The following is a 59,828-nucleotide window of genomic DNA, read 5'->3' on the forward strand; positions in this document are numbered from 1 at the left end:
TGCAGCAGGCTGAGCCATGTCTATATGCATATTCAATAGAAATCTTGGAATCACACGATGAGGGAATTACAGTATATGACTTGGAAAAAAAAAAGCAGGGCATGAAATGCCAGAAATAAAAACTACTAATATGCTTTGAAAGGAGAAAACACTAGGAAAAAACATCAAGAAGCAAGAAAAACTGCCGGCAGTTTTTTTCAGCCCAAAAGAATGCCATGCAAAATATATCTTATTTTTTTTTTTTTTACATAAATCCTCTATCAGAAGTACAGTATATATTAGTTGTTATAACTTAGAAAATCTAAATCAACAGTAGATGTGATATAAAACAAGCTGAACTTACCAGAAATCCAGGTCCAGTCTACTGAAGGCAGATTATTAGACCTGCGCTGGTTGTAAAAAAAAAACAGACTAAACACAGGAATTCCGGCCAGTACAGAGGGTCTCGGCTCAATGTGTCCATCAATCACATGACTGCCTTCTCTCTGTGAGCGCTCAGATGGCCTGGGATACACAGGACTTCCTGTTTTCTGACACTGAGAAAAAACAGTCAGAAAGCAGGAAGTGCTGTGTTTTCCATGATAACTTAAAAATAAAAATAATGAATGTAAATTGCAAACTTGCTTTATATCACATCTACAGTTGATTTAGGTTTTGAAAGTTTTAACGACAGTGACACTTTTTTTTTTTGTCTGCATTGCCATACCCATATTTTTTTTTTTTTTTTTTTTACATTCCTATTTTTTTTTTTTTTTTTTTTGAACCAACAGTTACATACTGAAAACAACCAGCATCTTTTTCCACACTCTGCCTTGGATTCCCATTTTGAAATATGTTTATACATTTTTTTTTAATTTCAGCTGACAACTTTTTTGTTAAGGCCGTATTTGCTGCCAGGACAACATGGATACAGCCATGTTTTCCAGTATTCCCTCAGGCACCATCCAGCCCCTGGGAGTCAAATGTTGATCCTTCCAGTTGGGGCGAACTTTGCTGGACTCAAACAGTTTGGTAAGTCCACTCAACACTTATTATTAGAGATGAGCGAACCTGGAGCATGCTCGAGTCGATCCGAACCCGATCGTTAGGCATTTGATTAGCGGTGGCTGCTGAACTTGGATAAAGCTCTAAGGTTGTCTGGAAAACATGGATACAGCCAATGACTATATCCATGTTTTCCACATAGCCTTAGGGCTTTATCCAACTTCAGCAGCCACCGCTAATCAAATGCCGAAAGTTCGGGTTCGGATGGACTCGAGCATGCTCCAGGTTCCCTCATCTCTTCTTATTATGTCATTTCTTGATGATAATAACTTGGAGTTTGTTTTCGGTTTCTTTTTTTAAATCAGTATCACACCTGCATCCTTCTTCATAGCCTCTGCCTGCTCATCCTTAGGCTTAGCACCCTGTTAGCCGATTCCTGTTAGATGTGTGAAGGATAGAAGCTGTGACTCACAGGAGATTTGGTAAACCACGCTGAGACTGAATTATTCTTGTATGTAATTAACAAGTGGAGACAATGCAATACTCACCATAGTGTCTGAGGATCCTCAGAGAGATGCATGATTGATGCTGCTATGTACATGGGGAAGTTGTGCAGTGTTCATTATTTTTGTTTACTTATCTCACTCACTTCAATGGAGAATCAACGTGCCTGTGAAGTTCTTCTCTTCTGGCCTTCCCCATTCTTGGTACCTGAGGGCTCCCAGAGGAGATATGTCATTATATATATATATATATATATATATATATATATATATATATATATATAGTGGTGCCTTGGATTACGAGCATAATTCGTTCCAGGACTGTGCTTGTAATCCAAATCCACTCTTAAAGGGGTTATCCAGTGCTACAAAAACATGGCCACTTTCTTTCAGAGACGACACGACTCTTGTCTCCATGTCAGGTGCAGTTTGAATTTACTCCATTCCACTCCATTCACTTCAATTAAACTGAGAAGCAAAACCCCACCCAAGCAGGAGACAAGAGTGGGGCTGTCTCTGGAAGAAAGTGGCCATGTAAACCAAAGCAAAACTTCCCATAAGAAATGACTTATATGCAGACAATTGGTTCCCCACCCCCAAAATAATGATTTTTTTTATTCTGAATAACATGTAAAACTAATTAAACAAAGATTTAGAAAAAGCTGAAAATGTGATATTATAAGCAATCAGCATGTGGAGTATAATGTATAGTAAGTGCATAAACCTGAAAAAACAGCAGCAGTTTGGAGATACAGTACAGTACAGGATGGAATTGCAGATCCCCATAATGGCGTGGATGGGAAACACAAGGACTGACAGAGACTGCAGGGGGCATGAAGGAATGAGCAGGACTTAAAGCAAAACACTCTTAATCCAAGTTACTCTTAAACCAAGGTATCACTATATGAATCCAATGCCATTTGGTATGCCGTTTTTGTGGACATGACAATGATTTATTGGTAGGTCATGGTGGCAAGTGGGAATTTAGGTGATGTTTAAAGGGCATCTTTCAGCTGTGTATGAAGTATGAGACTGCAGACATCAAAAAGACATCTTATATTTCTGATTCAGCTGAACAGTTGGAGAGGCGGGCCACATGCCACCTGGGAGACATGCCGCTATGGCCTGGCCCACCTCTTCAACTGTTCAGCTGAATTAGAAAATGGTGGTGATATAAGTTTACAAACAGTAATGAAAAACTGCATGATTTTGTATTCTTCAAAAAAAAAAAAAAAAAAAAAAAAAAAACTATTAAAATATTAATAGGTACTTTAAAAAGTAAAGTAAAAAGTAAAAAGTTTAGTAAAAAGTTTAGTATTTTCTTGTTGACGTGTCATTGTTTCAGTATGGCAACTGTTGGCAAAAATTATTTTTGCCTCCTAAGGGTCCAATTAGAGGGGCCGATAGCGGCTCGATCAACATTGTAAATGAGCGCCGTTCTGCTAGTTCGGCTCTTGTTTACTGATCCTATTACACGGCTCGATTATCATTTAGCAAGGGCTGCACAGTCTTCGTTAACGATGTCCGTGCAGCCCTTGCCCTAAACTGTTAATACATTACGTTCCATGCTCACGGTCTCCTCCTGCTTTCTTCCTGGCACTGTGCGCTTCAGCTTCTTTGAGTTGACAGGCCACTCAGCCAATCACTGGCCATGGCGGTTCCGGCCAGTGATTGGCTAAGTGGCATGTCAGCTCAGAGAAGCTGCAACGCACAGTGCTGTGAAGAGAGAAGGAGGAGACCAGGAGCATGGAGAGGTAATGTATGAACAGTTTATTTAATCGTTAGCTATTGGCCACGTTAGCCATTGGCTATTACATTATTTGCATGGTTGGTGGATGTTAATTTTAGTCCTGGACCTAAAGAAACGATCAGCCGATGATCATTTCTTTGGCTGATCGCTGTCTCTATTCCATGGATCGATAATCAGCCAAATCTTGCCTGATTACAGCCCTAAATCTGCAGAATGGATCAGTGAGTCGGCACACACTCCATTAGTTCTTTATAAAGTCACCAGATATAGCCGAGTACAAGCTCAGCTATCTCCAGCTATCTCCAGTTGATCCATAAAGAATTCAAAGGACAACCATTGATCCTAGTTATCTACCATTGGTCAGTTAAAAAGTAGCCAAACAAGGCATATAGATATTATATATACCCCCTGTAATATCCTCACCATGTGTACTTGACCATTTGTGCTCTGCCAGCTCAGTAGCAAATGAAAATACCATTTGTTTGGCGTAATTTTGTTCTTCATTTCCTTTCTATTGTTATGGTAGGTATTTGAAAAGACCTGGGAATTGCTAATATAATTTTATGCAGTCTGTGACTGAAGCTTAATTCCCCGAAGATGGATATTGCTCTGAATGAATGTTCAACATGAATCTCCAGGACGGTGAAATAAAAAAAAGTAATGAAGTTTATTTGGAGAAATGAATCCAGGACATTCTCTAAATTAGATGGAGATGCATAGTAAAAATAAAATCTACATTTCAATGTTAGTCTGTTTTTAAATAAAATAAAAGTAACTTTTTGGTAATTTTCCTCTGTTTGATAGACAAAGTTATTACTAAAAAGATTGTAAAGCACTTCATTTACCATATATACTAATTACAATAGAAAAACTGCTGTATTGTCCTGGCCACTAGGAGTCTCCTTTCTTTAAAATCTGCAGTTTACTGCCCATTGTTTGGCTCAGTCCATTTCTAGTAACAGCTAGGTCAGGACAGAACACAGGAAGTGGGGGCAGGGCTTTACATGTGCCATATGCTGAAGTGGAAGAGATCTGTGAAAGCCTGGGCTGTGTACCTGAAAGCTAAGTCTGTCTTTTTAAGATAATCCTTGAAAGGTAAGTTAAAGAGATATTCCACCCAAGAGCTAAAAAATTAAATGCTCCTAAACCTAGCTGGTCTTACTAAGTGCAGGGGGAGGGGGAATGGATACAGAGGGATGAAGAGATGTAGCAGCACTGTGTAAGGCCACACAGAGTCACATAGTACGGGGGGGGGGGGGGGGGAGTGCATAGGTGCACAGCACAGTTAAATATCACTACAATGATTGAGCTAGCACATGGATGTTAAACCAGCTCTTACTGGAGGATAGACTGTGATGTCATTGGATCACGTGTCCTCCCTCTCTTCAGTGGGCAGGGTAAGAGCTTACCCTGCCCATTAAGAAGAGGGAGAACACATGGTTCCTGACACAGAAGGTGTGGGCCAGGAGGAAGAATTGTGTCAGAGAGGACTCGGTTTAGATGATTTTATGCATCCAGAGGAGGTGAGTTCACCTAAAAGGCAGAACAATAGTGCATAAGCCATAATTAGTTGATTTTAAGAAATATATAAAGCTATGGGTGAGCTATTAGTTAATGCAAAAATGATTTTGGGTGGAATACCCCTTTAAAGCTTTCCTCTCATCCCTTACCACCCATAAAGTTTTATGTCCCTTGTGCAAATATCAGTGTACCCACTGATAAGAAGACACCACTTCCTGCAGGACAAACAGCAGCTGATAAGTACTAGAAAACTTAAGATTTTTAAATACAAGTAAATTATAAATCTATATTCTGTAACATTTAAAAGAAAAAAATTACTGGAGTACTGGATTCACACAATGTAAAATAGAAGCAGAGAAATATGTGCAGAAAGGCTTCTGAAGTATGGATGTTTTATATGTGTATATAAGTTGTGTACTTTCATTTGCAAGTGTTTTTGAAGATTATTTGAAGTTTAGTTTCATGCATATTTGAATCTCGTGTATTAGTTGTATCTTCAGTGTTCCCATTGATTTTAGTGGAAGCAGTGGAGGCACAATACATGTGTCCTATATGTAAATAATGGACATGTCCCATTGAAGTCAATGGGAAGTGGTTTGTGGGTGTATTACATTTATTTCAGGCTGCAGAATACATGTTAAAAACACAGTGGGAATCTGGTCCAACACCTAAACCTGGTCTGTGCAAACTTTAAGAGACAAATACACAAATAATCCTCTACATGGAACAGATATCCATCATTAAAATCACTGAGGTTTATTGATGCATATCAGAAAGTCTGCAGGAAAAACAACCCGGCTGTGGGAATCACATTGCAGACAACTCTCTGGAGATATATCCGGTTGTTTTTATTATGGACTTTTAGACAGGTATCAATAAACATCAATGATATTAAGGATTCCCTGTGAGCGTCAGATATTTATTCAATATGAGGATTCGTTCTTTCATTATTGAAATGAGATTTATTTTCTTTTATGTCCGTTTCTTCCTGACTAGGATCAGAAGGTCACGGACATTAAATATGCTTAGCAATAGCTTCTTTAGTCTTATCATTTATATTTTCCATTTCTACTCCTCATCCAGACATAATGAAACAAATAACAGAACATTTTCTCTATTAAATAATATTAATAATAAAAAAAGGTGTTATTACTTTTTATATTAAATTTTTTTTTATTTTTTATTTTTTTTTACCCATATAGAAATATCAGATTGTTGCAAAGAAGATATGTAAATGATTGCAGGAGGCGTGGGATGGGTCTTGCCACAAGAGGGCATAAAAGTACTTCTCCACCTTCCATATTAGAAAGGCTCTCAAAGGCTACTTTTGGGCAGTGTACATCTTTATGAGAGATTACTGATAGAGATGAGCGAGTAGTGAAATATTCAAAATTTCTGAATATGGTGTAGTCCTCATGCTACCCAATAGATATTAGACAGATAGATATGAGATAAAGAGATAGAAGAATGGATGGATGGCTAATTAGAAAACAAAAACAGCACCATAGCTTCCTCTATGATGTTTGTGGTATTACAACTTGGTTTCATTCCCTTTTAGTGGAACTGAGCTGCACTACCACATCCAACCTTTGCAGGAGAGTGGTGCTGTTTCTGGAAAAAGGCAGCTATGTGTTAGGAACTCACCTGCCAGGGCTCCTGTGGCGTCTTCCTTGGTCCCGGCTTCTCCTGTCGGCGCTAGGACCCAGCGCCGAGACAGCCGCCCGAGCCGGGTGACGCCACGGAGACCCGACGGCGTCCCTGGTAACCAGGGACGCCGCGGCTCCGTGTCACTCGTGGCGGCCGTCCAGCCTGTGCAGCTGAACGGCATCATGCTCAGGCTGAGGGGCGGATCGCTCCGCCACTCAGTCTGTAGCAGATCAGCTGCTATGTATCTGGGATCAGAGGGTCGGACCAATGGTGTGCTGGTCCGGCCTCCTTACCCAGTATAAAGTGTAATCACTGCCAGCTCTCTTTGCTGGCTATTAGTTGTACTGATCCCAGCTCCTCAGTTCAGCATAGGGATTGTCATCGTGGTTGTCCGCGATCGCTTAGGGTCGACCGAGGCAAGTAGGCAGGTGACAGTGGGTGGTTTCAGATTTAGGGCCCACTGTCTCGTGTCTTGTCTTCACCTGCCTATTGTGACAGAATAGCCAGCCCAAATATATATACGTCTCCCGAGGGGTATCATGGATCCCATTAAGACATTGGTAGAGCAGATGCAGAACCTGAACACGCTGGTCCAAGGACTTGCGGAATGTGTCCAGGAACAGGAGGCTGCTCCCCGTCAAGTGACTATGATGACCCCTTCTCCGCCCGAACCACCTGTACAACTCCCGGAAAAGTTTAAGGGGGATAGAAAGGATTTTCGGACCTTCAGGGAGGGATGTAAATGATTTTTTCGGTTACGTCCACGCTCCTCTGGGGATGAGAACCAAAAGGTGGGAATTATCATGTCTCTTCTGCAAGGACCACCTCAGGAATGGGCATTTTCCCCACCTCCCAACGCCATTGAGCTAAGTTCTGTTGATTATTTTTTTTCATCTCTTGGCCTGCTATATGACAACCCTGACAGGACTGCAGTGGCTGAGCGCCAATCAACCTCGCTACAGCAGGGAAAGAGACCAGTGGAAGACTATTGTGCAGAATTTCGCCAGTGGTGTATCCCATCCGGTTGGAATGACTCTGCACTACAGTACCAATTCCGTGTAGGTCTCTCTGATCAGTTAAAAGATTTATTAGTGGCTTACCCCGCCTCCTGAGTCCTTAGAAGAGACCATGACATTAGCTATAAGGGTAGATAGGCGCATGCGGGAGAGACGTAGAGAGAATTTAACCACTGGTCCTTGTAAATCCTCATCCTCTGTCTTTTCTCCTCCTAAACCTGCTCCTTCTCTGTCATTTCCTCAAGAAGAACCCATGCAGATTGGAGCCACGGATGTGAGGACAAGGCGAGCCTATCGATTACAGCACAATCTATGTCTATACTGTGGCAAAGCTGGACACCGTGTTCGGGAGTGTACCTTCAGGCCTGGATCACCGCCGGAAAACTCCAGCGCCTGAGTGACTATCGAGGGGGTCATTCAGGCGCACAGGTACCGCTCGATAGAAAGAACAAATTGATGGTCCCTATTACTCTTTCTTTAGGGGAAAGAAGTATTTCAGGATCGGCCATATCGATTCTGGGGCATCTGCTAATTTTATTAATTCTGTTTTTTGGTCCAGTCTGGGGGTATGTCCACTTCAGCTTAAGTGCCCGCTGAGTATCACTGGGGCGGATTTTACACCACTGGCGCAGGGTAAGGTGAGATATATCACCCCCCATCTTGAGGTAAATGTAGGTTCTATTCATTCTGAGTTTCTTGATTTTTTGGTTAAGGATAATTTGTCCTCAGACATTATTTTGGGGTTGCCCTGGTTGACTCAGCATAACCCGATGTTTGATTCGTCAAACAGGGAACTCATTCAATGGGGACCGGGATGTGCTTCCCATTGTATTTCTTTGCATCAAACGGAATGTTCTTTGTTGGAAGGGGAGATCCCCGAATTCTTATCTGATTTTGCTGATGTGTTTGACGAAAGATCAGTGGACGAATTACCTCCTCATCGTTCATACGATTGTGCCATTGATTTAATTCCTGAGTCTAGATATCCCAAAGGTCGGATGTTTAATTTATCAAGGACTGAAAGGGAGGCTATGCGTGAATATATCAAGGATAGTTTACGCAAAGGTCATATTCGTCCTTCCTGCTCTCCACTAGGGGCAGGGTTTTCTTTGTTGGTAAGAAAGATGGCGGTCTACGTCCCTGCATTGATTATCGGGAGTTAAATAAAAACACTATTAAAAACCAACATCCTCTTCTGTTGATCCCAGATTTGTTTAATCAGATTGTGGGGGCTCAGCGGTTTTCTAAGATTGATCTACGTGGAGCCTATAATCTGATTAGGATAAAGGAAGGGGATGAGTGGAAGACCGCTTTTAATACCACTGAGGGATACTTCGAATATCTTGTAATGCCCTTTGGGCTATGCATTTCCCCTGCAGTGTTCCAACACTTTGTGAATGACGTATTTTGTGAGTACTTAGGTCGGTTCTTAGTGGTGTATTTGGACGATATATTGATTTACTCTCCTGATTGGTCTTCCCACATATATCATGTTCGTAAAGTTATGGAACTACTGAGATTAAACCATTTGTTTGCTAAGTTGTCGAAATGCCAATTCGGTGTTCAGGAGATCTCATTTTTGGGATACAGAATCACCTCCAATTCTTTTGAAATGGATCCCCTTAAAGTAGCGGCCATTAAGAAGTGAGAGCGTCCCAACAATCTTAAGGCTTTACAGAGATTTTTGGGATTCGCTAATTATTATAGGAAGTTTATTCAGGGTTTCTCCTTAATTGCCAAACCTCTAACTGATATGACTAGAAAGGGAGCGGATTTGGTAAATTGGACTACTGAAGCTGTTCTGGCATTCAACAAACTTAAAGGGTGTTTTTCTGTGGCTCCAGTATTGATTCAACCAGATTTTGAGCAACCTTTCATTGTTGAGGTGGATGCCTCAGAGGTGGGGGTGGGAGCTGTTCTCTCACAAGGCTCAGATACACTCACCAATCTCAAACCCATAGCCTATTTTTCTAGAAAATTCTCTAGAGCGGAATGTAACTATGACATAGGCAATAGAGAACTTCTTGCCATAAAATGGGCCTTTGACGAATGGAGGCATTTTTTAGAGGGGGCTAAGCACAAGGTTAAGGTATTGACTGATCACAAGAATCTTGTTTATCTAGATAAAGCTAAACGTCTTACCCCTCGGCAGGCCAGATGGGCACTCTTTTTCACACAATTTGATTTTGAGGTAACCTTCAGACCTGGCTCCAAGAATGTAAGAGCAGACGCTTTATCACGTAGTTTTGATATCAGTAGTACTCCTACAGAGGACCCTGAAACTATTTTATCCCCTGGGGTGGTGGTAGCCATTTTACAGCCCAATCTGGCTGCTCAAGTGATAGACTCGCAAGTCATGGCCCCTAGAAACACCCCAGAAAACAAACTCTTCGCTCCCCCAAATCTTCGCCTTAGAGTTCTTGAAGAGACTCATTGCTCTGTACTAGCAGGTCATCCAGGCATCGCTGGAACTAGATATCTTTTAGCTCGTCATTATTGGTGGCCATCTTGGGCCAGAGATACGAAATTGTGTGTGGATGCATGCGAGGTCTGTGCTAGGTCAAAGGTGTCTTGTAGATTGACGGAGGGACTTCTTCAACCTTTGCCAGTACCTACCAAACCCTGGACCCATATCTCTATGGATTTCATAACTGATCTACCAGTCTCCAAGGGTAAAACAGTGATTTGGGTGGTCATCGATAGATTCTCTAAAATGTGTCATTTAATCCCTCTTAGTAAACTCCCTACTGCACGTAGCTTGGCTTCCCTATTTATTAATCATGTTCTCCGCCTGCATGGGGTTCCCGAAAATATTGTTTCTGATAGGGGGGTACAGTTTGTATCTAAATTCTGGAGAGAATTCTGTGGTCGTCTGGGTATATCCTTGTCTTTTTCCTCAGCTTTCCATCCTCAGTCTAATGGGCAAACTGAGAGAGTAAACCAGTCATTACAACAGTTTTTAAGATGTTTTGTTGCAGGTTCTCAGGACAAATGAAAGGAATATTTACCTTTAGATGAGTTTGCACTAAATAATCGTGAAAATCAGTCTCTCAAAATGTCGCCTTTCTTTTGCAATTTCGGGTTTAACCCTAGGTACTCTTCCGTTCATGCTGCTGAGTCAATCAACCCATCCGCTGAAAAGACCTACAAAAGACTGTGCACAGTCTGGGCCCAGGCTCTGCAGAACCTGGTTAAAGCCCAAGAATGTTCTAAAAGACAATCTGGTAAAAGACACATATCTGGCCCAGAATACAAGGTGGGGGATAAGGTATGGCTCTCGACCAGAAATTTGAAATTGAGAACCCCATCTGGTAAACTGTCGCCAAAATTCATCGGTCCCTATGTAATTCTAAAGATCATTAATCCAGTTTCTTTTAAGTTGCAATTGCCGAAGAGTATGAAGATCCATGATGTTTTCCATAAATCACTGTTAAAGAAATATGTTAATCCGGGGTTGCCATCTGTCCTCCCTGCTCCCTTGGTCGTTCAAGGGGAGCTGGAGTAAGAAGTGGAGAGAATTCTGGATTCCCATCGGGTCCAGAGTTCTTTGCAGTACCTGGTTCATTGGAGGGGATTTGGCCCTGAAGAACGCACTTGGGTCGCAAGTAGGGACATGCATGCGCTGCGTCTTGTTCGACAATTTCACTCATGTAACCCTCTCAAGCCGGGTCCTTTAAATAAGGGTCCTGAGGCCCCTCATAAAGGGGGGGGTAATGTTAGGAACTCACCTGCCAGGGCTCCTGCGGCGTCCACCTCGGTCCCGGCTTCTTCTGTCGGCGCTAGGACCCAGCGCCGAGGCGGCTGCCCGAGCCGGGTGACGTCACGGAGACCCGACGGCGTTCCTGGTAACCAGGGACGCCGCGGCTCCGTGTCAGTCGTGGCGGCCGCCCAGCCTGTGCAGCTGAACGGATCACTCTGCCACTCAGTCTGTAGCAGATCAGCTGCTATGTATCTGGGATCAGAGGGTCGGACCAATGGTGTGCTGGTCCAGCCTCCTGACCCAGTATAAAGTGTAATCACTGAGAGCTCTCTTTGCTGGCTATTAGTTGTACTGATCCCAGCTCCTCAGTTCCTCCCTGTACTCTGCCCTATTCCTTCTATATTGCCTTGCCTGGATTCTGACCTTTTGCCTGCCCTCTGACTACCCGCTTCTTCCTGATTTTGTACTGCGTTGCTCGTTCGGTTTCTGACTTGGCTAGTTGATCTTCCCGCATTGTGTTTGTCTGTCTGCGTTTTATGTTTTGCACCTATTCAGCATAGGGATTGTCTTTGTGGTTGTCCGCGACCGCTTAGGTTCGACTGAGGCAAGTAGGCAGGTGACAGTGGGTGGGTTCAGATTTAGGGCCCACTGTCTCGTGTCTTGTCTTCACCTGCCTATCGTGACACTATGTTTTTGTAATGCTGGATAACCCCTTTAATTTTCACATGGGTATACATGTGAAATATAGAAAGTCTTTTCCATTGTTCTCAGTCCCTGTTCACTATGAATAATGTAGTAGAAAATACCCTTTATTATTCAGAAAGCATTGTCATCTACTGAGGTTCCCTATGGGTAACATAATCGGTTGGGGGCCCACTGAGACACACTCGCCCCCCCCTAGGCTGAATCCCTAGCTACGCCCCTCTGTGGCACCATCACATATGACAGTGGTCACCCCTAGTAGGGGGACACTTACAGCTCAGTGATATGTGTTATCTCTCATGGCTCACAACCTGGAAAGGAAGAGGGAGAAGAGGAAGGCGCTTTCCTGGTATAGTAAGTCAGTGGTCACAAAAATAGTGGTCACACAAGCAAAGGACCAAAAGTATAGGCACAACAGTGCAGCTCACGAAAGACCACCAACGGAGAGCTTCCGGGGTGTGTAGCAAATGTAGACAAGAATTTGTTAACCTGGATCTGGCCCACGAACAGGTTCCTCCAACCAGCAGGTGCAACCAACTCAAGGATATCCAAAAACGTATAAAAAATGCAACGACTTCCGCTAGATATGAATAAGCAGAGGAAGCATTCAGGTAGTAAAACCACCAAGGTTTTTTTTACCCAATGAAGGCTCCATAACGAAAAATAGGAGCTGAAATGCGTTGTATGTGTTTATTAGTATTAAACGTTTAGTGGTTTTACTACCACTACCTTCAGCCCCTGCGAGGGAGCAGAATCTACATTATATCACAGTTCTGTAGGGGAAACAAGTGTGGGGTTAGCAGACTTATTGAATGGTAGATTAGAAGAATTAAAGGACCAGTATTTTGTTAGACATAACCAATGAAGGCATGTAAAACATCTTCAATACATTTCTATGATCAGCTGAAAATCCAATACCCATCATCTTACAGTCAAGGCTATATTCACACATTGTATATTTTCATAAAACCACGGCCGTTGTACTACGGCTGTGATTATTACGGAAATATACGTTACATAGCCGTCTATGGGATCCCGGCCGGGATCCCTAGTGGCGCCGCAAAGAACTGACATGGCAGCCATGTGCAGTGGAGAGTTCTGATGCGGGCGCGCAGGGATTCGCCCGCATCAGAACTCTGCGGCAGGAAAGATCATCCGGCCAGTACTGCAGTACCAGCCGGAATGATCATTTCAGAGACCGGCCGTTTTGTGACCTGGATGGCTCACGGAACGGCCAGTCTCTTACGGTGTGTGAACATAGCCTTACTGTAAGTTACTGAGGTTCCCTATGGGTAACATAATCGGTTGGGGGCCCACTGAGACACACTCGCCCCCCTAGGCTGAATCCCTAGCTACGCCCCTGTGTGGCACCATCACATATGACAGTGGTCACCCCTAGTAGGGGGACACTTACAGCTCAGTGATATGTGTTATCTCTCATGGCTCACAACCTGGAAAGGAAGAGGGAGAATAGGAAGGCGCTTTCCTCATCAGAACTCTGCGGCAGGAAAGATCATCCGGCCAGTACTGCAGTACCAGCCGGAATGATCATTTCAGAGACCGGCCGTTTCGTGACCTGGACGGCTCACGGAATGGCCAGTCTCTTACGGTGTGTGAACATAGCCTTACTGTAAGTTACCATTACTGAATAGTACTGAACAGAATTGATAGAATGGATTTGCATGAAATGATGAGTTGTCATACTTGGCTGGGAGTTGACGAAGAATTCTAGGGAATTGTATAGAGAATGCAGAGTGTTCATCTTCATGTCAGTATTACTCTCTAGTCTTCAAAGCTCTCCAAATCACCCAAAGCACAACATCTTGTGATCGTATAATTAGAGATGAAAGAATCTGGTTTTGTAGTGATTCATCCAGTGGACTGAGAGTTTGAGGGATTATAAAATCAATAGTGAATTGCTGAAATTTCAACGAAATCCCATTCTCACATAATGACAATTGGGAGTACTTGCAAGTTATACACACCGGTATCTGTACAGGCCATTTTCTAATTGTGATGGTTTGATACAATGTAGAGAAGATGAGCACTTATACGACAGGTGCTTATTTCCTACAATTCTTTACGTTATATAGTAAACGGTACGGAATTTACATGGATCGTCACCTTTATCATGTACGATGTTTATCTATTGGGAATACAACTCTTTACGGGAAAGTTAATCCTTGGGGTTTATCTATAGTACCAAAGGTAATTACAGTCATCGACAAAACTAAATAATGCACCCAGATTGAAACATTGGATTGCTGCTAAACCTGGCATGCAGTTATGTCTCAGGCAACTCCCCCAGACCCCTAAGCAAAAGGGGGGGGGGCATGACTTTGGGAGGGAGACCTAAAGCCCCTAAAGTCTTGTCTGTATAATGTTATACACATGAGCACAAGTGATTCTGCTTTAGGAGGGAGGAGTATATGCCTAGTGTATTGCAATGAGGAGGGGGGAAATAAGAATAGATAAAACTTTCTGCCTTGTCTCTCCCTTCCTCTCACAAGAAGATTTACAGAAAAACTATTCCTTCCTGTCCTCCCCTTTTCTAGTCTTCCCTCTACAACCAATTCTCTTTTTCCAAGGATGCATGTATTATTCTAAATCTTATCTGTTTGTTCATGGTAACAGATATGCAGTGACAATGTCAATTTTATTTTTGTTTGATTAGGGCAATCCTTCAGCCATGGTTCCCGAGTGGTTTCCTCCACAGGGGTTCTTTTCTCTGCTGATTGCTGGAGGTGAAGTTTAGCTTTGTTTTGCACAATTTTTCTAGTTTTTCCTGGACTTGTAGTTTTGGGCTATGTTCACACTACGTATATTTCCGCTCGTAGTGCGAACCGCGAATATACACACGTAGTTTTGAGGTTGATGCGTTTGCTTGAAAGTATACGATATACGGCCGCACAGTTCACACTACGTATGAACTTACGACCGGATCGTATACGCCGCCATGAAAAATGAACAAGACCATTATTCATTTTTCAATGTTCGAACTCACGGCCGTGGAATTCCATGCGGTCTCGTACAAAGTACTTATTTCAGTCAAATTAAACTTGATTTTTCGATCCAAAAGGTTCTGTGAGTTTTATTGGGCTGGGCGAAGATTTCCAAGTAAATGACCTGCTTCAGATCGCTTCGAAACAAGCTAGGGAGGCATAACTTTACTACGGGCGTATGTTTGCAGTGCGTACGCATCCGGCCGCATGTCGATTTTTCCCACGGCCGTAGTTTCAGCCGCACATGTACGGCAGCGTAAGAACTGTGGACGGATTCGTACACAGTGTGAACATAGCCTTGAGGTGCAAAAGATGTGTAAAAGATTAAAATAAATAAATAAAAAAAAAAACAGCATTTTTTTTTAATTAACTGTCACAGCTTTTGTTTGGTGGTTCAGGAGTCAGGTGGGTGTTGCAGGCACGTTATGGTGGATAGAGAATGTTAAACCTCATGGTGGTGAACAGACTGAGCCTTAGAAGTGGCCAGCCTTAAGGATTTTGTAATGGTAATGTCATCCAGGGGTTGGCCTGGTGGTTAAGCACAAGAGTGAGGATCTTCAGTAGTGTTATTGTTGCCCTTAAAGTATATTGGCTCTCCTAGAATGGCAAGTCAGAACATGGTGTCCCCTTTATTGCAATCTGGACAGGTGCTGTATGTCAGACAACTGGGGATCTGACAATATTTGTGAATCCCAGTGACCTAGCACTTCACTCTTCATACCATATCTATGTCATGATTACAGGCATGGTCTAATTAGATACTGGTTGTTGCCAGAAGAGGGCATAAAATGGCTTCCCCCATGCCCTAGAAAGGGTTTAAGAGGCTACTTTTTGGTAGTGTGCCTCTTGGTAAGAGATCCTTAAAGGGTAACTAACAGCAGGTTAGATGCATCTAACCTGCTGTTATATCTTTAGGCCATGTTCACATGGCGTAAGACACTGGCCATTCTGTGACATGGCCTGCGTCAGAGAAGATAATCCCGGCTTGTACTGCAGTACTAGCCTGATGATCTTAATTTCTAAAGAATTGGGATGCGAGCGCATCCATGTGCGCCCGCATCCCAATTCGCCACTGCTCACAGGGGAGCGTGCAGCCGAAACCACACACTCCATTGTGTGAACTGACAGGTTGTCTGCGGCTGCTATTCAATGAATAGCGGCTGCTGAAAACTGACATGTCAGTTTTTCGTGCAGCCAGATGGAATCCCGGCCGGAACGTATACTATGCAGAGAATAAATGTACTTTCTATAAATTGACCCTCAGTGCAGTTTCCATTACATTTGTAGTTTGTTTCCTATGTAAATTAGGTGGTTTGGTGCACTGGGGTGGGCTACTGCCCTCTGTGCACAGATCCGCCACAGCCAGCCCACCCTTCCTAATGAATATTGGGGTGGCACTCGCAGTGACACCCCAACACTCATCACTGCAGAGCATCGCATGAATATTCATTAGGCGAGGTGGCCGGCCAGGGAGAATCAGTTCAGTGACTGTGGTAGCCCCGCTGCCAGTCATATATGAAAACACAAGAAAAACAAGTATATATGGGCTGCACCTCAGAATAATGAGCAAAATTTAGTACTTTATTGATATACAACCAACAATCCAAAACATTTAAAAACACTTAAAAACAGAAAAGACAACTCATACACTGGTCCTCGTACCTTTAACCCTGTGAATACAAATACAAAGGAGATGTAAAATACTGCTCTAAAGGGTGAACAGGGCATAAGTGCCCACGCGTTTCATCCTCAAGACTTCATCATATGTCTCCACCATATTAGAACATTTCCTTATCATCCTCTCATCAGATATCCAGGCTAGATACAGCACAACAGGGTACTAGAGCCTCCTTTAGGTTGTACAGATTTCTTATACTTCCGTATTATTATATTCACTTGCTTATCTGTATGTTAGAGTTGTAGATGGGGGGGGGGGGGTTGGTGCAGGTTGGATACCAACAATCTTCTATGCCTTGAATGGAAAGGTTAGCAATAACACTGAAATGGCTTATTATGACTTGAAATTACCCATCCACCCCCTTTCTTTAAGAGTCCTTTAGTAGAATAAATTATTATTGCAAAAATAGTTCCAAAATGCGGGGGAGTATCGTATAAATCGCCTGTGCCAAACACTTATCCCGCATATCATTCAATTATAACAGAAAAAACTCAAGACCATCATAATCTACCAGAAACACCAATGAGCATACTTTCCTTTACTCGAAAAAATTATTCTTTATTGATGAAACCGTTTGAAGGGAAAATGTCATACATTAAAAAAATGAGGGAAGGATGATAACAGTACAATGGTCCAGGGGACAAAACAAGCATGGGACATTAGACTACTTAAAAATATGTTGCATACATGATGATACTGTAACACTGAGTAAACACAGGCTAATAGACAGTAAAAAGTAAAAAAGAAAGAAAAAGGTCACAGTATGTCTATATTCTCAGTACATAACCGCTATAATAGCATGTCACAGGACACAACTGAGACTTGTAAACATAATACTCAATACTGCCATCAGCCCAGATTTCCAAAGTCATGCATCATGAAATATAACACTAACTGTCATGTCTTACCCCTGCTGCTGTTCCCCTGGTACACCCCAGCGCGCGTTTCGCAGATGACCACTTTATCAAGGGGCATTTCGTCCTCAAGACTTCATCATATGTCTCCACCATATTAGAACACTTCCTTATCATCCTATCATCAGATATCCAGGCTAGATACAGCACAACAGGGTACTAGAGCCTCCTTTCAGTTGTACAGATTTTTTATACTTCCATAATAGTATTATATTCACTTACTTATCTGTACGTTAGAGTTGTAGTGGGGGGGGGGGGGGGGGGGGGGTTGGTGCAGGTTGGATACCAACAATCTTCTATGCCTGGAATGAAAAGGTAAGCAATAACACTGGAATGGCTTATTATGACCTGAAATTACCCATCCACCCCCCTTTCTTTAGGAGGCCGTCAGTAGAATACATGTGCAATTTACAGAGATCGCTTGTTACTATACTGCTGACACGGCGGTTGTGTGTTGAATGGCGCCTTTGCACCTTCTGCAACATGGCACAAAGCGGCACACAGTCCCATAATTGGCGTCATCTATTCCTCTAAGGGGTTAGTTTGTGAACCTGCTTCCTTAGTTCAGCGTCTGACAATGCATAAAATGCAATAAAATTCTATGGCTGTTTGAGAAACCTGCCAGTATGGTGTGAAAAAAAGGCCATCAATCTGAAAGTTGTAGAGGAGCTTCTTAAAGTAGGTGGTGAAGTTTTATCAACCTAAATGAAAGATTGTTTGGGAAAGAGACAATGAAGGGAGATTTATCAAACTGGTGTAAAGTAGAATTGTCTTAGTCGCCCCTAGCAACCAATCAGATTCCACTTTTCATTTTTCAAAGAGTAGGTGAGGAATGAAAGGTGGAATCTGATTGGTTGCTAGGGGCAACTGAGCCAGTTTCACTTTACAGCAGTTTGATAAATCTCCCACAAAGTGTTTTTTTTATTTCCATACACAATTATTACCCCTCTTATTGTCTTAAAGGGTTACTCTGAACAAAAAAAAAATGTTTTTGATTTCACTGGTGCCAAAACGTTATACACATTTGTAAATTACTTCTCAACTTAAGTCTTCCAGTACTTATCTGCTGCTGTATGTCCTGCAGGAAGTGGTGCATTCTTTCTAGTCTAACATGGTGCTCTCTGCTGCCACCTCTGTCTGTGACAAGAGCTGTGTAGGGCAGGAGAGGTTTTCTATGGGGATTTGTTACTGCTCTGGACAGTTCCTGACACGGACAGAGGTGGCCGAAGAGAGCACTGTGTCAGAGTGGAAAAAATACCACTTCCTGCAGGACATACAGCAGCTGATAAGTACACAAAAAACTTTAGTTATCTAGTGTATATGGCATGTTAGTATAAAGTAGAGTGTATAGACTTGTATTAAACCCTACTATGTTGATTTTGTACACTATTTTATTCTTCTCACTATTATTAACCCTTTGTCTTATCCACTAATTGGTCTTACTCACACATTTTCTCATGAAGTGACATCTCTTTTAAATCCATTTTATTTCTCCCCTCCCCAACCTTGCAGACCACAAACTTTTTTCCTCATAATAGTATTGGCCTCAATAATCTGTCAGACACATATACAGCAAACTGCATCTTGCATCAATAGTTGTGCTATCTATAGAGCTTGTTCCCATAAAATATAATGGAAATGAATAGCAGGAGATGTAGTGTAGCAGTCAGACATTGCCTACCACTCTGGCTATAGTAAAGCCTCCTGGCAATAATAGAGAAGGGGTGCTGGGTAATTGAACATGTTATTGCGCATTTGAAAAAATAAGGTTTATCCACACGCAATGCTTTCGGCGGTAGCAGAAATTTAATGTCATGCTTTAGATTGCACTTGAGTAAATTGGCAATATAGAGACGTACCTTAAAGGTGAAAAATAATTGTTTTCGAATCAACTGGTGCCAGAAAGTTGTGCAGATTTGTGAATTACTTCTATTTAAAAAATGTGAAGCCTTCCAGTACTTATTAGCTGCTGTATGCCCTACAGGATGTGGTGTTTTTTTTTTTTTCTTTAACTCTGACACATTGCTCTCTGCTGCCACCTCTGACTGTGACAGAAACTGGCCAGAGCAGTGACAAATCCCTATAGAAACCCTCACCTGCTCTGGACAGTTCCTATTATAGACAGAGGTGGCAGCAGAGAGCAGAAAGAAAACTCCACTTCCTGCAGGGTATACAGCAGCTGAAAAGTACTGAAGACTTGAGATTTTTTAAATTACAAATTTATATAACTTTCTGACCCCAGTTAATTTGGGGAGGGGGGATAATTTCTCTGGAATACCCCTTTAAGCCACAGCCACAGCGGCTGAAAAGTACTGGAGACTTGAGATTTTTTAAATTACAATTTTTTTTATAACTTTCTGACCCCAGTTAATTTGGGGGGGGGGGGGGGGAATCATTTCCCCTTTAAGCCACAGCCACATTTGAAGACTTCCCATCTAAGAATTAGACAGCTTTAGTAAATCCCCTCTGGCGTCTCTATTTTCGCTAAGCAAAAAATACAAAAATATTTCAAGTCGCATTATTGTGGAAATACAGTACTTAAAAGTTTTGCTCCTGGTTTAATATCACTTAAAAAAAAGTTCTTTTGTAGCAGTAAAACTACTTCTATCCCCCTCAGAATCCGCACACCTGTGGTGGGTACAGCTGCAATTCAAAAGATAAAATACCAGATTTGTTTCCAGCAGAGAAATTCTGAGCACAGTTCTTGACGTCTACATGTCACTCTACATGAAAGTAAAAATTTTAGTATCACTTTATTTGTTAGAATTCCAGCTGACTTTGACTAATAAAATGATCTGCTGTACTAATCTGAACGTATTGCTAGGATAAACCTTTAGCAACAAGGTAACAAGTAAATTTTTTGTTATTTCTTAAAATGCTGTCAAGTCTATTAAAGACCCTATGTTTGATTGATAGATCTCTAGCTGTTTGTGTATAGGGAGATAGCTATCAATCAAGGCTAAAGGGGCACTAGTGCAGCGCCCGGGGTTTGAGTGGTCCCAATGCAGGGCCCCCAGAAACAGTTGAGGTGTCACCAGGTGTTCCTGCTCTCTGGAAAGGATGGTAAGATGTGGTGCCCTCCAATGTGAAAAAAGTGCAAAGACTCAGGGTTCACAGTAAACAGTGTGCTTCTTTAGGATGGGTTCACACTATGGAATCTGTGCGGAAAATTTCCGGCAGATTCCGTCGCTTATACCCACTCATGGTGGCGTGCGTCTCCGTCCAGACTGATTCCACCGTCCGCCAAAAGAACTGACGTGAACAGGTACGAGCGACGGAATCCGCTAGAGCTTATTCACGTGGATTCCGTAGTCTGAACCCACCCTGAGGCTGGGTTCACACTACGTATTGTGGTCCTCATATTGCAACCAAAACCAGGAGTGGATTAAAAACACAGAAAGGATCTGTTCACACAATGGTGAAATTGAGTGGATTTAATGGCAAATATTTGCTGTCATTTTAAAACAACGGCTGTTATATTAAAATAATGGTGGTTATTTACTGTTATATGGCGGCCATCCACTCAATTTAACATTGTGTGAACAGATCCTTTTTTTAATCCACTCCTGGTTTTGGTTGCAATATGAGGACCACAATACTGACTGAAATATACGTAATGTGAACCCAGCCTTAGGGTACGTGCACACTGCGGAATGGCAACGGATAACCCATTGCGCATTCCGAAGCTCACACCCACCGGCGGACTGAGGCGCACACGCACATCTCCGCCCATGTCATAAACTCCATTCTATGCACAGGCGGATTTCGCCCTACGTCCAAAGAATGAACCGAATGCGCAACGGTTATCAGTCGCAAATCAGTACAAACAAAGCACCAAGCTGGCTTCTCCAGTCTCCAACCTGTAGCAGAAGAAGGTTTTTTGTTCAAGGGAAAGGCCTAAGCTAGCAGTCTTTGTCTTGGGCTCTGAAGGACTGGGGACCCAGGCTCTGTAGAGTCAGCATCTTCTTCTTTGTTTTCTGTGCGGTCTAGCAGAGTCTCTTATTCTTGCTAGTCTCTATCTGCAGAACACTAGGCTACTGACTCTTTCTTACTGTTTTTGAGAAGACTAAAACCTTGAAGAAGCACAGCCTTAACAGGTACAATGTTTCAACCTTAGTCTGTCATAGACTTGTATTGTGTTTCCAAACAAGTCTATGGGGATCACACAGCATTTTCTTTCTAGACATAATCAACATTAAAAAGGTCAACATGTCTGTTTTTTCCCTCTAAGAGTTTCCCTCTAAAAACTCACAGCAACAATGGAAAACTACTAGTTCTAAGTTTCTTGTGTCATAGTTTGGTTTTGTACAGTGCAATTACATTGAGCATAACAAAAGAGTAAGACACATTACATACAAAAAACGGTTAATATTACAAAACAGTACACGTGTGCACAGCAGAACTACACAGTGCAACCATTAACCATTGAAGGTACAATAAAGTGAGATGGTCATGGCCTAAAAGAAATAACATGCTATTACTTCCCCAGCTCCAGCGCTAATGGCCTCATACTACTGATCTGGTCCCCGGCTGCTTTCTGATCTGAGTGGGGACCCGAGTCGTGACGTGTACGGTCCACTCAGCCAGTCAGCATCCGAGGTTGGAACCCAGCTCTGGCTGCTGACTGGTTGGGTGGACTAGACACATCACGACCCGGATCCCCACTCAGACCAGGAAGTACAAGAGGATCGGATCGATGGTATGCGGCCACCAGATCTGGAGCTGAGGCTATCACTTGTGAAAAAAGAGGTCTGCCCGGACTTTAATTCTGGGCACTGCACTAGCAGGGTTCGTTCATGTTTCAGTAACCATAAAAGTGATGAAAGGTTCCCATTGAAGGCAATGTGCATTTTATTCTTCGTACTAATAGTGCAAAAACATTTTCTCCATATGTCTTTATTAAACATTGTGATTACCTTTGCTTCTACAGCCTCTTCAGTGTGAGCTCGGTAGGAGCTCTTTATGATTTTACACAGTCTATATAATTCACTCATGCAGACTTCTTTATGTCTGCTCTCTTTTCTTTCTCCAGCCTGTGTGAACTGTCCTCCAAGGTTTTACTTACACTTGCAACACACTGTGCTGAGAGAGCCATTAAGCTCATCTGACACAGTTTTCTATGAGTGGCAGCTAAACGGTAGGAAATGTTTAATGAAGACTATTTAGACTCATTTAATAGCTGTTAGCACACCATACCTTTCCTGGAGCTGATGGTGGTTGCCTATATTATAAAATTTACTTTTTATTTCTTAGCCAAGTGCCAAGAAGGAAGGACGAAGTTGCTTACACATCGCCTCAAAAACCGTTCTTGACTGATGTATGGGGCTCTCAGGGTTGATCAAAGAGGGGCTGGTAGGTGAGAGCCTGCTAGGCTGTGGCATTTGAACAAATCAGGTCCGCCTACTTGACACTTGACTGGGAAATAAAAAGGCAATTTTTATAAGTTTAGCAACAGGAAAGGTTTAGTTTGTTTTTATACCTTATTGATTAAATAAAGCGATTTTGGAGCATAAATAGGGCACAGACAAGTGTTATACAGGTATATATAGAATGTGCGTATATATGTGGAATATATAGAATTTTGAGAGCCACACATAGAGTAAGTGACAGTATAACATCATAAGGAGATAGCTTCATATCTGAAACTTAGAACTGCAAATTATTTTGGACATATATGTAACTTTTGTATACCTCAGGAATAACCTTGGGATTGGGTTAGCTCAACTTGTCGTAATGCCATATTTATGCATGTGATTGAAAGTAGTAAAAAAAAAATTAAATTAAATTAAAAAGATAAATAAATTAATAAAATAAATAATATATATATATATATATATATATACATCGCCTGCACTAATGACTCCAGGTCCCCACTTGTGACTGCCGCTTCCTGGTCCATGCAGTCAGCAGGAACTGCCTGTTTAGTCAATCAATGATCGCCGCCGTGTCCCAGCTCAGAGAATAATGGTGGCTTTGGATACACACAACAATAGCTGTGAGAATAGGAGTCATTGGAATCAGGTGGAGAACTGAGACTTCTCAGGAATGAAAGGAACAGCACGGTTCGTGGCTGTATACCAATATTATGTGACTTGGAGTAATATACAATGAAATTTCCCTTAATAACCGGTTTCACCATGCCCATAATGTATGGCTATGTCAGTGTACGCCTGGGTGCCCTGAAGAGGATGATGTACAGCATAGTAAGCAGACCGTTTGTGTGATTGACTTTGATTTCGGACCAGTATGACATCTTCCTGCAGATGCCGTGCAATATGTTTAGATGCAGGCTTGATAGAACCATAGGAACATATTCAGTGTTCCGGCCCAGTACAAATTCTGACATTCACAGTGTTCTCTTTTCCTTTTATAGCACTTCTTATTAAGGCTCCATCTCTTCTTGTAAATGTGCCATCCCTGCCTTGGGAAGCTGCTTCCTTCTTTTATGCAGATAGACTCTGTGCTTCTGCATGGGCCATAAAAAGTTGAAAGATGAGCGGTAATAGCTAGCTTACTCACAATGATTTATTGGATCCTCTAGTATCCTATGTTGAAGGACATATAATGGCAGGACACATATGCATATGTAAAACTCTGACCCCGGCTTGTAGCCTGGCCTCTAGAATTGTAATGTTTTTGCTGATTTAGTAACTCCTGCATTGATTCTTCTATAGTAGTGTATATTAAGAAAAGCAATATCTGTCTGTCTCTGTTAGGATTTATAAGCTTTATTGAGCTGTGTCAGTGCATTTCCCTGCGCTGCTTCTGGCTTTATGCTAACAGGTATGGGGGTTTATTCTGTAAACCTGACAAATCACAGACTTTACAGATCTAAAGTTTTCTTTACATTTTAAACATAGCCGGTATACTTTACTGCCTTATGTGTGTTCTATGAAGGAATAACAGGTTGTGATTATAGTCATCCCTCAAATTATAATGGCCATAGGACACAATATTTTCAACATACAATGGTCCTTTCTGGACCATTGTAATTTGAGACCAGGCTCTACATACAATGCTACAGACAGCCCGGATCTGTGGCACATGTGAATATCTAGATGATTGTCCCATATAAGTGTCCATTTTACTGGAAAAACCCAAGTATTAGTGAAGTGCATGCACTGGATGGCTGTTTAGCGCCCTCTATAGTACAGTGTGATACTACATGTCCTGTACTGCTCTATACCTCTGCCAGGAAGAGTCGCTCCTTTGGGCACCAGGTGTAGGCGACCTCATTTTATTTCTTTGGGACCCTCTGGAACCCTTAAAACACTCCACTTTGTATGTAAGGACATGCTTTATCCATATTAGTTATCTGCAAGTTTTCCTTTAAATCTTAATTTTCTCTCATTTTGGGGGATTCCAAACTAATTACCAGTTTTCCAGAGAGATTTGGTGTCAACATTCAATGGTCTCAACATACATTAATATCATATGTTGAGGGATCAGTGTACTGTGTTTGCAGTATACATTTAAATGGTCCTTATTGTTTAAAAAAAATAAATAAAATTCCCGCCTATGTCGTTCCTAACATTTTGTAGGTCAGTTTATGTACCAAAAATTACTTTCTGCAGAAAAACAGCTCTAAAGTCCTGGCCACTAGTTGTTTTTTTTCCCTTGCAAACTGCCGTTTGCAGACTGTTGTTAGGAAAAATCTGTCTTTAGTCTCAACAGGACAGATTATAAGCCGTCCATGTAGCAAGTACCATATGCCCTATGGAGGAGGGGGGGGGGGCAAGAGACAGTGAAAGCCTGAGGACTCCAGAGCTGTATACCTGCAAGCTGTGAGCCTAAGCTCTTTATACAAGGTAAAGGCCTCCCTTTCTGCAGCAGCTGCTGTTTGTTTCATTTTTGTTCACATTGCACCTTGCAAATCCAGTGTATTAGTAACCCTACCTCCCCCACACCATCCTGTATAAAGTAGTGCAGCGCAGTGCAGCCTGGTTAATGCTTCAGGTTCAGTACTTGCCGTAATGCCATTGCTGTTTATTTCATTTCTACATACACAGCAGCTTGTAAAGCTAGCTCATCAGTAACTCCTTCTTCCCCCACATACCATCTATAGGTGTGCGCCTTATAAACCATCAGCCCAGCACAGTGCAAGTCTGTTTACAAGCGCTGTGTCATGGCAATGCAAAAAAGGAGTATGCGATGTGCTGTGAGAAGTAAGGGAGGAAGTCCTGTGTGTGTATTACTGGAAAACAGCTCAGATGTGGTCCTGCTCCTTGAAATGAAGTTAATTAAAAACATTTGTGCACAATGCACAATAGAGAAGACTCTCAGGGGCTCAATAACATTAGCGAGAGCACTAAAATAACTTTGTCACTATGCTGAAGGGTTAATTTCTTTTTTTTAGACTATTGGTAGGGTTTGGTGTAACCATAGACCCGACAGAGGTTCAACAAGTATGCAGGTATATTCTATTTTATGAAGTGGCATCCAGTTAAAAATATACACCAATATGCAAAAAAAAAACCCTCTACAGTCATGGCCAAAAGTTTTGAGAATTATACAAATATCAATTTTTACAAAGTCCACTGCTTTATTTTTTAAAATGGCAATTTGCATATACTCCAGAATTTTATAAAGAGTGATCAGCTTAACAGCAATTACTTGCAAAGTCAATATTTGCCTAGAAAATGAACTTTATCCCCCAAAACACATTTCAACATCATTGCAGCCCTGCCTTAAAAGGACCAGCTAACATCGTTTCAGTGATTGCTCCATTAACACAGGTGTGGGTGTTGATGAGGACAAGGCTGGAGATCAATCTGTCATGATTAAGTAAGAATGACACCACTGGACACCTTAAAAGGAGGCCGGTGCTCGGCATCATTGTTTCTCTTCTGTTAACCGTGGTTATCTCTAAAGAAACATGTGCACTCATCATTGCATTGCACAAAAATGGCCTAACAGGGAAGAGTATCGCACTTAGAAAGATTGCACCTCAGTCAACAATCTATTGAATCATCAAGAACTTCAAGGAGAGAGGTTCCATTGTTGCCAAAAAGGCTCCAGGGCGCCCAAGAAAGACCATCAAATGCCAGGACCGTCTCTTAAAAGTGTTTCAGCTGCGGGATTGGGCTACCAGCAGTGCAGAGCTTGCTCAGGAATGGCAGCAGGCAGGTGTGAGTGCATCTGCACGCACTGTGAGGCGGAGACTCTTGGAGCAAGGCCTGGTCTCAAGGAGGGCAGCAAAGAAGCCACTTCTCTTCAGAAAAAAACATCAGGGACAGACTGATATTCTGCATAAGGTACAGGGAGTAGACTGCTGAGGACTGGGGTAAAGTCATTTTCTCTGATGAATCCCCTTTCCAATTGTTTGGGACATCTGGAAAACAGCTTATTTGGAGAAGACGAGGTGAGCGCTACCACCAGTCTTGTCTCATGCCAACTGTAAAGCATCCTGAAACCATTCATGTGTGGGGTTGCTTCTCAGCCAAGGGAATCATCTCTCTCACAGTCTTGCCTAAAAACACAGCCTTGAATAAAGAATGGCACCAGAATGTCCTCCAAGAGCAACTTCTCCCAACCGTCCAAGAGCAGTTTGGCGATCAACAATCCCTTTTCCAGCATGATGGAGCACCTTGCCATAAAGCAAAGGTGATAACTAAATGGCTTAGGGAACAAAACATAGAGATTTTGGGTCCATGGCCTGGAAACTCCCCAGATCTTAATCCCATTCAGAACTTGTGGTCAATCATCAATAGACGGGTGGACAAACAAAAACCAACAAATTCTGACAAAATGCAAGCATTGATTGTGCAAGAATGGACTGCTATCAGTCAGGATTTGGTCCAGAAGTTTATTAAGAGCATGCCAGGGAGAATTGCAGAGGTCCTGAAGAAGAAGGGGCAACACTGCAAATATTGACTTGCTGCATGAACTCATTCTAACTGTCAATATAAGCTTTTGTTAATCATAAGGGCAGCAGATCATGTGAAAATATAATATTTGTGTCATTCTCAAAACTTTTGGCCATGACTGTATTATGACATAACTATAGTAGGGTGAGGGTAGGATATCATTACATTTATCCAAATTGAGTAAGTGCAAAGTCCTCTGTCCTAAGATAATTTTTTCCCATATCGTTATTTCTCTAGAAAGAACTTTAGACACAGGTAACCAACCTTTCACTGGGAAGTCAGTCATAGTCTTTATGCTTGGCCGATCATCTCCAAAGACTTGTAAAAATACTCCTATTCCCTTGTCTCCTCTTTTTGGCAAGGTCCAGACCAGCATTGTCCTCTATTGCCTCTGGTGACCAGTTAGTGATCACTGGAGTGCCTCTGGGTTACTGCCTTACTGTCACTGAAAACGTATTTAGCATTGAACACGTGGAAAGTTTTCATCGATCAAGGTCTCGGTGCTAAGATATACAGTGAAGGAAATAGTTATTTGATCCCTTGCTGATGTTAAGTTTTTCCACTGACAAAGACATGAACAGTCTACAATATTAAGGGTAGGTTAATTTTAACTGTCAAAGATAGAATATAAGAAATAAAATCCAAACAATCACATTGTATAAATTATATAAATTTATTTGCATTTTGCTGAGAGAAATAAGTATTTGATCCCTCTAACAAACACGACTCAACCCTTGTGGGAAATGACAAATCTCTGAAACCAGGTGATTTGAATGAAATAAATTTTTCTGGAGCTGCCCTTTAAGATTTTGAGGCTGTCGCTTGGCAACACGGAGCTTCAGCTCCCCTTTAAGTTTTTTTTTATGGGAGTAAGGTCTGGAGCCTGGCTAGGCCACTCCATGATCTTAATGTGCTTCTTTTTGAGCCACCCTTTAATTGCCTTGGCTGTATGTTTTGGGTCATTGTCATACTGAAAGATCCAGCCCCGGCCCATTTTTAATGTCTTGGTGGAGTGAAGGAGGTTACCATTCAGAATTTTATGGTACATGGTTCCATCCATTGTCCCATTGATGCAGTGAAGTAGTCCAGTGCCCTTAGCAGAGAACCCCCCCCCCCCCCCCCGAAACATAATGTTTGCGCTCCATGGTTGACAGTGGGGCGGTGTTCTTTGGGTCATAGGCCACATTTCTCTTCCTCCAAACACGGCAAGTTGAGTTAATGCAAAAGACCTCAATTTTTGTCTCATCTGACACAGCAGCCTCTCCCAGTCCCTTTCAGAATCATCCAGGTTCATTGGCAAACCTCAGACAGACCTGCACATGTGCCTTCTTGAGCAGTTGGACATGCGGGCAGTGCAGGATTTTAATCCACTACAGGGTAATGTGTTACCAATGGTTTTCTCGGTGACAGTGGTCCCAGCTGCCTTGAAATCATTAACAAGGCCCCACTGTGTAGTTTTAGGCTGATCTCTAAATGTCCTCATGATCCAGGACACCCCACGAGGTGAGATTTTGCATTAAGTCCCAGACCGAATTCACTTGTCAGTCATTTTGTATTTCTTCCAATTTGTAATTATTGCACCAACAGTTGTCTCCTTCTCACACGGCGTCTTACTTATAGTTTTGTAGCCCATTACGGCCTTGTGCAGGTTTATGATCTGGTCCCTGAATTCCTTAGAAAGCTCTTTCATCTTGCCCATGTTGTAAAGGTTACAGTCTGACAGATTAATTGAGTCTGTGGACAGGAGTCTTTTATACTAATGACAATTTAGAAAAGCTGTTTTTAATGCAGGTAATAAGTTTATTAGGAGCCTTTAACTGGTCTGTAGGAGCCACAACTCTTAATGGTTGGTAGAGGATCAAATACTTATTTCTCTCTGCAAAATGCAAATAAATTTATGTTTTTTTTTCCTGAATTTTATTTTTGATATTCTATCTCTCACTGTTAAAATTAAACTACCCTTAAAATTATAGACTGTGCATGTCTTTGTCAGTGGGCAAACTTACAAAATCAGCAAGGGATCAAATAATTATTTCCTTCTCTGTGGCCCTGGCTCGCTGTAGCAAGACATAGGGAGTGGAAGGCACAGCCCATCGCTTCTTATATCTTTAGCTAGTGATCAGTGGTGGCCTCAACACCAATCAAAATTTTTAATATGTCTGTGTGACCATCAGTACATTTGCTCTAGGTTTTGTACATGGATGGAACGGCGCTGGCACAGGGAAGCTGGTGCCGCGGTCCTTTTTTTGAACCGTGGCCCGGTTCCCACATATGGCGCTGTTCTATTCCCAGGCACTGGCCGAGGGTGAAGCACTGGAGGTGGGCCGGCCCGCTCCCAGTGGGAGGAAACCCCGGTCCTTTTTGATGCGGCTCCATTGATTCTATTGGAGCTGCATCATAGAGGGGCGGGGTTTTCTCCCTATGGGGGCGGGCCGGCCCATCTCCAGTGCTTCCTCCTTTGGCAGGTGTCCGGGAATAGAACGGTTCTGGCTCACTGCCGACACCATTCTATCTATTTACAAAACTTAAGGCAAATGTACTGATGGTACATTCGCTTTAAAAGTATCAGTAATGCTAAAAGTAGCTTGGGAACCCTGGTTTTCCAAATCCTGAATTTGATTGTATATAATGAGAGCCCTGGTCACAGAAGATATGTGTTTATTGTGAGTCTCTTAAGCAGAGGATTAACATCAGAACTTCTACACGTAGTGAACTTTGTATATATATGTTCTTGTATTTGTCAAACATAAGTGCACTCTTTGGGGGAGATTTATCAAACTGGTGTAAAGTAGAACTGACTCAGTTGCCCCTAGCAACCAATCAGATTCCACCTTTCATTCCTCACAGATTCTTCGAAAAATGAAAGGTGGAATCTGATTGGTTGCTAGGGGCAACTAAGACAATTCTACTTTACACCATGTTTAATAAATCTCCCCCTTTGAGTTTTGCATTGCAAATGGACTGTGTGCTCATTTCTTGCTGTGCCATCTCATCCCGTAAGGCGCCATCACCCGGCATCATCACAAGTCCATACGGGTTAACTCTACCACACCACCCCTTCTGCACTCCTCCCGAACAAATAACCTATCAGACCTCATTGACATATTGTCTTGCAAGCGGTATTTAGATTGCAATTAAATTAAAAGTGGATGTGCATATTTTCTGTATAGATTGAGAATTCCCTCTGGTGAGCCCAAGGAAGATCAGATTAACATTGCAGGTAACCTGGTTTGTGTCCTTTAAACTTTTCCAATTGGAAAATGGATTGCTGAGTAACATGTACATAGCCTAGTAAAAGTTTACAAAGGTATTGACCCTCAAAGCTAAACAAGTACAGAAATAAAAAGTTATTTTCTAGAACAGCTATTATGAATAAGACATTTACATGTCCTTTTAAGTCAGTAGAGAACAACAGAGCAAAATCACACAGGCGTTTTACACATCTCCATCACATTTATATAACATCTGGCTGCTGCAATTGCTCCCACTGTAAATACGGCTATTAACACCTTTTATGTTACTAGAAAATAATTGCTTGCATTGAATTGACAGAAAGAGAGGAGCAGTATGTGACACGGGGAGGTTTAATGACAGATATATATATATATATATATATATATATATATATATATATATATATATATCCTTCAGATCTTCAGATGCCCACATGAATAATATATATATATATATATATATATATATATATATATATATATATAAATCAGTTTTTTTTTTTATGCTCATTGCTCACTAAAGTGAAATCCTTTTGGCTTTATGCATTACATAATGTAAGAGGTTTGTTGTGGTTGTTGCTATATATCACACATTATTCTGAGCCATTGTGAAAGTTATAACATTAGAAATTGAACATTTATAGAAGGAGTGCTATATCTGTCTACAAGTTGTGCTTGGTTTTCTCAGTCTTATTCAGTTCAATGGAATGAGTACAATATCAGACATAACTCATGGGCAGGGTTGGCGCTGTTTCTGTTCTATTAAAATGACTGATTGGTTAAATGATTGATTAATTCATTCATTAATTGATAGAATAGATTTCCTTATTTATTCAATCACATTTTTAGAACTGTTGTGTGACATACACATTTATAGAAATCCACTGAACACTTAAAGGGGTCATCCAGGATTGGGGGAAACAACAGCTACAGTGTGAGGGTACGTTCACACTTACCGGATCCGCAGCTGATTTTCTGCTGCGCACCCTGATGTTGATGTAAGAATATAACCATGTTTTCATAAGCCTGGATAACCCCTTTAACATTCAAGTTCACAAAAACATCTTCTCCCTCACAGTGTGTTTGCATGGCTGATAGCTGCATATTACTTCTTTTGAGGTCAATCTGAGTGACGTCAGAGAGTGGTGACAGGTCCTCGCAACCAGCCAGTGACCTATATCCACTCGTTCTAGGCTTGGGGTCGCTGCAATTGGTCCATCTTTACGGGTGAGAATGACGAAGGGGGACTGCTTCTGACAGCTCCCCCGACCAATCTCCTCCGTTGTGTGTGTGGGAGTTCACAGCTGGGAGAGAACAGCAGCGCTGACACAATAATATAATGTATAAATAGAGAAATTGATTGCTTCCTATGCTGATCATCGCCCCTGTCTCATTGCTTTATCTAATGTTCATCCCTGACCTCTGTTGCTATACCTAACAGTCATTCCTGTGCTCTGTTGCTGTACCTAATAGTGTCTCCTGTGCCCTGTTGCTGTACCTGATAGTCTCCCCTATTCCCCTGTACCTATAGTCACCCATGTTACTGTACCTGAAATTCATCCCTGTCTCCTGTTGCTGTACCTGATCTTCGCTCCTGTTACTGTACATAATCATCGCTTCTGTTACCATACGTAATTGTCACCGCTGTTACTGTACATTAAATTTTTGAATAAAATTGCTGCTAAACATCTAAGCCCAATAACATCCTAAACAGTAAAAAAGGCCTTTACCAAATTATGCCAATGCTGAATAGACATATTGTAAAAGTGAATTATTATCTAATTTGTGACTATGTCAAACCTAGAGAAATTTTAATTTTTCAAAAAACATTTCTGATATTTTACATTTAGGGTTAATGTATAGACCAAAATTTACTACTAAGATTAAGTACATTTTGTCACAAGAAAACAATCTCAGAGTTACTTCAATCTCAGAGTCAGGTTTAATAGCATATAAAACGAAATTTGAAAACTACATCTTTTTTTTTTTAACGTCAAGGCTTGACTGCCGCTCCTGGACCCCCACCGAGCTCCGGCATATCCAACAGAGCAAACGTCACAACCCAGCTGATAGATTGGCCACTCAACCAGTCAGTGACTTGGACAAGATGCCGCTGCAGTCACTGATTGGCTGAGAGTGCAATCCATCAGGGAAGCACCCTTGACTATATTATAATACCCTTAGAGAACAGTGTACCTGTAGGAAAATGCCGGGGAAATGATAGGTAAACTTTAGGGAGCCGAAGTGTCATGCAGTTGCAGCACATCTTTTCCATTAACATCTATTGGAATTTGACAGGACAATGGAATCATACGAGTTGCCTAGCATTTAGAAATCAAGGTGAAGCAGAATACCTGCAGAGTTTTAATAGTTAGTGTTAAAAATGGTTTCTATTATTTACTGAAATAATTATTGGGCACAGCTACGGGCGCAGATTGAAACCAAAATGTAGCCAAGACGCAGATGTAGCCATCATGTAAGTCTAAAAGAAAGAAGGTTTTACTATTATCAAAGACCTTTTGATTCTTTAATGGAAGATCAAGATGAGAGCATGAAACTTCCTGGGTCTGCCATGAGAGAAGAGGGCAGCTAAAGCATGCTCTGGTCCGATAACTCGGCATTTGAATACCGGCGGCTGACAAAGTTGGATGCAGTCCTAGGGAGTCTGGAAAACATGGATACAGTATATGGCTATGGTCACACTTGGTAAGAGACTGGCCTTTCCTTGACCTGGCCGCATCACGGAACACAGTCTCATTAAAGATCATCCCGGCTGGTACTGCAGTATCGGCCGCATGGTCTTTAGCGCTGCGGAGTTCCAATACAGAGTTCCCGCATCAGAACTCCCCACTGCACACAATGGAGCGTGCAGCTGGAGCCGCTCACTCCATTGTGTGAACTGACAGGCTTTTCTGCACCCGCTATTCACTGATTAGCAGCTGCAGAAAACTGACATGTCAGTTTTCTATGGCGCCGCTAGGGATCCCGGCCGGAGTGTATACTGTGGGGGAAAGTTTTCAAACAAAAAGTTGTATTTTTTGTTGTAAAATGGCCAGATGCAAATTAATTTATTTGCAAATGGCCGTTTTGCGAATAATATATTAGCATCTGGCCATTTTACACCACCTTAGCCAGTGGGGCGGGGGGGGGGGGGGGGGGGGTGTGGAGGGGTTGGAACTTTATTTAACATTCGCTCAAAGCTGGCGTAGGTTTTAACATTTTCACACGGACGGGCTCCGTGCGATCAGGATCCGTGCACCTCTACATAAATCCCCTGAGCTCTAGAGCTGTGGGGACATTTGTTAGCCCAGCGTAAAAACCACCAGATTTCATAAATGTCACCCTATGTGTATACATTCCAGACAGGATTCTCTCAGCCTGCAGCACTATGTAAGTACCGCAGAAATCACGTCCGTTGCAATGTGATTTCTGCGGAACTTACATAGTGTGAACATAGCCTATGGCTGTATCCATGTTTTCCCCTACTCCCTATCAATCAGATTCGAGCATGCTTGAGTTGTGATCATCTACCGTACATAATTGCGAACAAGTTGAAGAACTTTCTTTTTTTTTTTTAAAAGCAAGTTATGGGTACTAGATTTCTGGAAATGGGACGTTGATTCAGGGATTCATCCTTTGTATGGTGAAACTGGTATCTGCCGCATAAGATGTTTTTTTTTTACCTCCTCTTGGTCAACACAGTAGGGTTATAGACTGATCCCCTTTTCAACCGTATAAATTATGTACCTGAGGAGAGAAGTTGAGGTATAGTATATAAAAACTAAGGACACCATGTTTAATAGGGTAATTGTAACCAAAGGGATACTAATTATCCTTGAGAAGAGCATCTTAATGATGTCTAATATGGACAAGGAGAGAAAATAGCGCTGCACCTCACACCTATGGCTGATACTAATGCTTCTCAGCTACATTTAAAAACCAACTCCAGGATGTTGGTATATAATTTGATCAAACCATATTGCCTCATGTACCAGCGTGCAGGTCTCCTGGCTCACATGGGTCCCTACACTAACTCACCACCGTTTCAGTCAGCGTCCGCCATCCCCGCAAGGCATGCACAAACAGGGAAGGGAGGCCATAGGACGGCCCTGCAACCCCACTGTCACAGGACTGATACCCAGAGGCCCCCGTAAATCCCAGCAGGCACCGCCGGCGGAGAAGGCTGTCACCAAACAACACAAGTGTGTCCCCTGTTTGTGCACGCCTTGCGGGGATGGCAGTCGCTGACTGACATGGCGGTGAGTTAGTGTAGGGACCTGTGTGAGCCAGGAGACCTGCACGCTGGTACATGGGGCAATATGGTTTGATCAAATTATATACCAACATCCTGGAGTTGGTTTTTAAATGTAGCTGAGAAGCATTAGTATCAGCCATAGGTGTGAGGTGCAGCGCTATTTTCTCTTTTTGTCCGTATCTTAATGATGTCTGTTGACTTAAAGTCCATCTCTGTTCCACTGAGGATTGTGGAAAGAAAGCATATGCAGAAAAGCTTTTTCATACCACCTTGGCACTGGGGATTATTACCCCTTGTTAGTGCAAAGCAATGCGTTGGCTGGCTATTTAGAGGCCTATGGTTGTGGGACCAAAGGAATACTTATTCTCCTTAAGGAAAGCATCATATAGATCAGTGGAGACTTAAAGCGACTCTGTAACCACAATCCCCCCCCCCCCCCAAACCGCTTGTACCATCAGCTGCTTTTAATCCAAGATCTGTCCTGGAGTCCGTTCGGCGGGTGATGCAGTTATTCTCCTTCAAAAGAACTTTTAAACTTGCAGCCCTGTGTCAATTTGGCGTGACCTAGAGTATCTGACCCCTAGGCTTGAGCCACCTCTCCGTACCTCCTCCCCGCCCTCGTCATCATTAGGAATGTCCCAGGCAGGATTTTTCCTATTCATCCCCTGTCTGAACACTGCTGGAACCTGTGCTGGATCATTGAGGCCCGTGTGTAGTGTTCTGACAAGTGATGAATAGGAAAAATCCTGCCAAGGGGTATTACTAATGATGAAGAGGATGGGGAGGAGGGACGGAGAAGCAGTTCAGTGGAATAAAAACAGCTATACAATGGTACAAGCAGTTGGGGGGAGGGGGCAAATTGTGGGTGCAGAGTCGCTTTAAAGGCAATAATAAGGGAACAGTTGTATACCGATGGGTATTCTTTCCTTTTGGAGAAATTATGGGTTTTCCATATATCCATAGTCAGTGTTCTAAGACTTTTAGTGAAACACTGACTTGAAAAGAAAGCTACCTTCTTCAGGTGGTGCGAGAGATCTATTGTGCATATCCTTTCTTCTCAGCAATTCTCTAAGAAACGCTTTGTCACAGTTGGAGACAACACCGTTATCCATTTTGGGGACTCCTTCTGGAGGTAAGCGCCTATGAAGTTCTGCTATTTTTTTTTCTTCCGCACAGTGAGGGGGCCAGAAGGAGAAGGTTTGTCTTCGAGTGATTTGTTGCCAGGAAGAGCAGATAGAAGAAGGAAGAGATGAAACGCTATATATAGACACAGACTTGCAGGCTTTTTGTAAATTGTTAGTCTCATGGGAGCTAATAAGGCTGTCAGAAAGCGGCTTCTTCATTCTATCAAATAGGATTCAAGCAAATTCCATATATAAGGGAATATAAATTTGATAAGCCACATCACATGCCGTCGTACTACAACAGAACTGCGTTTCATTTAACTTGTTTTAACTTTCTAGCTTAGGAATCCTGCAATGTTGCCAGGCAACTCTAGAAAGGCATCAAACAGGAAGGATTTTTTTTTTCTTCTTTCAATTTACGAGGTGATAGTCGGAGGCAGCCGGTGACTTGAGTGCATAGAAAATAGACGAGAATTAGCGTGATCTGTGTGTGAGTGGTAATCAATGACGAACTGCCTTAATGAGCGTGTGCGTTATGAATGGCTACAGTTCTTGTATAAGTGCCAGAAAGAACAACAAAAGGTAGAACTGAAGACATATTTAAGCAAATTAAATAAACTAAGCACTAGTGATAATTGAATCTATCAAAAAAAAAAATTTGAGTCGATTATTTCAATTGACTGTTGGCTTCTATTTTGTTTGCATGGTCAATTTGACTTTAGCTGAATGTAAGTGGTGATGCATAGAGCATCACTACTTACCTTCAGGTCCAGATGCACCGGAGCAGGGACAGCACTCTCAGCTCCTGTGCATACTTTCTGTGGTACCCTATGATATTGGTATGAATGCCTAGTATGGTGCCCTATGATATAAGTATGATAAAGTATGTACAGAAACACAGACTTTTGTCAAAGGTCCACTACTGATTGGTAATCTATAGCATTGGCTAGGCTGAGTGCAGATTACCCAGACTAGGAGATGTACTGTATACGTGGTGATGCATACAGCATTGCCACTTACTGTAGAATGCTTCTGGGCAGCACCACACATTTGTTTGGGTGATCTGTCCTTGGTCCATTGGATGTAAACTGAGCAGCAAGGCATACAATGTATGCTTCACTGTTCAGTGTACAGGAGTAGGCATTCTGTACACTGAATGTAGCCAGGACAAGGAGTAGGGATTGCCTGATTAAGAAAAAAAAAACCAACTCTTATAATCCTGATTGATCGATTTTTGGTGGGACATGTGGTGTGGATGCAGTTAGTTGAGAATTGATTCGGTTATGACTTCTTAGGACTTTTAAATACTTTTCATCTTTTTGAAGAAAATCTTGTTTAAGTTCATTTATTCCAAGTCTCCATCCCTCCTCCAGTCATATTCAGAGGCATTTAGGAAGCAGAGATATGGGCTGCCTTACATAGCGAGCTCCTACGAAAACCTTCCTAAACAGGCTTATCTCTTCAAGGCAAATCCTTTCTAAATGCCTTAAAGGAGAAGTCCAGCAAAAATGTTTATTAAAGTATTGTATTGCCCCCCAAAAGTTATACAAATCACCAATATACACTTATTACGGGAAATGCTTATAAAGTGCTTTTTTTCCCTGCACTTACTACTGCATCAAGGCTTCACTTCCTGGATAACATGGTGATGTCACTTCCTGGATAACATGGTGATGTCACGACCCGACTCCCAGAGCTGTGCAGGCTGTGGCTGCTGGAGAGGATTATGGCAGAGGGATGCTCAGTGTCCCTCCAGTGCCCTGTGTCCCTCAGTGTCCCCCTGCCATCATCCTCTCCAGCAGTCACAGCCTGCACAGCTCTGGGAGTCGGGTCGTGACATCACCATGTTATCCAGGAAGTGAAGCCTTGATGCAGTAGTATGTGCAGGGAAAAAAACACTTTATAAGCATTTCATGTAATAAGTGTATATTGGTAATTTGTACAACTTTTATGGGGCAATACAATACTTTAATAAAAATTTTCGCTGGACTTCTCCTTTAATGATCAGTATAAAGCCCCTATTACACAAAGCGATTATTGGCCGTATTTCGCCGATTATCAGCCATTGCGTTCGATAATAGCTTCATGTAATAAATGGCAACGATCATTTAATCTTTTAATATGTTGAAAGACTAATGACTAGGATCGCAACAATCTGCTGCCACTGCTTCTATTGTATGAAGCGATGGCAGCAGACCGCCACTATCTCCAATAAGCTCCCCTGACCATCTTTAGTCCTCCCCTGCAGCTCTCGACAACACCCCCCCACATACACATTTACCCACTCGCTGTCAGAGTGTTTAATAGCACCAGCAACATACGGGGAACGAGGAGCAAGCGGTCGGCACTCACTTGCTTCCACTGATTGTCCAGTGTAATAGGGGCTTAAAGGGGTTGTCCAGCAAAAATCTTTTTCTTTTAAATCAATTGGTGTCAGAAAGTTATATAGATTTGTAATTTACTTCTATTAAAAAAACTCAAGCCCTCCCACACTTATCAGCTGCTGTATGTCCTGCAGGAAATGTTGTTTTATTTTCAGTCTGACACAGTGCTCTCTGCTGACATCTCTCGCCGAGACAGGAACTGTCCAGAGCAGGAGAGATTTTCTATGGGGATTCATAGAAAAACGAGACAAAATTCCTGTCTTGGCCAGAGATGTCGGTAGAGAGCACTATGTCAGACTAAAAATAAAACAACACTTCCCGTAGGACATACAGCAGCTGATACGTATGGGAAAACTTGAGATTTTTTTATAGAAGTAAATTACAAATCTATATAACTTTCTGACACCAGTTGATTTGAACGAAAAAGATTTTCGCTGGACAAACCCTTTTAAGGCTATGTTCCTACACAGTTTTTTTGCAACCAAAAACAGGAGTGAATTGAAAACACAGAAAGGCTATGTTCACACACAGCTGAAATTGAGTGGATGGCCGTCGCAAATAATTACGAGTATATTAAACACAACGGCCGTGGTTTTGAAATAAGAGTGAGTACTGGGCCTAAGATGCTTTTCACCAGGAAGGCATTTTATTGGATCAGAGTGTTTATTCTGCCAAAGGACAGTAACCAAAAGTATTCAGTCAATGTCATTAAGAACTATTTTCAGTATCGCCGGATATATCTCAAGAATCGTCAGGTCAGAACTAAACCAGGAATTACTGCACAAAATTATGACTTATAACTTTTAATCAGCTTCCTATATACAGTATATAGATGACTGCCACAATAATATCAACATCAATCATGATGCTTTGATAGTCAGGGACTGGACTATTTCCAGGGCATATAGTACAGGCAACTATAGGCTATGTTCACACAGCGTAAAAGTACGGCCATTGTTGCCATCGGCAACAACAGCTGTACTTTGTACGGTGTGGAGCACTACCTATTCTATGGGATCCCGGCCGAAGCGTAGACACATAGTATACGCTCCGGCCGGGATCCCATGCGGCACCGCAAAGAACTGACATGTCAGTTTTCAGTGAATTGCAGCCGCAGAAAGACCTGTCAGTTCACACAATGAAGCGAGCGGCTCCGACCGCTTGCTTCATTGTGTGCTATGAAAGTTCTGATGCGGGCGCGTGCTGATGCGCCCGCATCAGAACACTGCGGCCGGAAAGATCATCCGGCCGGTACAGCAGAACCGTCTGGGATGATCTTTGCCGTTCTGTGACCTGGCCGGGTCATGGAATGGCCGGTCTCTTACGTAATGTGAACGTAGCCATATATAGGAAATGCACTTACAGTGAAATGTCTTCGGGGTGCTTCAGAGACTGCTTTACCAGCTGATAGGGTACAAGAAGTTAAGGTTAGTCAAAAAATGTATACAGAATTTAATAACTGGGAGAAAAAAATCCTACATGCATGTACAGTAACTAAACCGTCCCTGGTAGACCCTCTGCCAAGACACAAGGCCAATACACTCTGATGGCTTCAAAATGAGTGAGCCAGAGAGAGATAAAAAGAAAATACTGTACCTCAACGCGTTTCCCCCCTATATTTGACCTGTCAGGGGTTCATCAGGAGGCTTGCAATGAACAAAAACAACCCCATAGTGCAGCTGCCTTCATCCATTGTGACTCATCCCCAGCCGTTGTGACCGCTATTGGCACTATGGAGTTGTTTTTGTTAATTGCAAGTCCCCTGACAGGACAAATATAAGGGGGGGGAAAGTTTCCGACATATGTTTGCATGCCCTAGAAATCGTCCAGCCCTCGGCTATCAAAGCCTCATGATTAATGCTGATATTATTTTGGCACTTATCTATATCTGTGCATAAGTTTTTAATATAAAGCTGATAACATTTTATGTTTTACAAAGGTTATAATTTTCTACAGTGATTCCACGAAGTGTCTTCACTGTCAAGTGCAACAAGGAGTTCTGGAAGTGATGGTATGGTCCCCACTGAGCCCTGATCTCATCATCATCTAGCCTGTTTGAGATTACATGAAGAGACAGAAGGATTGGAGCAGCAACAGAAGATCTGGGCTTAGTTCTCCAAATGTCTGGAACACCTCCCTGCCGAGTTCCTTCAAACACTGTGTATAAGTTTCCTAGATGTTCTGGAGCTGAAGGCAAAAGGCGGTCACACCAAATATATATTAGTTTTTATTTCTCTTCTGTTCATTCACTTTGCATTTTGTTACTTGATAACAATAAGCTACTAACACTTCATGAAGAAATGCATGTGGTGGGACATGCTAACCTTGAGGGGTCATACTATTGGCATAATACTAGAATGATGGGTCGGCAGCCTTCCACCTCCCGATACAGAGCTTGGTCTCAAATCAGCAGAGCAATAGGAGGAGGAGGAATCCTGATGAAGAGGAAGTTTGATTCCTTGAAACACGTTGCAATACATTTCTTTTTAAGCTATATGTCTGGATTCCATTTTCAGGTCACCATCCATCTATTGGGTCCACCATTGAGTCCACCATTATTAAAACTTTTAAACTACAAGAGCTATTGAATTCTGGTCTTCTTTATATGCTACATGACCACATTCCCATTGGAAAAAATTGCCTGAAAGCCTGAAAAGATACCAATTACTTGAGGGGGTATTCAGATATGTTATTTTCCCTTTTCTACAGATGTCTGATGGGGGTAGCAGACATTGAGGATGTCATCTGATGTTGATTGCTTATATTAATATTGTTGACGTTGTTTAAGGAGTCCATGAATTTCATCAGTACAAGAAGAATGGCAGAGGCCTATCAGCGATAGAAGAAAACAGAGATCTCAAATGGAAGAGACTTGTCACAGTCCTTTCACCCACAAGGGACAGGTTCGCAGACAGAGCTATATCCTGCAACATTCTGAAGAACAGCAATCACAGAACAAGTCGTATTACTGATATATTCTGCTACAGTAATGACATTTTCCTTCTAATACCTTCTTCTTCCATCTGATCCCCTTGGTGTTTAGTGCAGTCACCAGGAAAACACTAATTCAGTCATTAATAGTATGTCACTTTATACCTAGAAGCATCATACATTTCCACTACATCCACTCCATTACAAAATATACCCATGGAATATCCTAGTTTATGCACAGTATAATGTATTGCAAATTACAAGTCATGTAGCTGCTCCTGAATGCTATGCATCATAGAGAGAAATGGATAGATAGATAGATAGATAGATAGATAGATAGATAGATAGATAGATAGATAGATAGATAGATAGAGGTGAGCAGCACTATAATTGTGGTTAGTAGTAGATGGTGTCAGTGATCCAGAGTGCTTGAAAAGCCTGAGGACTAAGGAAAAAATTGCCTCTGCACATAAGTGAATGAACCACATCCTTTATCTTACTTCCATTGCAGTGCTGCTATTATTGTGTGATAGATAGATAGATAGATAGATAGATAGATAGATAGATAGATAGATAGATAGATAGGAGATAGATAGATAGATAGATAGATAGATAGATAGATAGATAGATAGATAGATAAATAATGAGCAGCACAGCGTGTAGATATAGGTGCCAGCAGTCAGGGTCCTGACTTCAGACCGTCTTCATATACCAACAGAGAATCTGCAGTACACAAAGTAGTAGTGAAGAAAAAACTGTGGTTTATTTAATACATCAGGTGCAGCAATCCATAGACGCAACATTTCGGTAGTATCACACCACCATTTTCAAGAGATAGACAGACAAATAGATAGATAGATAGATAGATAGATAGATAGATAGATAGGAGATAGATAGATAGGAGATAGATAGATAGACAGACAGATAGATAGATAGATAGGACATAGATAAGAATAGATAGATAGATAGATAGATAGATAGATAGATAGATAGATAGAAGATAGATAGATAGATAGATAGATAGATAGATAGATAGATAGGAGATAGATAAAAATAGATAGGAGATAGATAGATAGATAGATAGATAGGAGATAGATAAAAAAAAAAAAAATATATATATATATATATATAGATAGAAGATAGATAGATAGATAAAAATAGATAGGAGATAGATAGATAGATAGTAGGTAGATGATAGATAGATAGATAGATAGATAGATAGATAGATAGATAGATAGGAGATAGATAGATAGATAGATTAGATAAAAATCAATAGATAGATAGATAGATAGGAGATAGATAGATAGATGATAGATGATAGATAGATAGATAGATAGATAGATAGATAGATAGATAGATAGATAGATAGGAGATAGATAGATTCGATAAAAATAGATAGATAATAGATAGATAGATAGATTTGGTTTGGGGAAATAAACACGTTGTGTTGAATTCTATCCCATGAGTTCTGATTTAGATAGATAGATAGATAGATAGATAAAAATAGATAGGTAGGAGATAGATAGTAGGTAGATGATAGATAGTAGGAAAAAGATAGATGATAGATGGATGATAGATAGATAGATAGATAGATAGTAGGAAAAAGATAGATGATAGATGGATGATAGAAAGATAGATAGATAGATAGATAGATAGATAGATGATAGATAGATAATAGGTAGAAGATAGATAGATAGATAGATAGATAGATACAGTCCAAAAAAAGTCCGCAGCACTCCAACATAAAGTAAGGTGGTTTATTCCATCAACACAGGTACAAAAGAATTAGCAACGTTTCGACTCCCTCACAGAGTCATTCTCAAGACTCTGTGAGGGAGTCGAAACGTTGCTAATTCTTTTGTACCTGTGTTGATGGAATAAACCACCTTACTTTATGTTGGAGTGCTGCGGACTTTTTTTGGACTGTGTCTGGGACCCCCGGCCAAGGGATTTTCTCCGCAAGCACCCACTCCTTTTCCTTGGAAGTGCGGCTTTTCTCTGTACTAGATAGATAGATAGATAGATAGATAGATAGATAGATAGATAGATAGATAGGAGATAGATAGATAAATAAATAGATAGATAGATAGATAGTAGGAAATAGATAGGAGATAGATAGAAAGATAGATAGATAGGAGATAGATGATAGATAGATAGATAATAGGTAGAAGATAGATAGATAGAAGATAGATAGATAGATAGATAGATAGATAGATAAAAAGATAGATAGATAGACATATTTATTTTAGATAGATATAGATATAATATACAGTTATAATAGATAAATATTCAATGAATATATAGATCAAGAGAAAATTGATAAATAGATAAAATATACAGTTATTAAAATTTACAGTAATTTTTAATTGGAATATATATCTAGCTAGACTATAGACGGGTATATATGATAGACATTGTTGAGTAAATGGAATATAACTAATGCTTTTAGACAGAGAGGAACTGATAGACATGTGATGCATATGGATGGATATAGATTGTTGTATATGCAGAGATGGAGAGAGCGATGTGAGATTCTGCTGAATATTTACTTAGTGATGTAGACAGCTAATAAAACACATGCAGAAGACAGAGAGAAATGGAGCCCCTATGGGGGAGAGCTGCTGGATCACAACCTCCCATGTATATGTAAACTTGTCTGCTGTATGCCCAGAGCCCAGCACAATGTGTGTTACAGCAGGAGTGCTGACTGTCCCCCATCCCCTGGGTGCAGCTTATTGATAGTGTCAAGGATTCGATTACTGTGAGGGGGCTGGCACTACCCTGACGTAAGAGCAGCCTCTCCCTATATAACGCTCAGCTCCATCCTCATCCCACACTCTGGAGCTAGCATGCTTGCAGATGATGAAGCAGAGCTGACGCCTGGAGCAGCACTTGGATGGAGTCAGTATAGCTGTGTATGGTGTCAGAGACTGGGCAGAGTTCAGCACCAGGGACAGCGCTGGCTGGATGGCTGAAGTGTCTGGGTTACTGTCTGTTAGCTCCATGCTCCCATTCACATTCATACCAGGAAGACTGAGAAGCTGAGATGATGTCTGTGCTGGGGATGGGCATTGATCCTGTCCAAACTTTATGCCATGCTGTGCCATCACTGCCTCCCCATAGCATCATGGAGCTGCCTGATATGTTTGCGGTGACCGATCAGCTACCCGGAAATGGATGGAGGTTTTTGTAATGAGAGACTCATCTCCGGTTATGTCTTGTAGGTAAGTTCTGATGCTACCACAAGTGAGGATGGATTGGAACATCACTGTCACTACCAATGGGAGCTCAGGGTCCGAGAACTTAAGCAAGCACAGAATTTCTGTATTCAGTGTCCTCATCTTAACTTTACTGGCTATGCTGGTTATTGCTACCTTCCTATGGAATGTACTAGTGCTAGTGACTATACTAAGGGTCAGGACTTTCCATCGAGTTCCTCATAATTTGGTGGCATCGATGGCGATATCGGATGTCATGGTGGCAGCTCTGGTGATGCCCCTCAGCTTGGTTCACGAGCTGAACGATCGGCGTTGGAGATTGGGTAGAGTACTGTGCCACATCTGGATCTCCTTTGATGTACTGTGCTGCACAGCCAGCATCTGGAATGTAACAGCCATCGCCCTGGACAGGTATTGGTCCATCACCAGACACTTGGAATACACCCTGAAGACTAGAAAGAGGATATCTAATATCATGATCCTGCTGACGTGGCTGTTATCCGCAGTCATCTCGCTGTCTCCTCTTTTTGGATGGGGAGAAACCTATTCAGAAATGACTGAAAAGTGCCAGGTTAGCCAAGAACCCTCCTATACAATCTTTTCCACCTTTGGAGCGTTTTATCTTCCACTTTGCGTGGTTCTCTTTGTGTACTGGAAAATCTATAAAGCTGCTAAATTCAGAATCGGATCCAAAAAGACTAATACAATCACCCCAATGCCAGAAGTGATTGAGGTGAGCCCCCTCCATTCATTTCCATTATTCCTTATTCATTCTGATGCCATTATGTCTATCTGAGACTGTGATCATATAAAATATATAAAAGTAACTTGTCTATTTGCCTCTTGTTTAGTGCCGTGATAACTCATCGAAATATAACCAATAGTATTAGAAGACATTCTGCTAAGTAACCGACTCCTCTCTGCTGCACTGATGCTGCAGCTTTGCTCCATTTATGTATAGACTCAATGATTTCCTAGGCTTTTCACACAAACACCCCCGACCCCTCATAGTGATATATCTACTCACAAGCTTATTATGACAAATGCTGTTAATAAGGGCTTAAAATGGATATAACGCTGCATATATATAACTTCCTAATTATAGCCTGGTTTTATATACAGTATATGTGAACATGCTGGTGCTATAGTTACAGACACCAAGGAAGGATCTTTGCAGACTTGTGAACCTTATTTAAATTTCCAGACATCCTACTGAATTCCTGGAATGCTGGCCAGTCCCTGCACTTTCTATCAGTGAGAAGTCTATGAATGGTGTTAGTTTTGGTTATGGATGGCTGTACCCCTAGGTGGAGATTTATCAAACATGGTGCAAAGTGAAACTAGCAACCAATCAGATTCCACCTTTCATTCCTCACAGACTCTTTGGAAAATGAAAGGTGGAATCTGATTGGTTGCTAGGGGAAACTGAGCCAGTTTCACTTTACACCATGTTTAATAAATCTCCCCCCTAGTGTATAGGGTATGAGCTACGAGCTGAAGAGAACTGACTGTAAACTATTGGGGTATGACAAAGGGGGAGGGGGGGGGGATATTTTGCATCGTTCTACATTGACGCAAATGTGCATCTCCAAGACATTACAATGCACCTCTACCAATACATGCAAGCCAATGGATTTGGAGCTCTACTCCTAATAATGTTGTTGTCTCTAATAGGTTAAAGAAGCATCTCACCAGCCTCAAATGGTCTTCACAGTCCGTCACGCCACCGTCACCTTCCAGACAGATGGAGACACATGGAGGGAACAGAAGGAAAAAAGGGCAGCGCTTATGGTGGGCATTCTCATCGGGGTCTTTGTTCTTTGTTGGATCCCATTCTTTATTACAGAACTGATTAACCCCCTGTGTTCCTGTGACATACCTCCCATTTGGAAAAGTATATTTTTATGGCTGGGCTACTCGAATTCCTTCTTTAATCCTTTGATCTATACGGCGTTTAATAAAAACTATAATAATGCCTTCCGAAACCTCTTCTCCAGACAGCGGTGATGGTTCTCTGCGGTGTGCTGGAATTTACTTGAGCGAAGCATGTGTTAACCAACCATCGTGTCTTCATCCAAGAACCTCAGTATTACGACTACTGCCTGTTACTAGGAGGAACTGGAACGCTTGTGGTCTCGTATGGATTACAAGAGGAGGATGAGAAAGTCCTTTGGCTACAGAAGAGATGATGGCAATATAATTGCATCTTACCGATCAGCAAACATCACTAGCCTTCCTCCCATCTAGAATTACTATGGTGGTCTTTCCTACTTTAGCTATTCAAGAGGTTCTGCAGTAGCTAGATGCCATGATACCAAATCCATGTCATTGTAGGTGGTCTTCTAAAATATGAGTCCCTGACATCTTGACCCTTAATCTATAATAAAGAACCATAGTCCTGCCTCCTTGTTTGGAAGAAATCATTGCATATTGCCAGACAAGCAGTAACACACAGCTCATTGAGTTCACATCTGAATAAGGTCTCATGGGGGAATAGATGTAAGGGTCAGCGAAGACCAATTAACTTACAGCAGGTTTATTCCCTGGAGGATGTTGTATTCTAAATGTATGCATAAAGGCATTTTAACTTTCGGAAGAGATTTTCTTAAAGTCCAATTAGTAAATACTTAAAGGGGTTATCCAGAATAAAATCAACTGGTGCTAGAAAGTTATATAGATTTGTAAATATTTCTGTTTAAACCATTTAAACCTTCCAGACATATCCAACAGTATGCTCTCTGCTGTCCAAACCTCTACTGCTCTGACCACCTCCCAAAATGGACAGAGGTGGCAGCAGAGAGCACTGTGTTGGACTGTTGACTTCCTGTAGAGCATACAGCAGCTGATAAGTGCTATTTATTTTTAAATAGAAGTCATTTACAAATCTGTATAACTTTCTGACACCATCTCATTTTTTTGGAGTACCCCTTTAATTCATATATCCAAACTTTAATGCAACATAAATGAGTCATTCTGCTCTGCTTCCATAAATAAGAGCCTATGTGCGCACGGTCTTACCTATCAAATAAATTATCGTCATACTGAGCCAAGAAATTATCCTTTACCAGGAGGGGATTTATGCCTGGGGAGTGCATCGGGTATAACATAGAGCACTATAAAGCTGCTTATATACACATTGCCGAGGCTGTGTCCATGGATGCAGCACTAACGAAAATGGAAACTTTTACAATGAAAACAAAGCTTGGTGTCCATGGCAGAGCCATGCGCAGAAGATTGTACAGGATTCACACAGTGCCATTGTGTCGCGTTTGTCATAATTGGATCCAAGAGAAGGATCAGAGGGAAAATGCATGTGCCAACAACACTGCGGCTGCATCGTATGAACCAGGACTAAGAGTGACTCTAAGGAAGAAGGTTTACCACTCGCTTTTAATATATTTATTGCATTTTTTTTTAAATCAACAGTGTTCCATTTTGGAGCTTCTAGCCAGATATGTATATTTCATGGTTTTGTAATTAAAAATGAACTGGATTATTACTGTGGTTCTCTGTGTTTTTGATGCTGGGAGAAGGAGCTTCATCTTGCCTTCCGGCATATTATGCCGTCTCTCAGTTAATCCTATATACAGCTCTTATATCACAGGGCTAGCAGCAAAATTCTTCTTATAATCCTGTGTTTTTTCCAGTTAAGAAAAAAAATACTAATAAAATAAATATATATATATATATATATATATATATATATATAAAATTTAGATAATTATTATGTAAATATATAATAAAATACAAAGTTACTGTATACAACTATATTTTTTTATAGAAACAAAGAATTTTTTATTCTTGTTTACTATAAGCTCATAACCCTAACTTAATAATTGATATTATTTCCACTGTGCTGGTGACAACCCTTTGGATAGGTGACCATAGTCACTGGACAAACCGATATGGCCATCTCTCATGTCAGCCCATTAGTTGATCATTTTGGTTTTCATTGCATCTGCAATAACACTTCTGACATAAAGATCACATACAGTATGCAACTGCTTCCATTGCCAATAACCAAAGCCAGGTTGCCTTTAGCAATGTTATATTTATAACCACATTATACCAAGTTTTGAGGCTGTATGTTGTACTCTAGTTAATATATAGGCAGATATAGTGTTACCCATATGTGCATATACACTAAGTTGGAGGTATCTGGTCTTGTTTGCAATTTCCTAATCTATTTTATTTTCAGATTTGCTCTGGCTACAAGCTGGAGCCATGTACCGCTAGTGAAGATCACATTCAGGAATGTCAAATATCCTTTGGATGTCCCCGGAGCACAACAGTAAAGGTAAAACCCCAGGCTATGAGTTCATAGTGTACTGCCACATCCCCTGCTTGTCCTATTGGTGGTTAGGGGGCGTGTCAAGGTGGGGAGGAGGTGTGGCCTCCTCCTGCGTCTCATTTATCCTGATTTATGCCATCATAAACCATGATTTAAATTCAAAAAGCTGGAAGCAGGTGTAGATTTAGTACACAGGGTCGTAGGTTAGTAGGAGGCATGCACCTCTTTGTGGGTAAAATAGTGTGGGCTAAATTGATAAATCCCCCTCAAGATGCGTTTTTTGTTAGTTTGAGAATCTGGTTTGTCAGCTTTCCTTTTTAAGGTGCTTAGAATCTCTGCTTTAGCAGGCGGACTGAGTTGAGAAATGCTTTGCCCTTTGGCAAGTCTCTTACAGGATACTTTAGATAGACTTTGACTTAGTGACAGGTAACAAGGTGTACTACCTATAGGGTACCTGTCCAAATAGCAAGGCACCCTGCTGTAAACCAAATTTTGGATTTGGTTGCATATACTTTATTCATACACATGGTATAGAAAAGAGTCCAACAATGTTGTAAGAGAATACTGAGTAGAATATTTCAGAAGGACAGACCCCAAGCAATAAACTTGAAGAAGTCTTTCACCTTAGGATTGGGCAGGTTGCAGCAGGGTCTTCAGGTGAAAAGCACTTCTCCAATCCTCTGTCTGGGGATGAAACCTCACTGCAGACTGCAGGGCTTGGAAGACTTAGATATCCCCTTTAGCGTGGACAGGCCTTAGTCCCTCATCAGTGGCAGTCGCACCCCAGGTGATTTAGCAGGACAGAGAGGAATACAGAAACTGAGGATAATCAGCATAAATTTCTTTATACTCCACTACACACTAGACTGAGCACATGGGTCGTTACACTATAACTTATAGTCTTCTGGGTGGATTCCTATTGGTGGAGAAGAGCCTGAGGTAATTTGATTGCACAGGAGACTTTTAGGCAGGGCTGTGTTAGGCCCAGAGACAGGGAGGTGGCTGGCAAACCATTTTCTCCAGTAGGTGGCAGACAAACAGTACTGAATCATATTGACAGATTAACCCTTAAAGTGTCACTGTCGTTTTTTTCCTCAGAAATCAATAGTACAGGTGATTTTAGGAAACTTTGTAATTGGGTTTATTAGGCAAATATGCCATTATCTGCATTAAAAAAAGACTTTTCCCAGGTCCCCCTCCCTCCTCTCTCTTATTCACTGTCTATTACCAGGAAATCACGACTCTTTTACATCAGACGTGCCCTATGTAACCTATAAAGAGGGGAGGAGGGAGATTAGTCGGCAGCAGAGAGCAGAGAACAAAGGATTACACAGCGGGACCTGTGTGAAAGCCGGTATTCAGAGGTCAGTGAGGTCAGTGCTGACTTCAGAGAAGATAGCCTGGTGATGTAGCTGTAAATTAACTCTTTGTTGTCCTGTTTTGGTGCCTCATCTCCCTTCACCCCTCCCCTCTCCATAGAAAATAATGAAGATGGGGGAGAGCTTCAAATGGCTTTTTAATGATAAAAATGCATTTTTTGGCTAATAAACCCAATTACAAAGTTTCTCAAAATCGCCTGTACTATTGATTTGTGCAAAAAAAAAAATTAAAAAAAAAATTAAAAAAAATTAACCGACAGGTACACTTTAAGCAGACCTTCAGCTTTTGCTTGCTAGAACAGAACAGTCATATGGTGATATCTACTGACCAAATGCAGTAATACACCCGTCACCCACAGAACTTGCTGAGACTTAAAATAAAGCGTTTTGGGACACTACTTTGAGGACAAGTTGCTGAATGACTGCATAGTAGAAAGTAGAAAGGAAATTAAGGATAGATGCACTGTCACTTTAGGGAGGGCAGTAAAAATTGGGGTTAAAGGATTTGTCCCATGAGCAAAATGTATCACATATTCACACAAGGGTTGATAAAATGTGTGATTGCTAAGGGTCTGACCATCAGGACCCCAAATGATCATGAGAATCAGGGTTCTCTCTGAATAGAGCTTAGATCACGCATAAGCACTACTGCTTCAGTGTCTATATACCACAGTTACTTATACAGTTAATGGAATGTGGGAACATGCTGACAAGCTTTTCTATTTGTTTCTACCATGTCAATACAACTGTACATTATTTTATGTGGTATCTAGGGATATAATGCTTAAGGGGATATGTCACTAGGTTTATGATGCCTTAAATGAGGGCAGAATAAATTAGTGGCAGAAATGCTGAACAGAATGATGTATTACTTACATATTTATTTTCAGCTGTTCTCCTGATATGCAGGGGAATGGTCTTCATGAAGCACCACTCCCTCCACCTTTAGCTGCTGATTGACAGCTGTCTGCCTATACACAGTATATTTACACAGGATAGATAGACAGCTGCCAATCAGTGGCCGATGGGAAGGAGGAGCTGGTGCTCATGAATGTCGAGAACTACTGAGCACGCACATAATGGTGAAGACTAGTGAATGATGCTCAGAGTGCTTGCTATTCAGGAGGATATATTTTAATCAGCTGCATAGAACAATATAAGTGATCAGTCATTCTGTTCTAATCTGTTCATGCTACCCTTGATAGGGCAGTATAAACCCTTAGATAGGGCAGGTTTAGGCAGTTTCTTTAAAAGATACTCTACAGTCTTAGTAATAGTTTCTAGGTGAAGAGGAGGCTATTTTTTTCATTAAAGAGAATGTACCATTAGACTAGTAAAAATGAGCCATACATACTGTCCTGTAAGCGCTGCAGTGTACTGACCGGACCTGTGGAGCTTTTTTCATTCCGCCACCCGTTTCCGTTATTTCCGCTGATATATGTATATGCTAATTAGCCGCCCTGAAGCACAAGAGGCCAGCCCAGCGCCTGAAATTCCACCTCCTCTCCGCCCCCTTGGTGACGCGCCGTCCTCAGGTTGCACTGGCACGCCTCTGATGTCGGCGCTCGGGATCCAGCGTGAGGTCAGTGTAACCTGAGGACGGCGCGTCACTGAGAGGGGCGGAGAGGAGGTGGAATTTCAGGCGCCAGACTGGCCTCCTTTGCTTCAGGGTGGCTAATTAGCATATACATATATCGGCGAAAATAACGGGAACCGGGCAGCGGAATGAAAAAAGCTCCACAGGACCAGAAAGTACACTGCAGCGCCAACAGGACAGTATGTATGGCTCATTTTTACTAGTCTAATGGTACATTCTCTTAAAATGTTGTATGCAAAGGTGCTTCCACTTTAGATTCATGTGAGAATCGATTTTTTGAGGTCTGAAAAGATGTGAGAATAAAGACACACAGCCTTCTTACAGCCGCACCTTATTTTTTCCAGCTGGAATTACTAAGAGGTGCACGCCTTTCAGTAAAACTGTCCGGCCCTGCACCTGGCACAGGCATTGTGAAACAAAACTACACCTGCTTAGGAACAAGTATAGATTTATATGATGATTTATGCCTGCGAGTTGTGTAAATCATGATAAATTAGGTGTGGGAGGAGACCACGCTTCCGCCCCCATTGCTGTGCCCCCCCTGCCCACCTATCAGGCGAGTGGGGGATGCAGCTGGCGTATGGGGAGAATCAACCCTTTTCTGTAGAAAAATAGAAATAAAATAGAATAGAATATTCCCGATAGGATATTACAAAGTTTGACTGCTTAATTATGCAAAAAAAAACCTAAAAATAAATAATAATCATCATCTAACACCAAAACCAACTAAAGATGTACCCTGGCATACGCCACAGAGAAGGAGCAGGTTGTGGCCTTCTCCATGGTGTATGCCTGCCATAACCCTGTTTGCCTAATTGGCAGGCAGGGGTGGAGCGACAAGGCGGAGAGGAGGCCTCCTGCTCTTCATTTATCAGGCATAAAGCAGGCAAAAAATTTACATCTGCTCAGCAGCAGGTGTAAATTTTTGTGCAATTCCTGTGCCAAGCGCAGGTCCCGCTGGATTCACTAAGAGGCGCGCACCTCTTAGTGAATCCTATGGGGTGAATGGAGATGGGGCTTTATCTAAGACTGGCATACATGTACGCCAGTCTTAATAAATGCCCCCCCATTGACTTTATGCTATATAATAATGGTTAAAAAATTCACAATTGTTCTGATTTGTCAGAATAAGAAACAATGACATATTCTATTGTGTTCCGGCTTGTATGTAGTGACTGTATGGTGTGGGGATAATTATGTGTTTTCCCATAATTATTCTGTTATAGCTGAAACGTTGTTAACTCCTACATATGTACTCGCTTGAATGAAAGGTTTTTTAATTTCCCTTTGAGAAAAAAGGAAAGTCAGAAGTGAAGGATAAGTGTAATGGGAACATCACTTTCTTTGAAGTATTGGATTTTGGTTGGAATCCCTCAGCTATTCCCTGGGGCTTTTTTCTTCATGTTCTTTCACACTTATGCTGCCTTAGCTTTCTGTTAATCCATTGTAGACCTGCTCTAACATAGAATATTTCAAAGTGTTTTATTAATCTCCAAAAATAGGTTACAGAGTGATAAGCTTCAGTATTTAAACACACGTCAAAAAAAAATAAGGCATCAAGAAGAAGTTGTTGTTGTTGGAATCAGATGAAAGTTCATATGAGTGAATGTAATGATGGTATGTGTCGGTGATTACAATATTGGGCTATGTTCACACACAGTATTTTTGCTCAGTATTTTAGTCAGTATATTTGAACCAAAACCAGGAGTGGATTGGAAACACAAAAAGACTATGGGGGACATGTATCAAGTGGCGTACATATGTTTTTCGGCGTAAAGAGACAATTTGCAAATATTTTATTTGCAAAATGGCTGCTTTGCGAATAAATATTTGCAAACCGTATCTTTACGGCGGGTACGCCGGGGTCCAGGAGGGGGTGTGGTTGGGGCGGAACGCGCGATTTCCTATTTTTTTCTTTAAAAGATACGCCGAAAACCTAATCCAGTCCTTAGCTGGTGTAGGTTTTCAGCCGTGCGCCCCGGCAGTCCGCCTCTACATAAATCTCCGTAGCACCAGAGGTGCGGGGACATTTTTAAGTCCGGCGTAAAAAACAATAATAAATGTCCCCCTATGTTCACACACTGTTGAACTTTAGTGGATGGCCATACCTTCCCATGCATCACTTTTGTTTTTTTATCTGAATGGACTGGTGCCGGTGTGAGGATGCCGGTGACGTGGTCCTTTTTTTTAAATGCCATGCACAGGAACCAGGCCAGTCTATTCCTGAACACCAGCCCGGCATGAAGCACTGGGGGAGGGCCTGTCCCCTCCCCCTCCCTCCCAGTGTGACGATCTCCCTTCTCCTCCAGTGCTTCATGCCGGCCCAAGTTTAGGAATCAGGCAGCGGTTCAAAAAAGGACCTCGCCACTGGCATCCCCACAACAGCGACAGTCTATTCAGGTACGAAAACCCAAAGTTATCTACCTGATGGTACATTCGTTTTTATTACAGATAATTAGTTATTTTAAAACACTGGCCGTTGTTTTTAAAATAACGATCATTATTTGCTGTTGAATGGCAGCCATCCACTAAATTTCAAAACCCAAACTGATGTATGTGAAGGTACGGCCATCCACTAAAGGTCAACAGTGTGGGAACATAGCCTTTCTATGTTTCCAATCCACTCCTAGTTTTGGTTGAAAAATACTGAAAAAGATACTGTGGGGGAACACACATGTGCTCGATAGACGATAACCTGGTGACTAGTCATGCCACGAAATGTTGCAACCTGGGAGAAACATTGCTGGGAAATCCTTGTCTGTGAGTGAGTATTGTCCTGCTGAAACGTACCAGTTGGAAGCCATTTGAGACACATGTGGCTGCAGGATGTTCTGTACAATATCAGTGGGCTGTCCCTCACATCACTACTAGGGGTGACCGACTGTCATATGCGATGGCTCCCCATATCATCCCACCAGCAGAGGGCAGTGTGTCGCTCCACAACAGGTAGGAGGTAGGATTGAAGCACTGACCATGAAGCCTTTATACTAAAATCAAACTGTCTTCAGATCCCAAACTGAACTTGGATTTAAAAAAAAAAAAAAAAAAAAACTCTCCTTTTATCCCCGACAGCTACCGTTCTGACATTCCATGTCCTCTCCAATGGCATAGCTACCATGGAGACAGGCCACAAAACTGCAATGGGCCCTTGGGGCCACCTTCTTCCCCCTGAACAATTGACAATCCAATCCTTCAGCACCCCCCTCCCCACAACTGATCATCCAGCAAGCCCCTCCGACAGCTGACAGTGCGACCCTCCAGCATCTATTGTCCGCCCCCTATCTCTCTATCACTCTGAAAAATGCACCAACTCATGTGAGTATGTGCATCACAAGGGGGAATATTAAAGGATTCACAGGGCCCCATACAGATTCTTGCTATGGGTCTCCGTGACTCCTAGCTATGCCCCTGGTCCTCTCTTGTGAGGAACTGCCCCAGTTAGGTCACAGACATGTCCGCAATACAGGGTGTCAATACAGCAGCACAAAGATTTAAACAATTTCAGAGCTCCCTGCATCATAATCAATGATAATTCCGGGACCTCTGAGGTTCGGTCTGCAGTAGATGGTCCATGCATAGTCGGTGTATTGTGGACATGTCTGGTCCCAATCAGTACATTGCTGTGACCAGTGTTGTCTGCATGTGGCAGTTCCTGTGGGGTCTCTAGTGTGAAGATTTGGAGAGTGAGAATGGATGCTACAAGGTTTAAATCCACAGACAATCCTTTTGAAGTGTAACCATTTAGGAGCAATCATAACGCAACAGTCTGTAGAAAAACCTTACCACTCTAAAAGTGACTTGGATTGGGCCGGCAAGCTACATTTCACCCAGTATTTCACCCAGTCCTGAATGCTTCATTTCCACTCATATGGAGTGGAAAGGCTGCCCCTTGTGATTGAGATTCTTTCACTTCTTCGAAAAGGAAACAACAACCTGTTTAGCTGCTACAAAATACAGACAGAGCGTCTGGCACTTTTTAGCCGTTTAAATTGTGCTATAAATAAGAAAATTGAAAGTTGGGGGATAATGACTTTGCATTGCTTGAGACAACTTGCACTGCAGAATGTGCAAGGTGAAATTCAATTACTTGTGGAATTGCTCTTTATATATTAAAGCACTTGGAGCTCATTTGTTTTGAACAAACAACCAAACTGTATTACTGTGCCATTACCCAGATGGTTTCCAGTAGAAACATAGAGCAGTTTACAGCTCAGTGACTATAGATAGTGCCAGCATGCTACCATAAGGAGATCAGATTTCTTAAAATTTAGCTGACACACCTTGTGTGTAGATGAGGGTAGTTCTGTTAAAGAGAAAACATATATTCAGCAAGTAGAAGTAGTTATGTGCTATGTGCAATGCTCTGTAGTTACGATAGTCTGTAGAATAGCTGCAGGGAGAGCCCTGCTGTCTCCGCTCTAGTTTAGCCTTGGCAAGTTATGTTATATGATTGATAAAAATGTAGCCACCAAGTCTGGGCGTAAGGCCAAGAACATCAGTTTCTTACCTGGTATATGTGAAAAGATGTGAAAAGTTAGACACAGGATATGTAACTGCTGGTAGAAGAAGGCCTATACTTTGAAACTTTTCTTTTTGCTTATCTTTGCTTATAACAAGACTCTCAACGCCCAATCAAAGAGAAGTTTTTCAGTTTTGAACACATAGCTGTCCCATGTATCCTTTCTGATCTTCAGCAGACTCCAGCTGCCTTAAAGGGGTTATCCAGCACTACAAAAACATGGCCACTTTCTTCCAGAGACATTCCCACTCTTCTCTCCAGCTTGGGCCGGGTTTTGCTGCTCAGTTCTATTGAAGTGAAAGGGGCTTAATTACAAACTGCACCTGAACTGGAGACAAGAGTCTTGTTGTCTCTGAAAGAAAGTGGCCATGTTTTTATAGCGCTGGATAACCCCTTTAATTACAAACTGCACCTGAACTGGAGACAAGAGTCTTGTTGTCTCTGAAAGAAAGTGGCCATGTTTTTGTAGCACTGGAAAACCCCTTTAACTGAATCTTGGACCTGCACCTGAATTTACCCAAGGTTTGGAGTAGAGGAATTGTTCTTTTTTAGAAACCAGTTTGGTTCCTGAGAGTGGCTGCGGTTGACATACATGCTACTTCTGAGAGTTGAGCCTTGCATTTGCACAACTTCATAAGGTGAGAGTCTCCTATCTACTCTCTTGGATTGCTCCACTTTGTTGCAGACATTACACCATGGAGCGCTGTCCACATTTGTTTTTGTTTTTTTATATCAGGTGTTGATACCTGAACTTATCACTTGGCAAAGGAAACCTTGGTAGCCTTTAAAGTTACTCTGTACCCACAATTAATCTCCCCCCAAAACCGTTTGTACCGTACCGTATAGCTGCTTTTAATCCAAGATCTGTCCTGGGGTCCATTCGGCAGGTTATGCAGTTATTGTCCTAAAACACAACTTTTAAACTTGCAGTCAAGTCAAATTGGTGTGGCCTAGAGTGGCTGTGCCCTAGGCCTGCAACGCCCCTCCGTCCCTCCTCCCCTCCCTCTTCACCATTAGGAACACCCCTAGAAGGATTTCTCCTATACAAGCGGTTTGGAAGGAGACAGATTGTGGGTACAGAGTTGCTTTAATGATTTCCTGACCATAACAAAAGACTAAACGCACACATCACAGAGGCTGAAAAAATAGTAGATAAAAGCTTCCAGTATATCTTCCATATGGTCTGCAGGCAAACTTTAAGGTCACCATACTAAAACCAAGTTTCTTAGCAAGCAAATTCTTAAAGGATACCTGAAAAGCCCCAGTCCTTGTTTGATACTGGGATATGGATGTCAGAGCCAGACAATAGAGTAGCTCTCATTCTGTACCCGTTTAATACCCCATTATATCAATTTACAAATTTCAGACCCTGATATTGTGATTCCAACATCTCTACTTCTTTGTTTATAAGAGGTCTCTCCTTCCTCCACCCTGTCAGTGACATGCCTGGAGGGGACTGATCTGAGCTCTATGGCTCAGATCAGTAGTTAATCACATTGTAAAAAGAATCCAATGCAGCCCTTCAATCACTATTTATTAAACCCCTTTAGGGTCTCCATGTGATTGAAATGCTGTATTTAATTCATCTTTATTGTGGATTTGGAATACGGACTGGGCCCGACAGGGCACACATTGCCATAGGGACTGTATCCAGTGTTGTCAATAATTGCTTTTATCATTGTTGGAAAGTGTAACTAAGGTGGGGCTTAGTGTCCATTGAGCCCCGTCTCCCTACCTCGGTCCAGTCCTGTAATTTATCCTCCTGTGATGAAAGATCGGGAGAGAGGTTTTAATGGACGCTAATCTGCCTTAGGGACACTGTCCAACTATGATAAAAACACACAGGGGTGGCAGTATCACTTTAAATTGGACCAGTAGCTAACTCAGACCCTTTTACTCATCAGCCATGACAGCAATGACAGCCACCCCTACACTGGGCTCTTCCTTGGAGTGATATCTGGCTAATCTCGTGCTTCAAGACTCTTAACTGAAGCCCCACAGACTATTTTTGCAAAAATTGGGGTTGGCTACTTAACCATGCCATACAGCCACCCCTTCATACCCCAAAACAGAGGTGAAGTAAAAACTTCTTGCCCATGTTGGAATAAATGTGTACGGGAAAATGCTGGACGCAAGTAACTGTGTTTGGAATCAGGATGTCGAAAATACTGAGAAAGGGTCTAAAACCCATAGCATGTGAACCAGTTTTTTGCAGGACGTGTTGGGGGGAGTCTATCATTAATGCGCCTCGTGTGCACCAGAAAAAAAAAGGGGCAGATTTTTCCAAAATGAATATGAGAAGAAATAATCAGGTACTCACCCACTGTGGTGACTTCAAGGTGGTTTATTGCAGCATGTAGCATTCACAGGAAGAGAGACGTGGAGGGGAACAAACTAGCCCTGGGACAGCTGTTTTGGGTTTTCCCTTCCTCTAGCCAGGAGTTTATGCACTTATATAGCATAGCAACAACATGCATACAAAATACAAAGTGCATACAAATTTACATAACTAATGCATAAATAGAAGTAACAATATACTCAAATCATAAGAACACATTCAGATCATTGCACTCATTTGAGCCCAAAGGTCCCATTGCATTACACTTCGAAATCCATCTGGATTCCTTTCTCTACAGTGTAAGGTAATGATCGCCTCCTTGCTGAACAATCTACACCACCTATATTAAAGGGGCACTCCAGCGTGGGGGCTATTTTTAGATGTGGCCGGGGTGGAGGTGGCTGAAAAAAAAGATGCCCGCCTCCTTCACTGAGTGGCTGAGCGGACCTGAGACGTGACGTCTCGGGCCCGCGTCAGACACGCGGAAGCGGGCGAGAACCGGGCACCGGAACGCAGCGATGCGGGACCCGCCGCTGGAACCGGGGAGGTGAGTGGACGCATCTAAAAATAGCCCCCACGCTGGAGTACCCCTTTAATATAGGTGGTGTAGAGTGTTCAGCAATCGTCTTGTGTAATTGCAGACAACGATTAAAGGACCAATGAGAAATTTGACCTTTTTTCATTGATCGTTCGCATGGAATAAGACGTCGTACAGTCGTTTGCAGTAGCGATGAACACAACCGCAAGAACGATCATAAGTAAAGATCATTGTTCCGTGTATTTGGGCGAACAATTTCAGGTCATTCGCCATAGCGGTCATTTGAGATTGTTTATGGTTAATCGTCGAAGAATCGCTTCGTGTAATAGTACTCTTAAGTCTGAACAGGGTTCATGCTGAGCACGTCTTCTATAGTCTTATTTTTACAGTGTGTGTGATCAGGGGCTTCTGATTAGCTATCTCTTCAATGTCTGCATCCTGCTCTAGTAGATACCAGTGCTTCTTGATTATTTGTTTGATAGTATTATCATTGGGGTATTGTCAAATGCAAATGTTGCAACATGTTGCTTTTTAGAGGATAGAAAGTGGATCTATAACTTTTTTTTTGGCTCTTTTAAAAACGTCTTCTACGAGTTAGTGAGGATAGACTCATTCACTAAATCCCATTTTAAGTTCTTTAGCTTGGGCTATGAATCCTTTTGAAACATGGCTTATGAAGATTCCCAAATGACAAATATGCTGTCGACAAACCTGTAGAAAGACCTAACATGTGGGGCA

General features: G+C 41.9%; 1 protein-coding gene across 1 annotated transcript; it reads left to right on the plus strand.

The window, feature by feature from the left end:
• The first annotated feature begins 10,476 nt into the window (after positions 1–10,476).
• HTR5A (5-hydroxytryptamine receptor 5A) lies at positions 10,477–47,859 on the plus strand. Its single transcript, XM_069959715.1, has 6 exons — positions 10,477–10,689; positions 22,348–22,366; positions 22,450–22,554; positions 41,068–41,265; positions 44,440–45,161; positions 46,103–47,859. The coding sequence occupies exons 1-6, from the start codon at positions 10,477–10,479 to the stop codon at positions 46,433–46,435; spliced, it is 1,590 nt and encodes a 529-aa protein (XP_069815816.1). The 3' UTR covers positions 46,436–47,859.
• Positions 47,860–59,828: the final 11,969 nt, after the last annotated feature.

The sequence above is a fragment of the Dendropsophus ebraccatus genome, chromosome 2 (assembly GCF_027789765.1).
Source record: "Dendropsophus ebraccatus isolate aDenEbr1 chromosome 2, aDenEbr1.pat, whole genome shotgun sequence".
NCBI classification, from domain to species: Eukaryota; Metazoa; Chordata; class Amphibia; order Anura; family Hylidae; genus Dendropsophus; species Dendropsophus ebraccatus.

Bases quoted from the DNA above. Each gene is read 5' to 3' on its own strand.
- HTR5A (XM_069959715.1), top strand. From the start codon at position 10,477: ATGTCGCCTTTCTTTTGCAATTTCGGGTTTAACCCTAGGTACTCTTCC. The intron at 41,266-44,439 runs GTAATGACATTT...CTTGTAGGTAAG, and splicing joins TACTGATATATTCTGCTACA to TTCTGATGCTACCACAAGTG. The intron at 45,162-46,102 runs GTGAGCCCCCTC...TGTCTCTAATAG, and splicing joins CAATGCCAGAAGTGATTGAG to GTTAAAGAAGCATCTCACCA.